The sequence below is a fragment of the Pagrus major genome, chromosome 14 (assembly GCF_040436345.1).
Source record: "Pagrus major chromosome 14, Pma_NU_1.0".
Taxonomy (NCBI): domain Eukaryota; kingdom Metazoa; phylum Chordata; class Actinopteri; order Spariformes; family Sparidae; genus Pagrus; species Pagrus major.
The window spans coordinates 2,112,055-2,184,143 of NC_133228.1; the positions used below are offsets into that span (position 1 = coordinate 2,112,055).

The window sequence follows — 72,089 nt, forward strand, 5'->3', positions numbered from 1 at the left end:
CATGGTGGCCATGGCGGCCATTTTACTTTCCGCCATAACTGAATTATTCATTTTGCATCATATCTCTTAGACCAAATATGATAATATAGAAAAGGTGATGTCTAGCCTCATATTTTAATGGTTGAGGATTGTAGTATATGGTAATACTACATAATTATTGTTCAGATTAACAGTTAATGGTGAATCCATGTATGTTGTGATAAAGAAACTAGATAATTCACAAGATGTCAAAAAATCTTGCCAAGAATATGATAGTCCAGATGATATGCGAAAATATCATTCACTTTTTCATAAAAGCATGAGACTTGGTACAGTTGTACAGTTTGTGGCCCTGAACACAGATAAATGTCATCACATAAATGTCATGTGGTAGCCATGGCAGCCATTTTAATTTCTGCCAAAACAGAAATATGTATTTTGCTATGATAACACAGAAAAGGTGATGTCTACCCCGATGTTTTGATGGTCAAAGGATTACAATGATACTATATACTACATCATTACCTGTTCAGGTGAACCGTTAATGCTGAATTCAGTGACATTATGAGAAGGAAATGATAGAATCTAATAAGCTACGTAGGTGAGACTTAATAATATCATGTCAGTTTCATGCAAGTTTCAAGAGTGTTAAAAGCTTAATACTTTTATTCATTAACTCTGTTAACACAGTGACTGTAAAGAGTAGATCAATATTCAATATATATATTTTGAACCTTCATTCAGCTTGCTTTTTCAGGAATGCCCTGATCACATTTAACACTGTTACTCATTCACAAAGCTGTTCAGTACAACCACAGTCTGATCTGTTGGCCACTGGAGCAGTTGGGGTTATGAGGGAGGGGCAAGCACTCAGTGCTGAGCTCCAGTACCTGTTAAGGTGAACCAGTTGCGATAACCCATACCATATTTTGCATACATGTATATTAGTCTTTCATAGCCACAAATAGATACATTACCTCATTGCTATGCATTCTGCAAACAGCTGTGTTTAAAAACGTAAAAGGGTATTAATAATATTAATAGGGTCTAGCAAGATCAAGATCTTTACGAACAATCAAATGCTCAAACAATCCACAGGGGCCAAAATCAATCAATAAATTAAAGTTGTTAGTAGTTGCTTTCAGCTCAGTTGCCAAGTTCATACTGAATATTAAATTGAATATTAAATGGATAGTCACTGTATTGTCAGGGTTAATTCACAAAACATTCTAAACAACATGCATTCAGACATGATACTATTAGAAAGTCTGCCCGAGGGTCTTAGATACTGTGATTACATGACAGTGTGGCTGGTTATGTTTTCGCCTTGGGTGTGTGTGTGTGTGTGTCTCATAATGGCAATCTGTTGTCCTAGACACCTACTGTAGTGGGAACCAGTCACACCAGAAGCTGTTTTGAGTACTTTGTCAGGTGATATGTCATTCTGAGTCACATTTTGTCACTTTGATAGCACCATAACTGCAAGATGCAGTCATGAAACTTTACAGGTGTGTAGCTGAGATCAAATTGAAGGCCTAGTTTGAAGATGGGCGTGATCTGACCCATGATTACTGAGAACTCATGTTTCCTTCATACAAAAACAGATGTTTTTTTGTCATGTCTGGTTCAGGAGATATGATGCAAAATAAATAATTAAGTTGTAGGAGTAAAATGTATGTAAAATGAAAGTAAAATGGCCTCCAAGGCCACCACATGTCATTTTTGCGATGGCTTCATCCATGGTTCTATAAACGCTTGACTTGCGCCATGCGTCATGCTCCAGCCAATGTTCAGGGCTTCAAACTGTACAAGTGTACCAAATGTCATGCTTTTATTAAAACGATTTTTTCGCATATCAACTGGACTATCATAACAGCCAGTCATGTTCTTCAGAATTTGCCTTCTCTAGTTATCATTATTATCATTATTATTATTATTATTATTATTATTATTATTATTATTATTATTATTATCATTAAAAAATGTATTATGTTATTCAGTTTCTGAGAACTAATACGCTTTTGTTCTGAAAAAGTGTTACCGGAAGTTGATCCAGGGAGCGGAAGACCGGTCGCATGCTTGTGGTTCAGCCAGTTTGAGCCGAGATCTTTCAGCATGGCTGCGATTGGTGTTCACTTCGGTTATACATGCGCTTGTGTGGCGATATTTAAGGTGAGTCACGCTCAGTTTAAGTCTACGGATCATTCTGTTCGATAAGGTTGTGATCGGTTTGTTCTCATTTCGAAAATCCCACTGTACAAGCGTCGTTTGCCTATAAACTAACGTTACATACGAATGTGACAAATTAAGTCATTTCATGTGGAATAGTTTCGACACAATGAAAGCTCCGTTAAGATAGTCTTAATACACCTACATCTGTAGATATTGTTTTTTGATATTTCACTGCGAATGAAAGTTGTTAAATGATTTACTATTTATTTTGTCCATACCAATGCGCGGTGCACACTTGAGGAAAAGTAGGCCTGCTTTAACTATTTCAAAGCACTTTCAGAAAGTAAAACCCGAAGGAAAGCTTTCTTTTTATAGGTACATTGGTAATGTGTAGTTTAATGTGCTGTATGTGTTTATATAAGAGTTCATGGTGTCAAGGATGAACAGTATTCTGAAGGTTCAGTGCAGTTTTGAACCACAGCAGCAGCACAAAATGGAGCTGAGATGTACACAGACCTTTTAAAGGCACATCTTTCTCACGGTTGCTCTTTTACTTAATATGTAATATAACTATTTATTATATTATTAAGGGGAAATCCCCCCCAAGTTTGGGAAATGAATGAGGCCTTATGTAGGACCTAATTTCTTGTAGTCATGGCCCTGAATCCCCAGCAGGATGCTCTGAGGGACATTGGGTACATCCCACTTCACCAAATTGCATCCAGGTTTCCCTCTCCTTGCGTCCAAGCCCCTCCCACCGAGGATTAGAGTAGAGAGAAAATGAGGAAATATGTTTTAAGAGATGAAATATCTTTGCCACTCCCCAATCTGAGACAAGGAATTTAGATTCACCATGTTTTATGTGGATATCCCAATCAATGTTGATGATAAATGTAGTTTATTCAGGCAATAAATTCCTCAGTGCATTGTCTTAAAAGAGAAAGCTGGGTTATTAGTTTTCCTGCTTGCATAGCCTGCCCGGCTGTGAGCCATCTGTAATTCTTGGGTTACAGTTTTCATCAGGTGGGTTTCCCCCTCTCCTCCTCTGAAGCTGGTTTGGTGGTCAGGGAGATGGCCTACTGCAGGTTCACCACCAGCCTGTACTCGCTGTCATCTGTTGCTGCAGCCCTGTGCGCTCTCGGAGATGCTGCTCGGTTCTGTGCGCGCTCGATTCACCGTCTTCGTGTTGCACTCTTGATACCCCCAAGGTGAAGACTAGAAATCCATGCTGAGATAACTGGTAGTTCTTCTGAGTAACAGTGACGTCACTGGTTCTCAGAAGGCAACCAGATTTTAAGACGCCCTCCCAAGACACAGAAGTGGAAGGGGCTTACTGGTGTGTCCCTCAGTATTCCCCAAATTCAAATAGATAGAGCTGTACCAAGCTGTCCAAGATGGCGATCGTAATTGCGTATGCGCTAATCTCATCGGGGAGCCAGTCACAACAGATGTGAAATGACGCCCATTTGTGATGACAACTGCAGCTGGTCACAGCTGGATCAGTGTCAGTAGAGACTTTTGATGAATTTGTGTCTGTACACGCGTTTGCCAAAACTGCATGTTTTGAATATTATTTATGTTTGTTTTTTTTTAATGACTAACACGGAACTAAAAGTTTGATGTAAAATCTTACTCTATAATAATTAAAGGTAAACCAACTATGTGATTGTGAGGGAGGACACACCCCAAAAGAAATCGAATAAAACTTTTAGCTTCTGAAGTCATATAAGACGGCTTTTTCGGAATAGGACAGTTGATTTATTGCAAACTATATCACCAGATGAATCTGAACTACGTGTGTGAAGAACACAGTACATTAATCAACACGAGATCCTGACTGATCCTGCTGGCTTGTTGGGACATTCAAAACCGCTGTGGCTCTTATGTAATTGCGCACAGCTCTCTTAATGGAGAGATATACTTCCTTATCAATATCGTTTCTGCTGCTGGTAGTGAAGGAAAAAAATAGTAGGAGTGCAGAAAAATTGATTCACATATGAATGACAATTCTTATCTCCCACCACTCAGAATCCTTTCACAGATGTCAACATCTATTTTCTACATGTTAATGATTAGCGTGATGTTGACAGAATAAAAAAGGGGGAACTAAACTGCAAAGGTAGTCAAGCACCTGGACAATTTACAGTGCACACAAGCTAGAAATATCTTGAAGTTCATCTTCAAACAAGGCAGCGGTTGCTCACAATATTTAATCACTCATTTTCTTTGTTTTAATGGGATATGAAGCACCTATTGGTATCCTGATTATTAATTTCAATAAAAACAAAGCTTCTGTTATATACATTAAATGTCCTCATTTTTTGTTTTTTCTAGAAATGACAAGGGAAATGGGATGTACCCAATGTCAACCCTCTAACTGTTTTTTACCCTTGTGTGTGTGTGTGTGTGTGTGTGTGTGTGTGTGTGTGTGTGTGTGTGTGTGTGTAGGATGGGCGGGCTGATGTGGTGGCTAACGATGCAGGAGACAGAGTTACTCCAGCTGTGGTGGCCTACAGAGACACTGAGCAGGTACAACATATGCTTTACTTGTCTTCACGTCATTTTTTTCTCAAGGACTGCTTGACTAGGCTTTATAAAGATTGATTCAAAAAAGATGGGCTTATTATGAAAAGACATTTTAACCCTCTTGACCCCAGTGGAATTCTTCATTGTTGCTGTTCACTTAAATGATCAATTTCCTGCTAAATCTGAACAAACTTCTCTAGGATTTTATTTCCATGTGTTAATATACTGGTTATCATTTTAAAATGATTGGCGCTCCCAGGTGCTATAGTGAAATATAGAATGGGCTGTCTGGGGTCTAGAAGGTTGTATAACGAAAAAAATATGAAATAAGAACTTTAGTTCTTATTTCATATAATAATAATAATATAATATAATATACTTTAGAACTTTAATTTGAATTTACAGCTTGTGCAGCTAATCTGTCACTAAGTCCCCACCCCATCAAATATGACCGATCCGCACTCATTATGTTGTCAGAATAAAAGCCAGAAGATGTTGTTCGAGACAGCTGTTTGAGATTCGATATTGTGAAAAATATCGCATATGATGGCAAATATCATGATATTGGATAATGTAATATTGGTCCAAGCCTACTACATATTCATATTTTTAATTTTGTATTTTAAAAAGTATTACATTCTCATTTTTTAATAATTACTTATTGGAGACATGAGATATGATAGATGTGACGTAAATGACTTAAATAAAGATCATATGTGGAGCTTTGACTATTAAGTTTGAGAACCCTGTCTTAATTCATTCCTTTTGAAAAAGAGGGTTCATTTGTGGAGAAAAAGCGTAACCTGTTATTATTCCTGGAAATTTATGTTAAATTATCCTAAAACCCTTTTCTCAGTCTAGCCCAAAATAAATTTAAAAAGCTGTTATTGAACCATTTGAGTAGCATCGTTTTGGGCTCTTTTGAAAGATTATAAGCTGAATTTTTTCCCAAGACTTCAGAAGCTTTGTAAGTGCCTCTGGCATTAACTATAGTAATTTGAACACACTTAGAATTAATTATTAATTTTTCTTACCTACATTTTTTAGTGCTTAAATAAGCCTGCAGATGACTTGTAACTGCCCTTATTAGCTGGAAAACACAATGGGTCCACATCATATAGTCTTAAAAGTTCAAATTACATAACAAGACTTTTTCCCAAAGTACTGCTGGTTCTGTAGTGGTGGCATTTAGAATTTGATGCCTACAGTGCGTCATAGGAGCATTAAAATCATTTAATTTAATTTAATTTAATTTAACTTACACGCCTTTCAAGGCGTGTAAGTTATTGCGTTCAGTGCGAGTGGGCCTTTACACTTATGCTCTCTGTTTCAACTGCTTTACTGTATTTGTATTTCTACTGCCACTTCAACAACAACTTTTTCAGTATTTAGACTCTCATGATATACATCTATATTGGCATACAGTATCAATATTCCAACCTTTCACATGTAGACACTTGTAGATTTGTGCATAGCCAGTTCTCTGCTAAAGCTCCCCTGAGGGTGACGGATTATTATCATATTATTGACAGCTGTGTGATGCAGCTAAAAAGCCTCTAGCTTCTTCAGAGTTGCATGGCTAATACTGGGCATTTTCTTGTAGATGTTTATTTGCCAGTCTGCTTATTGACTTGTTTTTATCTTCTGCAGATTGTAGGTATTGCAGCCAAGCAAGGACGGATCCGCAATGCTGCCAACACAATTGTGAAAGTCAAACAAGTGCTGGGGAGAAGGTGACATACCTGCTGTCTTGTTTTCAAAACCTAATGTGAAAGGAGACTTTGTCATATCAGCAAAATTGCATTAAATGCATTTTATAATACGGTTCTAGCATTATTTCGAAACTACTTTTAGCATTGATTATACCACAATAGCAAGAAATATAGGGTGTCTGCTACGGGTGCAATGGTACACGTATTTGTCCCGAACTGATGTTATGGCTCGTTTCGCACAGTTATATGACAAATACGTTTGACTGTTATATGGAGAGCGCATATTTGAATTGGTGAGATTATAATTGTTCTTATCCACACTCCAGTCAGGTTATTGGCGCTAATGCGTCTAAAAGCTGTTTTCCAACAGCCAATAAACAACAAAAGCAGAAGACTAAAGGACCTACCTGCTGCTTTCAAATCAGCTGTGTGGCAAAGTTTCAGAGAGTGTTTGCCAGATCGGATGAAGACGTTGTCGGCATTGTTTCATACTTCTATGTGAGTGGAAACACGTCGAACATGCTACCACATATTAGACGGCATCATCAAGATGTGTCAATCACCGGAGCAAGACAATAAATAAATAAACACAAGTCCAGCAACGTCCCTGCTGTTTTAAAGAAGCCTCTAGATGTCTCTTAATTTATTTCAGTCTTTATTTGTATAGCATGGAGATGTACAGAAACCATAATAACAGCTATAATAATCAAGATATTGATAATGCTAAAAGCTGTGACACAACTATATTCTTAATATCATCCGTAATAATAGTAATGATAAGAATAAGTAAAAAAACATGACGATGGAGTTGATAATAGGAGTCCACCTCTACTTTTGGAGACTCAAGGAACCACAAGTAACCGTATATCTTGAGAGCGCAGTGTTCTGGTGCGCTAGTAGGGTACTATGAGATGTGAAAGCAGACAGGGCAAAAGACATTACAAAGGTAATTAGCATTTACATTGCAGTAACATTTTGTTTTTTCAGCACCCCATAAAGGTGAGAGTATGTTCACTGTTAACTGCTTTATGCACTATCAAGCAAGATGAAGCAGCTTTTAGTTTCTATGCTCTTCATCTGTTGAACAAGCTTCCTGATAACATGGGGTCTGCTAAAACTGACAGGGCTTAATACTGTTTACCTTGGCCTTTCAATAAGTTAGATACATAACCCCTTTGTTACCTGTAATTATTTATTTGCTTGCTTTTGTTACTGTCTTTTAAAGACAATTCTTAATCTTAAACTAATTGTTCCAAAAATCTAACTGAAATGAGACCCCTGTACCGAGGTGCGTACAGAACCATGACTTCTGTGTACCGGAAATGTAACCAGCAGATGGATTAACTGATAAAATCATCCTATTGGCCAAGCCTGTCTGCCAAGCAAGACACCTGAACATTACAGACATGTAGCATATTACTAAATGAGTTGTTTGAAGTGACTTTTCAATTTTGTATATGTCTTTGTCTGTGTCTCAATGGGCAGCTATGATGATCCAGAGACACAAACTCACAAATCACAGACCAAGTGTCAGGTGAGTTTATTAACAGATGCCCTCTTTGTGGTCAATGACGTAGACAAGAACTAAATAAACTCTATGTAGTTCTTTATGTTCTTCCCCCAAAATGAATGCTTCACAACACAGATTTGATTTCCTTCAGTGATATTCATTTTTGTTGCACTGTTAATTTTTGCGTAGTTGAACAGCTTTTATGAACTAAGTGATTGTGATTGCTGTCTTCAGGTCGTCAACAGAGAAGAGAAGCCTTATTATGAGATTACAGCAGGAGAACACCCGGAGTATGTTGCTCCTGAAGATGCTGCAAAACTCATCTTCCACAAAATGAAAGGTAGTTTGTGGAAAACGCACACAAAAGCACACACACATATGCACACAGCCACAATTTGATTGATCATTCTAATATTTACAGAAACGGCCCAGTCAGCTCTGGGCTCTGATGTCACAGAGGCGGTCATCACTGTCCCTTTTGAATTTGCACATGCTCAGAAGCAGGCTCTAAGGTAGGCCACATTACTACCTGCTACAACTTTACTAATCTGTTTTGAGACTGTCTATCCATTTGTACCTTTTAAATAAGTCTATCGCTCTGTGTGTGTTTTTCACAGGGAGGCAGCTGAAGCTGCAGGGTTCCATGTATTGAGGCTGATCCATGAGCCTGCTGCTGCTCTGTTAGCCTATAACATCGGTCAGGACTGTTCTTCTGGAAGGAGGTATAGCACTGATGCTGCATGCTAAAGAAAATGAAGAGCACAGCATTCCTTGTTACTAGAGTTTGCCCTTCATTAAGATAGGATAGAGCCCTCACCTCTCCATTCATCCAGACCTTCTGGTTGGGGAATGTTCTTACTGTCTTTGTGATCTCACTCGTGTGAGTGAGAAAGCCAGACAGCGTCCGCTGTTTTAGAACAAAAAACGTAACTTTGACACTTTCCAGGATGTATGGGGGGTCATGATCTCAATCACAACACATTATAACAGCATCCATATGATCTAAAAATGATCAATAGATACATGTTTACATTAACAGGTGGACACCGGTGGGAAATGCGTTGAAAAAAAAGAAACATGTCAATGTCATGATGTGTACCGTCACAGCTCTTTTGGATCCGCAGCTGCTTGGTTCACTGTGAACAAACAAAGGCGGAGAAATGGCGAGCCTTCGTTGCGCCGATAATGCGGAGTCTCTGTGTGAAAAGGGCTATAGAGAAAATCCACTGTACAGAGCAGAGTTCTGGGTATATGATTTCATATTTGGTTCTCAATCTAAAACCTCCAACAGATGACAGATTTTTTGTAAAATACATAAATTTTGCCTCTACAGACTTCATGTGGCTGACTACAATAATAATAATATGCATTTACTGTGACTGCAGCAATGTGCTTGTAGCTCTGTCACATACTGGGAGAGAGTCGCTCCTTATCAACACCCACCCCCACCTTTTACTCTCACTGCTGCGGTACAGAGCGGTGGTCCACTGTTTATTCAAAATGTAATAATAATGAATGTGTCCAATTTGCACATTACAATTGAACATTGCAAAACTGCCAATCATGAAGTATATCAGATGAACGTTTCTGGAGATATGCGAACCACAGAGACAGACAGAGATCTCTTGCTTTATAGTAAGATTAAGTGTTTGCTTTAAGGGAGGGCCATGGGCACATGTATCTGGTTTACTTGTTGTTAACATTATTTCCACCTCAGCTTAATGGACTTATTTCGAAATCAAAATGAATAGATTCCAAATGGTTTGATTTTGATCTGTACTGCATTTACAGCCATGTCCTAGTGTATAAGCTGGGCGGGACATCCCTGAGTGTGACAGTGCTGCAGGTCACTGGAGGATTGTTCCGGGTTCTCAACACCCACACTGACCACAGCATCGGAGGAGAGGGCTTCACCCTGGCTTTGGCCCAGCACCTTGCTGCGGAGTTTAAACGGTAGGTACTGTGTTTTCTGCTGCTCCTTGAAGCTCTCCTACACCTCACAGCTTCCTTTTACACCATGTTACACAGTTTTATTCAGGGCCGAGTTTCTCTTTGATATAGCTATACATTTACATGGCATTAAAGACAAAGCAGGCATGTGATGGTACCAAATGTTATGGCCAACTGTTAGCCAAAATATTAACAGTGAACAGCATTATCACAATATTGCATTGAAATGTTCTGAAATACATTTTCATACTACAATCGGTACCACCATGCCTTAGATTGTATCAAAGCTAGCAAACAGGCAGCTGTATTCTGTATTTCTGTCGCACAGCCAGTGGTAGAAGACCAGTTTAGTGTGTGTGTTTGACCACTAGGTTTGAATTTTGGTCTCAGATAGATTCTAAAATCTTGTTTTACCCTGATTTAAGGTGCCTTTCCTTCTGACACATGCACACATGCACCTATACAATGTGTTCATACCTTTTTAATAATTGACTACTCCTATCCATCCTCATGTTATTTGTCTGTGTTTGTTGTGCAGCACCTTTAAGCATGATGTGACCAGTAATGCTCGGGCAATGCTGAAGCTGATGAATGGAGCAGACATGGCCAAACACTCTCTGTCCTCATTAGAATCAGCCAACTGCTTTGTTGACTCCCTACACGATGGCATTGACTTTGAATGCAACGTCTCTAGGTAAGCTGATGAGCTGATTTTTATTTATTATTATTATTATTATTAATGCAAAAGATTGCAACACATGAAATGGAGAATATGACATGCTAAAATACTAAATATGTTCAGTTGAAGTCAGGCTGCTACCTAATAATTTGAAATACTCCATAGAACCGGCAAGACAGGGTTGAGAGGGAAGATCACAAAAACTTGAAGGTTTTAAAAACAGGAAAGTAATTGGTTGAGGGGCACAGGTGCAGAGCAAAAATGAGGAAACGGTTGCAAATGTTGTTGATTCCACTGATTAGTTCTGTACATATGAGCAGAGACACAAAATAAAATGCAAACTCTTATAGTAACCAAAAAGTAAGATCATGGGCTGTTCACCCCAACTGTAGAGGTTGCATTATGGGTTGTTATTTTTCAAGTACAGATGGCTGATATTATCATGACGCGTCGATGATGATGATGATGATGATGATGATGATGATGATGATGATGATCATCGCATCGTCACAATTAGTTAATGTAATAAGTTTACAGAAAACAATTCTAATCTGTGTCATAACAACACTTCACTATGCAACTGAAAAAAATCATATTCACCATCCACTTGGAGTAGATAGCAGAGGAGGAGGCTCCGACAAATAAATTCTTGATACAAACATTTGAACCTCCAGTAATCGATAAAACGGGACAAAAAACCTTAATTACCCAGCAACAAAAACTCAGAATATGAGGAAAAGTTTACGACGAGGAAAAGGTAAAGCAACACAAATCCAGAAAACTATAACTCCATTCACACACAGCAGCTGAAAGATGGTGGACAACGCAACAGGGACCACATCTGAGACCATGCTTTCTTTACGGATGTTAAGAGAGAAGCTACAGATATCACTGGTTCAGATAAAGGCTGAGATTGCGACTTCCTTTAAAAAAAATTCAGACAGACATATCCTCTCTTCGTGAAGAAACAAAAGCTGACATGGGCCATACATGACGAGCTAGCCAGCAAGTTGGCAAAGCTCCACTCAGCGCAGACAGAAGCTACCAGCAATTATGAGGAAATGGGAAACGCACTCAGCAAAACGATGGACAGAGTAATGGTGCTAGGACAATTGCAACAAGCCATCACCAAGGAATGTAATAAACTACAGGACAAATGTCTGGATTTAGAAAACAGAAGTATGAGACAAAATCTTCCACTGGTTGGCATTAAAGAAGGAGCCGAAGGTGGCAACATGATCAAATTCCTTATGGAATTTTTCCCTACGGTGCTGGGGGCTGCTAACTTCAACTCCCCTGTGAGGATAGACAGAGCACATCGCACACTAGCACCGAAGCCGAGCAGAGAGGAGAGGCCCCTTGCCATACTCGTCCAAAGGATACTGGATCTTGGCAAAGCGAGGGCCGACTCACCTACAGAGGAGACCAGGTGCACATTTCACCAGACATGAGTCCGGAGGGCAGCAGACAGCCCAGTGCTTTCAATCCAGTGAAAAGAAAAAACTGAGCCCAAACATCATAGCTAATATAGTGACTCACTTAAAATACTCTGACAGAATGATAACACAGTGTTACTGACTACAGCAGTAGTAGTTGGCCTATCGACAACTTTCTAGTATTATCTAGTGTATGGATCTGCTATGCTTTTCAAGAGCTGTGCTGCGTTCCTATTAAGAGTTTTGAGCATCTATTTTTCTTTTTTCTTTAGGCATTTGTACCTACAATTTTGTTTTGTTTTTTTGGAAATAGATATATAGGAGTGACTTAATACTTGGGATTTTCTGTTGCTGTTCCTCTCTTATGTTAAAAGTGAGGTACAGAATTCTTAAGCTTTTATTTATCAAGAAGGAGCTTTGTGACCAAGTCTATTTGTGTTTATTTTTCTTTCTCAAGCTGTGTCATACAGCAATGTGCCTTTTGAATAAGCTCTTTTTTCCCCCTACTACTTGTTTGGGAAGTGGTGGGGGGTGGGGTCGGTAGATGAGAATGTTGAAGGGTTCCGAGTTCAAATGTTTTTGAATGCAAGTATATGTAGAGTGTCTTCTATAATCTCAGACTCAAATGGTAGATATATAATAGTAATTGGGGACATTTATAATACCCCAGTAACATCTATGCCTAGAGATTTTAATTTTGTGATGGATCCAGTAATGGATAGATCATCAAACAGGCAATCCGTAACGACCCATAGGTGCTCAGTTGGATTTAGGTCAGGGGAACAAGAGGGCGGGTCAATAGCCCCATTCACACTGCCCTTTGAGTGCGGGGATTCTGCGCCAATTCTTCGCATCCTCCTCTGTGTGAAAGTTTCAGATGTGGCGAGGGGTGAAATTTCACTGCGGCTCTGATGCGCCTCCGGAGGTAGTATCAGAGGTAGTATCGGAGGTAGTATCGGAGGTAGTATCGGAGGTAGTATCGGAGGTAGTATCAGAGCTGCAGCAGAGGCAAACCGGCATCTGTGTGAATGGATAAGCCGGCGGCGCGACGCAGAGCGTGGGTGTGTCGGTCTGACAGTGTTCACAGTGTGATAACTAAACAGACCCTTCACTCAACAAAATGAAGAGAAATGTCCCACAAAGCAACGTTACATAAAAAACAACAGTAACGTAGTAACTGGTAGTGTCTTTGGCAACTTATATGAGGAAAAAAATACCACGGTTATATGTGGAAAAGTGTCTGTCATCCTGTCTGTCCCACCAATTCTTCATCACATTTCTGCCTGAAAAACAGCGTCTGTCCCCGGCAAAAAACTTTAACTCACCAAGTGTTTGTTTCCTTGCACTATTGTGTTGTTGTAGTTACTGTCTTGAAAAAAATCACCGACAGTCAGCCCTCCCGACTGAGACTTCAGTGAACTTTCCCCCAGAAAACAGCCTCCCTCCCCGCGAGTGAGAGAGTCAGACAGCGTCCTGTTTACTGATGGTGATTATATAATTATGTAATTTAGAGTGAAAAACGTAATGTCACTTTCCAAGATGCATGGTGGGTCAGGATCTCAATCACAACACATTATAACAGCATGCATATGATTATAAACAGTCAGCAGGTACATGTTTAGATTAACAGGAGGACACCGGGGGAAACGACAAAAAACACACAGACGTCAACATCATGACGTGTACCGTCTAGCCTCTTTTGGTTCCGCAGCTCTGTAGGAATTGACACACTGGTGCGGGCTTTATGCCGGAGCTGCTTGGTTCTGTGTGAACAAACAAAGGGCAGAGAATTGGCAAACCTCTGCTGCAGAGATAATGCGGAGAATATATTGTCATAATTTTTCTGCACAAACTTTTATTTTTAATTTTTTGCTATAAAAACATCCTGGACGAAAGTCAGGGTAACTAAACTGTTGTTATCAACATTTATGTGGTGTTTTTTTTCAGAGCTCGATTTGAGCTTCTTTGCTCCTCACTCCTCAACAAGAGCATCCAGCCAATCAGACCCCTGCTGGAGGAGGCAGGACTCTCCACCAAGGACATTAACAAGGTACAGTGTGTGAGAGTTTTTACAGCGCTGTGTTTATTTTTGGGTCATTGTTTGAAATGATCAAATTGCAATGATAGTTGTAAGATGTGAATGAGAGTGAATTGGTATAAATGTGAGATAAAGAAAGAAAATCCTTGGATATATCATTATTAAACACAACATGCTTTAAACATGATGGTGGTTGATATTTTAGGTGGTTCTTTGCGGTGGCTCAGCCAGGATCCCTCGTCTCCAGCAGATGATCCGTGAGATGTTTCCTGATGTGGAGCTTCTCACCTCAGCGCCTCCCGATGAGGTCATTGCTGTGGGAGCAGCCCTGGAAGCTGGCTTACTGGTTGGCAGAGATGGCCTTGCCCCTGAGGAAGAGTATGTCACAGTAGATGTTTCTGCTACTGACATACTAGTTAAGGTATGCTGATCAATTAAAAACACATACTACAACCCTGATTTACAAGGCTAAGACATTGTGAAAAAACATAAATAAAAACAAAGCAATGATTTGCGAATTCTGTACGACCTATGAAATAAAAGTGTAAGTATAAGTTAATTCTGAATTTGATGCCTGCAATGCCTTCCCAAAAAGTTGAGAGAGGGCCATGTTTACCACTGTGTTGCATCATCTTTTATTTTAACACTAAGTCAGTAAGTGTTTGGGAACTGAGGAAACCAATTATTGAAGTGTTTAGATATATATATGTGTGTATATATGTATACATATATATCCTTGGATACATACATACATTTAAGGATGCAACACATTGCCGATGCATTGAGAATCGTTTTGCATTGGAATCGTTGACGAATGAATTGTAATCGAATCGTGAGGCTGGTGAAGATTCACACCTCTAATATTTGTGTCTGTGTGTATGTTTTAATTCAATTGGTGGATCTTACTCTTTTTATACATTATTGTACTGGCTTCTTGTTGTTTGGGTGTTGTAGGAGGTGGATGATTCCGGAGCTGAGGTGTTTACTGTTCTCCTCCCATTGGGCACGCCTCTCCCTGCCCGCAGACATCACATCCTGAGGGGAGGAGGGAAACTATCCTCCCTCTGTCTGGAGCTTTACCAAAGATTGGTCAAGGAGCAGCCAGAAAAACTAGCTAAGGTATAGAAAAACACTAGATCAAATGTCAAACAACACACACTTCCTGATTTTGCTTTATTGCCTGGTACCACCTTTCAGTTCTCTTGTGTCCTCTGAGTTGACTCTAGATTTTTTTTAAACCTTCATGTTAACTGCATCGCATTTCAATAAAACTGAGGGTGCGCAGGGAGGAAAAAGCTGTTCAACGCTGCCGCCATCACGACTACTCAGGCAGGGATTGTGGACATATTTTGTGTAATATTTTTTCATCTTTTTAAAAGTTAACCCTTAGGGAACCCTAACTTATCCCACAGTCACGTGTTAGCCTAGGGCTAACAGTTGACCTATAACTTAGGCCCAGGGGTATGTGATTCACACGGCACCTCTACTAGCCCTTGGGTAACTAAAGGAGACGTGGGGCTAACCGTGTTCGAGAGCAGGGCCAGCAAGCCGCAGTCCTCAGCCCACTTTGAGTTGTGCCAGGATTGTGCTAGTGTGATTGTTTTCTTGCAGTTTGAAAATCAATTCAGAAATGCTATGCTAGCTGGCAGGAAGCAAAAAATTTGAGAAAAGAAAAACTTGCCAGGGAAAGTGGAAGTTTGCAGTTGCTTATCATCCACCAATGTCTCAAACATTGCTGCTGTTGTTGAAGAGTTCAAGGCCCCCGGTCAGCTGGCATGCCAGTCAGTCGCCAAAGCCGTGTCGCGAATTTCAAAGTGCGGATTTCTCTGTGGTGTGGTCTGGGCACTGAAGACAGTGGGCTTAAATGGTTATAGATCAATGTTCAACGATAGTTCTGTAATTCAAACAAATGGACCTGCACATCCGGATACTTGACAAAAATGTATTTCATTCCATGTCCCATTTTTGCTATAATGCCTACAATGTCTTAAGGCATAGCAGATTGGAGTCAGAGCATAATTAGTGTCCTATGACTGCTATACAGGCCTACCTATTTTATACTACTTCAGTAAAGTAATGGAAAATTGGTATTTATGAAAAGGTTTTGAAAATTAATTGTTTGCAAATGTGTGGGAACCCTGTGAAGTCCCATGGCCTCTCTTCCACCATAAAAACCTGGAAAGAAGAGACTACACAAACACACAAGATACGAAGCTATGCAGACCATTTACACATCTCCCTCACCTCAGATCTTGGTGCCCAGCCATGTCTCCTCAGTGACAGCTACTGTAGGTGTGTGTGTGTGTGTGTGTGTGTGTGTGTGTGTGTGTGTGTGTGTGTGTGTGTGTGTGTGTGTGTGTGTGTGTGTGTGTGTGTGTGTGTGTGTGTGTGTATATTTATGGGGGTGGGAGGTTTGGGTTTTCATGGTTATTCCTTGTTGTTCATGGTTTTTTCTTTGTTGTTTTTATCCTCTGTGAGGCACTTTGTGCTACTTGATGTATGAAAAGTATCATACAAATAAAAGTTGATTTGATTTGATTAAGGAGAAAGGAACTGAAACACAGGGATAGAGAGACAATGACAACATGAGAGCCTAGGGTTGGGTACCGAACTCTGTTCTTTTTTTTTGTGATCAATTTTTTATTGAAAAATGTACAATATATATATATTTTCACATCATATACACAGATTTTCTTTTTTTCCCCCACACAGTGAGTGCAAACAGAAACAAAGTCACTTGTACATTTTCAGGAAGGTAACAATATTAGAAGGCGCGGTCTCTTTCCTTTCCATATGAATTTAGAGACTAATGACGGAAGTTTATCCCAATATCCCAGAGGGGGAGCAAGAGGGATCATAGAAGAGTAAAAATTAACACGAGGAAGTATATCCATTTTAACTATTGCTATCCGGGCTTGAAGTGAATTTGGAAGATTCGACCAGCGCTCAAAGTCCTTCTCTATCTGACTGTATATGCCTTGAAAATTTTTTATTCCAATGGATGACGTGGAGGGAAAAATTTCAACTCCAAGATATCTAAAGCTTTTAACTACTGGTATATGGGAGGGCAGGGGAACTTGAAGTGAAGCTGAGTTTAAATGCATCAGCGTTGACTTTGTCCAGTTAATTTTGTATCCAGAGAGTGAGCTGAATGTATCAAAAGAGGAAAGCAAATGTGGGATTGAGGAACCAGCACTGCCTACATAAAGAAGGATGTCATCAGCATACAAGGATATACGATGCTCCGTGTTACAAAAAGTAATGGGATGTACTGATGGATGTTGTCTTATTTTCTGTGCCAGTGGCTCGAGGGAAAGAGCAAAAAGTAGGGGTGAAAGGGGGCAGCCCTGGCGAGTGCCCCTTGATATTGGGAACTGGACAGAGCAGATGTGGCCTGTGCAAACCATTGCTGAGGGATTTTCGTATAAAACCTTAATCATATTAATAAAATGCATACCTAGCCCAAATTTGTCCAACGTTGCCCAGAGATATTCCCATTCTAACCGGTCAAACGCTTTTTCAGCGTCCAACGATAGAACCGAGCAAGGGGCATCAATACTACTAGCTGCATGAATAATGTGTAACAGGCGACGCACATTATCAGATGCTAGGCGAGTTCTAATAAAACCAGTTTGGTCGTTGTGTATAAGTTTTGTAAGATGTATCTCCAACCGGGTTGCAAGTACTTTAGCATATAGTTTAACATCCGCATTCAGGAGGGAAAGAGGTCTGTAATTACCACATTTAGTTAAATCTTTATTTGGTTTGGGCAGGACTGTAATTATAGCTGTGTTACTGCTAGAATTAAATGCACCCTTATCAATGGCTGTATTAATCATATCCAATAGTGGTTATCCCAGAACATCCCAGAAAGTAAGGTATAGCTCAGGTGGAATTCCATCCCACCCTGGGGATTTGCCCTTTTTCATATTACCAAGAGCCTTCCTCAACTCTTCTAGAGAAACGGGGGTGTTGAGTAATTCTGATTCGTTGTTAGACAGAGAAGGTATATTGATATCCTGAAAAAAATCTGCACATGCCTCTGTATCAAGGGAAATTTCAGAGTTGTAAAGAGATGAGTAGAAAGATTTAAATTCAGAACTGATATCAAGTGGATTGCTCAGGGTGCGAAGATGGGTTTTAATGGTTGTAATATTTGAATATTTTTCATGGTTTTTCAGTCTTAGAGCTAAAAGGTGACTTGGTCTGGCGCCATTGAAATAATATGTTCTTCTGGTCCTGTGCATTAAGAACTCCGCCCTACGTCTTAACAAAGAGTTCAACTCAGTTCTTGTCACAGCTATTCTGCCTTGTAATACCTCAGAATATTTGGCTTGTTGTTGCGCCTCTAGCTGAGTGAGAGTGTTCTCCAGTTCGGTTATCTTATTTAGTCTACTCTTATTAAGGTAGGATGAGAATGGGATTGAGGAGTCCCTCATACATCCCTTTATAGCAACCCATAAAAATCTAGGATCATCTACTGAGACTGCATTAACATCAATAAAAGTGTTTAACTTTTCTTTGAGAAAAGTGCAAAAATCTCCATTTTTGAGAAGTGAAGCATTAAACCGCCAACGTGGAGCTCTAAGGGGTGTACCTAGGAATGTGAAGTGCGCTGCAACAATGCTATGATCTGATAAAGAACAAGGCTTGATAATCATGTATTTCAGAAAAGGAAGTAGCTGAAGTTAATATATAATCTATTCTGGAGAAACTCTGATGTCTTGCTGAATAAAAAGTGTATTGTTTAGATGTGGGGTTGATAGTGCGGTAAAGGTCTGTTAAGCTAAGTACTGACAGAAAGTTCTGAAAGTCTTTTGATGCTTGTAGCTGTGTGGCCACGGAGCGCTGTGCAGATTTGTCCAACATCACATTTACAATACAGTTCATGTCTGCACCAAGGATAAGCGAGAAGTCCTGAAGGTGCAATAAGACTTCTGTTAATCTTGGAAAGAACTCTGGTTCATATTGGGATGGAGCATAAACTGAAATAAAAGCAAATTTGCGTCCAGATATAATAGTCTTAATATAAGAAATCCTACCATTCTCACTACCAAATTGTCCAAGTATGGGTATTGAGAGTTTATGTCTCAGTACTACTAGTGACCCCCTAATTTTGGTGTCCAGTGATGCTGAGGCGGCCACATAATAGTGTTTGTTTGAAAATCGGCAGACATCTATAGTTCTTAAGTGGGACTCCTGAATAAAGGCAATGTCCACATGTTGTCTGTGTAAGAGGTCTAAGCAGGCTTTACGCTTAATTTGTCCATTTAGCCCATTTACATTCCAGCTGATTACATGCATACTACTCATAATAACTAATAGAGGCTAGCATTGTGATACATACAAGATGCAGGGTGGAAAAACAACCTACAGTGCAGCTGACCAACCAAAATATAAAATTAAAATGCTGAGAGAGATCCTTCCCGCCCCAAAACCCCTGTCGCCATGAACCCACCACTCTCCAAAGAACAAGAGAGGGCATGAAAACAAAAACCCACACAAATGTGAAAATATAAAAACAAAAACAAAATTTGACTTCTCCTGGGGAGCCTGACTTTCCTTCACAAGTTGGACCGAATTACGTCGGTACTATCAAGTACCAGTTCACATTAAATCATTCGGTGCCAAATTTGAGTACGTGAGGGCCCAATTTTACTGTAACGTTAAAGAAAGAAAGATGTGAGACGCCTCCCAAAAAGTCTGCAACTGACTGCATCTGAAATTCCCAACCAACATGCGGTTTAGTTCACTAAAACAGTAAGTTTATTAGTATGAAACCAATAGTATGTGAGCTGCAAACTAATCAATGTGGAAATATTAGAATAGACAATATTTGATTCGCGAATCGATAATATAACAAGCGCTTCGCCTGCTAGCTCGATGCTAACACATAATGGAAATTCCCAATAACGCACTAATGGAGATTAGCATTGCGCCCACGATAAAAGTATATTTGTAAACAATACGTTTTAATTCACATACATCACATAAATCATGTGTGTTTATATTTACAGGCATGCACAGTACTGTTTTTATGCTCTGGAAACAAAATTATAACAACTACAGCAAGCTGAAGGGGTCAAAACTCAAACTCAAAATTCGGCTTAAAAAGCCACCACTAGTGGAGAGGTGTGTGCCAGGAGAGGGCAGCATATATGTATCTTGATGTTTTCTATTGTAATTATTCTTATAGCACCAGGTTCATGAGCAGGGACAGCTAAATGTAGCAGTTCATTTCATAAAGTATACATTTTATCCATTCTATTGTACATTTATTTTCCACTTTGATGAGGTCAGCTACACGATTTTAAACAGTTTTCAAGTTCAATTTTATTTGTTTAAATGCTCACATTTGTGCTCTGTGCAGTTTTCAGTGTTCTATTTATTTAGGTCTAACATCTTGTTTTATTTATTATTTTATTAATGCAGCATGGACACCTAATGTAGCACTTTACCTCATAAAGTCTTTTATTTGCCAGATTTATATGGAGTATAGCAAGATGCTACTACAATAAAACTTAGAAAGACTGACTAGTGATCTGCATTGTTGCTGGAAATATGACTTATGATACATTGACTCTAGAAGTGAATAATTTAACTGGTTAGAACTGAAATTACATTTTTTGTTACTACAAAGAGAGTAAAGTGATTAAAAAAAAAGGTACAGTTGGGTACCAGCATGGAATTGCAGGTACCGTTATCAGTTCAAATGTGATCGATATCCAACCTTATGAGAGGCACCCCTAACTTTCCTCTCAGAAAGATGGCTAACTTGTGTCAGTATCACTGCCATAAAACAACACAGTAATGTAGATACCTCAGTGCTCATACAGTTTAAACTGTGATACATATTCATTACTAAAGAATGGAAAACACATAATTCCCTGTAAATGTAGGAAAAACTAACTTATAGATGGCAAATATAGGAGCTGGTTTACCAACCTATTGAGTATTTTAATGTTATGTTTTTAGTTTTAACTCCTACCTACCTACAAATGTAAAAAAAAAAAGAAAGACGAAATGAATCATAAATATTTGAAATGAACCATTAATCTGCTTGTGTGTTTATTTGTGTAATGTCTAGATAATCTTGAGAGACCTGCAGCCAAGAGAGGAGAACCATGACATCGACACTGTGGTGACAATGAAAAGGTATCTACCCTTTCAGAATCCGCCCATGGGCCGTTTGATGTAACTGCTTCTATATCATTGTTTCTGTATGTTGCAGGGATGGCTCCGTTCATGTTTCCTGTGTAGAACAGCGCATTGGTGCGCCAGAGGTCATCACCATAGCAGCTACATCATGAGGGCACCAATCTGCAGTCCAAACCACACACCAGCACGCACTGGCCCTTTTTACCGAGATTGCGCAATACCACCACAATGATGACCCTGCTGTCCGCTACCTCTGTTTATTTAGACTTAACATAATAGTGAGATTATACCGTCCCAGTGTCTGGTTTTTAGATAGCATGCTGGTGTTCCATGAGCAAAAGAGGCATGACATGTAACACAACAGCGTAATGATCTAATGTTACAATTTACATATGCTTCTGTCAGAGCCTTCTAAACAATGGCATAATATGGCAATAACAATAATTTACTGTCTTCATTATATGGCAATTGATCTCGTCCTCTGCTGGGAGGGTAAGGAGGACCCCCCCCCCCCCCCCCATTCCTCATGTGGACCTTTCCTTATATACAGAACAGCGAGGTGAAAAAAAAGGGGTAACAGTGTAAAAGGGGCTACTGACAGTGCAATGATTTTTTTTTTCTCCCTCAATAAACATGATCAGACTTAAACTGTATGCCCAGATTTATTACCCTCTGGTCTATACAGCCATGGAATTCTGCAGGATTGCACCATCTTAAAATAGTATGTGCCTCAATGCTGTATTTGCATAATATTTATAAGCTTCTTCAGCTAAGGTGGTGGCACTATGCACATACAGACACACACACAAGTATCTTACCTAAAAACAGGAGAATACATGTTGCTTTCTGCCCACAAAATATTTGCTTTATTTTTTTTAAAGCGCACTTCGTACTTGTCTGTAAGTCATACAACGTCCCGTTACATGTCAAATCTTTAGAGCGAGTGCAAAAGGAGAGTAAATGATAAACAATAGAAACAAGACTCCATATATATTCATTGTTTTTGGTTCATTCCATACCAACTCACCCAAAATCCACAACTTTTCCCAGTAAAACACAGTACAACTATCTACAGCTGAAATGAAACAACAGAATGTAAAATTTCAGCCAATGAAAAGTCTGAAAAACTAGCTAATTTAAAAAAATTATAAAGGATGAAGGATTAAAAAATATTAAAACTTAACTTAAAATAAATCTTTGAATTTGTTTATACATATGCAAAAAATATTAACACTTTCACATAAAAAAAAGTTTCTAGGAAATTAAAATAATCCTTTTTACAGCAAAAATAAGTGGTTTTCAGCTCCAAAGCTATATTAGATGTATATCTATAGCTATATCTAGATGTGATAGAACTTCATTAATAATACGCAGAACCAAAATTTGGTTCCAAGAAAGTTAAAACTAGTGGAGATATGAATTTTAGATATAGATTGATAGATAACTTTATTAATCCCCGAAGGGAAATTAGGATCATGATAGATTCTTTGTTCCGGTAAAAAAAAACCTTTCTGTTATTATTAATTTGATTATTGTAACCATTTTGGAACAACTATTTATATGAAAACATGTTGCCAAGTTTCCTTTGGGTCTCTCGGATGTTCAGGACAATTTTCAACCCAGTCCAGTGAACAATAAGCAATTGGTGAGGCTGAGAATACACATACACAGAATCAAAAAGAGCTGAAATAGAGCTCTGAGGGCCAAACTTTAAAAGTGTTTGGAGTACAGCTATAGGAGTAAGTTTCAACTGGAAGGCCCTTGATGAATTGGTACGGAATGACCCTTTTGCAAACAACTGCACTATTTTCAAATGTTAACACTGCACTCAACCACAAGAACAAATGGGTGGGAATGTGGAATATTACAAAATGTATTTAAACAAATTTTTGACATGCCAACAAATCCAGCCACATCAGTTTTTTTAAAGCAAGTTGATGTAGCTAATGGTGCATGGAAGGGGGTGTCCATAAAGCCATCAGTCTAACATTTTTGGTAATAGCCTAAAATTAAATTACAAGACAGCATGACTGGAGGCCTGTTCATATTCTGCATGGTTAACAGTATAAGACCCTAAGGTAAGCTAATTAAAGAAATAGCTAGGGTTACTGGAGCATTTTAAACAACTTAATGTCAACATAGCAGACCTTACTGAGAATGTTCAAACTCCACCACCAAGTCAAATAGCTGAGAACAACAACTGTGCTCGCAAATAACGTTCATCATCAGAGCCTATACCAAGCATGATTGGCTGGAAAGAGGTAATGTCGATGCAGGATCCATATTTCGCTATCCTGATCATGTCAGGAAATTAATTAAATGGGACAGTGTAGTCTAAAACCAACTACTTATATAAGTGTCACAAAATGGAGAAGTTACCGTACATAATGACTTTTTTGGAATAATTGATGTACAGAGGGCAAAATTATGGTACAAAAACAATAAGTATTATAAACTGGCAATGCAGCCAAGCAACAAGCAACTCTTGATGTATATTTTGTAAATTGAGTGCTGAATTTACACAAACTTAAAAAACTGGCTGAATCTTCTGCCTCAGGAAATCAAAAGCATTATGCGAGATTTGTTTTATCAGTCATGATTCTCTGATGGTGACTTAAGTTTGAAACTGCATCATCTTGCAGCAACAGTGTTTGCACAGATTATTCCCTTTCCACCAAGTATCTCTTCTGACAAATGACAAAAAACATTGCATCCATGTTTCTTGAGATGTTTATATGGCATTACTATATTTGAAGATGATATGCGTTGTACAGGAGTCTATCATAACATGTATTACACTTATTCCATCTTGTCCATAGTCGACTCATGTTTGTCCACGCTAATATCAGTCATGAAACAGAGGGTGGGCCGAGTCTTTGGGATCCAGTGGCACTTGAGTCAGTGATGGGAGGAAACATACCTGTGTATCAGTAAACATCCCATTAACATCCTATAACTTGCAGATAGAAAACACAACAAAAACTGCTGCTTTATCCGTGTAGTTTCTAACTGTAGCATTTCCTTTGCAATATGCTGATATTTCCGGATGTTAGACACAGCCTCCATTGTTTTCTGGCCTTCAGCATCCATGCTCTGGAACAATTCGACACTTGAGGATCTTCAGGTAGTTCTGGACCTTGTTGGAATCTCGACGAAAGCAGTAGAGGAGATCATAGTCTTTCATCAGGCGCCACTCAGCACTGTCAGAGGGCAACAAAGCCTCAGGAGAAGCCAGGCTGCTGACAGAGTTACTTATTATCCCCAACGTCTGCATCTGGAGCAGAGAAAGACACTTCATCTTTTCACAATTACAAATTACATTGTTCACAGATCCTGAAGATAAATAAATACATTCCCTCAGGGGTGTAACTCATATTTAGCCCAACCTCATTGATTTCAATGTGGTGGGCAAAATAATGAGAAATGCCTATCAGCAATGAGTCACCCCGTTTGCTTTTAAAGGAGATGTTTTTGAAGGACATTTTTTTGTCTTGTCTTTATCCTTATTTTGTTCGTTCATTCATTCATTGTTTATTTCACCCTAAACAGAATCCACACGAAACAAACACTAAAACCTAATTGACTTTTACATTCCACAAAGCAAAAGAAAGAAAATCTTAATAATCTTAATACATGTAATTTTCATACAAACAAAAAAAAAAAAGGCAATAAGAAAAAAGAAAACCTAAGCACTTAGCAAAAGCACACTCATACAATCAATGATGTCGGACCGTACATGTCAGACCAAACAAGTTCATAGACTTAATACCATATATTTTAAGACACATTGGAAACAAATGACATTTGATGTCATTATTATTTAATGTAACACTCAGCTAAGTTACTCTATGTTGTTATTGTATTAAAGAGTATTGTATTGAGATGGTCATCTGAGGGTGAACGGTGTAGTTTGCATTCGTAGTGTGATGTAAGGATTTTGTCATCCGTGTTTCATACTCATTTAGTAAGATTACACAACCTGACAAGAAACTGCATTACACTGGAGCGCCAAACATCTACAACACTTTGCCTGATTTTTATGACCATTTTATTTGAGGTACAATACAACACCATGTTGTAATGTTGGGTCTTAAACTCTTTAGTCCCAATACAACTTACAAAGTACATGTTATATCAAGTACTGTAACTTAGTGCTACAGAGCTCATGTAAACTACTACCCACACATTTCACTTTGGAATTTATAGAAGACATACAGTACCTTCTCAGCCACTTTCTCTACACCTTTACGTAGCTCATGCACCATGTCACTCATCTCAAGAGCTTTATTGGCGCTGAAGTTATTGAAGTCATGATGGTGAGCCATGCTTTGGTGGAAATGCCACAGAGGATCCCGCCATGCCACCAGGAGCTTCAAAATCACCTCCGTCAGCTCCTCTCTCTACAGTGATAACAGGATAGGTGGACCCATTATATAATTAAATGTCAGTTCAAACTGAAGCCATCTTTTAAGTAATGACAGTTGTGCATAGTTAGGATGCAATTTGCATCAGTAAAAGTGATTGTATGTTTAGGATGATGCAAAAATATAAGTAAAGGGACACCACAAAAAAACTACAAATACGAAGTAGCATAAATAATACAGGTAAACATTGGGAAATTTAAAAATATGAACAACATACTTTATGAAATGTTTCAAACATACATGGAGTCCTGTGTTGTACAAGGGAAGGGAAATGATAAGAGAACATTCTTATTGTAAATATGATGTGGACAATGAATGCCAATGAAAGAAAACAGCTTTTATAAAGGTTAGTTCACCGCCATTCTCTGAGCATTTTCTTTGCCATTTGGAGTGAAGATGGTGGAGGTGTGACAGTTGCGACTGACCCGGCCAATTTGATTCTTACTGGGCAGGAAGTACTGCTCCTGACAGGACAAATGTGAATGCAAGAATGAAATGTCAGAGGTCATGCGTGATCTAAATGTCAACTGTGGCTAGAGTACAGAAGTGATGAATGAACTGCACATAATTACAATTGGGTAAGAATATATATATATATATACATATATATATATATATACATACATACATACATACATATATATATATATATATATATATATATATATATATATATATATATATATATATATATATATATATAAATACACACACACACATATATATACACATATATACTTATATATACATATAGGTGTGTATGTATATATATACACATACATATAAACCTATATCTTAGTATAGGCTAAATAAAAAAACATTAAAATTATGACAGTTAAATTAGTGACCATTCTAAAAGTTTCAACATAAATTGAAAATTTTAATATTTTGCATATTTGCATTTGACCGCATTTGTTTGGCTAGTTGTGCGTAATAAACTATGAATTTTGCCATAAGGAGCATTTTTAAATCAATAAAACTATCAAAGAAAAAATGACATATCACTATCTATATATATATATATATATATATATATATATATATATATATATATATATATATATATATATATATAGAAGCAAAAATTTCTACACTGTCAAGAGAAAACAAAGAAACATAAATTACCAATTTTACAAAAAATATTTTAAAATTTTTAAATTTAAACATTTAAACAATTTAAACCTGTTTGGGGTTTAAATTGCAGACTTACAAATTCTGAATGAAGGTCATTAGAAATGCCATGCATTCTGGCTGAGTGTTGGATGACCCGGTCAAATAGGTTGGCCAGGGAGAGGACATGACACCCAGCTTGGGCGTTGGTACAGATGGGTGCTGCCCCCACACAGAGAAGTCTGCTGCAGAACAACAGACAGACCAACACCATCCACATAACAGACACTAGGAGAGAAAAAAGACCAAGAGAAGAACAAAGAAACTTGATAAAACTAAATGTTGTTACATTGAACAAAATGATTGAAATCACAGGGTTCAATCTGAATCATATCTTATTCTTAAGAATCTGGTGAAACTGAGAGACAGTCATGGTATCTATTGAAAAAGAGCATTTGTGTGTGTTTTGGAGATGTTTGAGAGAGGATCAAAAATCAAGGAATAAATGAAGTGAAGAGAGAATAATGATGGTGAATAGGAACAGAACAGGATGCATGCATAAAGAGGACAGACAGTTCTAGATTTGGGTCCCTTTATGGTAAGTTCTGAAATAGTTACCTGATCTGATGCTTCCAGGCATTCTGTAGGGCTTGAAGGAGCTCCTGTCTCAGAGTAGAAGGTGCAGAAGGTGCACACGCTTTTCTATTCAAAGACCCCTGCAACTTCATATGAGGGTCCCTCACTGACCATTTCCCTCTTACACTTTAATATCAAAGAGAAAGGCAGGGAGGGAGGGAGAGAGAGAGAGAGAGAGAGAGAGAGAGAGAGAGAGGGCGGTATTAGTAAATAAATAATTATATATACAGTCATGTGAAAAAATAAGGACGCCCCATTAAATATTCAGTTCTTTATTAAGAAATGTTCACATATCGTTGTCTAATCTTGTTTTTATTTATCTCTGGAAAAGAAAATGATTCAATTGCAGGTAAACAACAAAAATGTACCTTGTTTTACTCATTAAACAAAAGATATCAACAAAAATACGTATTCTAACTGAGGAAAAAGTTAGGACACCCTACCCCCTAATAGCTAGTATTACCCCCTTTGGCTGAAATAACTTCGATGAGACGCTTCTTGTAACCACCTACCAGTCTCTGACATCGGTCTGAGGAAAGTTTGCCCCACTCCTCAACACAGAATTCTTTCAGCTGTGAGATGTTTGAGGGGTTTCTTGCATGTACAGCCCGTTTCAAGTCAACCCACAGCATCTCAATGGGATTCAGATCTGGGCTTTGACTCGGCCATTCCAGGACTCTCCATTTCTTAGCTTTCAGCCAGTCCCTGGTGTATTTACTGGTATGTCAGAGGTTTTAAAACAGGACTTTCAATCACTTCTCGTCTTACTACTGGACACTGGGAACAAGATCATCATCTCAGGCCCCATCCCCACCCACAACAGAGGTACAGAACGATGGTCTAGACTGTTTTCACTCCACACCTGGCTGAAAGACTACTGTGCCGCCACTGGAATCCCCTTCATCAACAACTTTGACCTGTTCTGGGCGAGGCCCATCCTTCTGAAGCGCGATGGCCTCCACCCAAACTGGAGGTGATTCCAGATATTGTCAGAAAACATGGACTCCACTCTAAGAGACTGACACGGCGGCACGGTAGGATCTGTTAAGTCACTGTCACCTACTACTGTCTTCGCACCTCCCAGAACTGGTTCGCAGCGCGCTCAATATCACAACCCTCCGCTGCAAATCAGAACAATCTAATCCATATCCCCTCACGACCTCTGTTACCCACTACACCTGTCTGTAAACCTGTACATTTTGGTCTTTTAAATATCAGGTCCCTAAACAACAAATCTTTTTTATGTCATGATTTTATTACTTTGAATACCCTAGACTTTTTTATCATCACAGAGACATGGTTATCCCAGGGAGACAGCAGCCCTCTCATCAAGGCAACCCCCCCTAATTTTGCACACCTCAATCAACCACGAAGGCAGGGGAGGGGGGGTTGCTGTCATTTACAGAAATTATTTTAAATGTACCCATATTTTATATAATAGTTTTACATCGTTTGAACATCCTGCTTTTATTTTACACTCCGAAGTCCCAGTATTGATTTTAATAATCTACAGACCTCCAAAGCCAAACAGTGTTTTTATCCAAGAGTTTGCTGAAATTTTATCCCATTTTATGTCAAAATATGACAAGATTCTTATTTTAGGTGATTTAAACATACATGTCTGCTGCTCCAGTCTTTTGTCACAGATTTTATGGACACTTTTGAATCTTTTAACCTCACTCAGGGAGTACAAGGACCAACACACTCAAAGGGTCACACTCTTGACTTGGTTTTATACTGCGGTCTCAGCCCAGAAAACTTTGAGACAAAGGATATCTGTGTGTCTGATCACGAAGGAATTTTATTCAGTGTGGTTTTATCTCAGGTAGCTATTGAACGCACTACAGCAGCCCGACGTCGGGTTTTTAATTCCATGTCTGCCAGCAATTTTTTTGAGCTTTTTAATTCTAATTCTTTTTAAACTGCTTTTAATCCAAATTTTAGCACTGAAGAGCTTGTCTCTCTTTTTAATCACACCTCCCAGACTGTCCTAGACTCTGTTGCCCCTTACAAAGACCAGAAAGTAAAGAGTACTCCACAGCCCTGGCTAAAGGATCTCACCCAGGAATTAAAGAGAGAATGCAGGAGAAAAGAGCGAAAATGGAAGAAAACAGGACTGCACATTTTTTATGAAATCTGGAAAGAATCTAAAAAGCAGTTAAAGACGCAAGAACTTCCTTCTTTGGTGTGACCACCCCAAAATCGAACCCCAAAATTTTATTCCAGGTCATACACTCCATCATTACTCCCTCCAACAGCCATTTTAGTGATGCCTCAGATGACACATGTGAGATGTTTTTAGACTTTTTTATCAACAAGGTCAATGATATCAAGCAGAAAATAACTCCTCCAGACCGCGTCTTACATGTCAGTAGGGACGTCCACACACACTTTAGTAATTTTACACCTGTTTTTATGCCTCTTTTATCTGAAATCATGTCCCAGATGAAATCAACTACGTGCAGTCTTGATATTATTCCAACAAAATTTCTAAAAGACGTCATTGACACAGTTGGGCCTAGTGTTCTATTGATTATTAACAGCTCTTTGGAAATTGGCATTTTTCCTTCTAGTTTTAAACATGCTGTGGTCCAACCTCTTTTAAAGAAACCAAACCTTGATCCGTCTTCTTAGTAATTTTAGGCCAACTGCCCTCCTTAAGGTAACCAATGACCTGCTTTTTACAGTCGAGGGGAAAGTGCAATTTTAATTCTTTTAGACCTCAGTGCCGCTTTTGACATTGTAGATCACGCCATTTTAATTGACCGCCTCAAAACCTGGGTTGGCATCAAGGACACTGCGCTTAGTTGGTTTTATTCTTACCTTTTAGAGAGAACCTTTGTGGTCACCATAGGTAATCACGCATCATCTACAGCTCAAATTACCTGTGGTGTACTGCAAGGTTCAGTTTTAGGTCCAATTTTATTTTCTATTTACATGCTTCCACTAGGCCACATCATCTAACAACACAACATCTCTTTCCATTGCTATGCAGACAACACACAGATATACCTTCCGCTGAGACCGCATGACCCGAGAAGCCTAGCTGCTGTCTTAAACTGCCTCAATGATATTAACTGTTGGATGGCACAAAACTTTCTTCAACTTAACAAGTCAAAATCAGAAATCATCTTATTCAGTCCCCCAAACACAGACACCAGCCTCATTGCAAATAGCCTTGGTCCACTCTCCACTAACATTAAACCTGCTGCTAGAAACTTGGGAGTCATATTTGATTTAGATCTCACCTTCGACAAACAGATTAAAACAGTTGTCCAGTCCTACTACCTCCAACTCAGAACCATCTCCAAAATCAAACCTATACTTTCATATTCTGACTTGGAAAAAGTTATCCATGCATTCATTTTCTCCAGACTAGACTACTGTAACTCCCTCCTTTCCGGCATACATCAAAAGTCCCTCTCTCCCCTCCAACTGGTTCAGAACGCAGCAGCTAGGCTTCTCACTGGTTTTAACAGACGACATCACATCACCCCAGTCTTAGCTTCGCTTCATTGGCTCCCTGTTCATTTTAGAATTGATTTTAAGATTTTACTGATCACTTTTAAAGCTCGCCTTGGTCTGGCTCCAAGCTATATAACAGAAATCTTGACCCCATATGAGCCAATTCGCATCCTTAGATCCTCAGGTCGGGGTCTCCTGGCGGTTCCAAAGTCGCGGCTTAAATCTAAAGGTGACCGAGCTTTTTCTGTCACAGCCCCTCGACTTTGGGTCGACCTACCTGAGGAGATAAGGCTTGCAGAATCAGTAACTTCTTTTAAATCACTTCTTAAAACCCACTTTTATAGACTTGCCTTTTGACTTGACTTTTTTAATTGTTCCTGAGTATCCTGCTTCTGCTTTGTTTGTCAAAGCACTTTGTAAACCCTGTTTTTAAAGGTGCTATATAAATAAAGTTATTATTATTATTATTATTATTATATTATATGTTTTGGGTCATTGTCAGGGTCATTGCAGGGTCCAGTTCCTCTTCAGCTTTAATTTTTTTACAGATGGTCTCATATTTTCCTCAAGCACCCTCTGATACACAGTAGAATTCATGGTGGATTCTATGATGGTGAGCTGGCCAGGTCCTGCTGCAGCAAAACATCCCCAAACCATGACACCTCCACCTCCATGCTTCACAGTTGGTATGAGGTTCTTTTCCTGGAATGCTGTATTTGGTTTACGCTGAACATGTCCTCTGTTCTGGTGTCCTGCAGTGGTTGCCAAAGGAAACTTAGTGCAGCAGATGAAAAACACATCAAGCTTATTTCTCTTCGAAATTGGAAGATGTCCAGCAGTGCCATCAGCTCAGAACTGGCAGAAACTCGTGGGACCCAGGTACACCCATCTACTGTCTGGAGAAGTCTGTCCAGAAGTGGTCTTCATGGCAGAGTTGCAGCCAAAAAGCCATACCTCCGACATGGAAACAATGCCAGACGACTCAACTATGCACGAAAACATTGGAACTGGGGTGCAGAACAATGGCAGCAGGTGCTCTGGACTGATGAGTCAAAATTTGAAATATTTGGCTGTAGCAGAAGGCAGTTTGTTTGCCGAAGGGCTGGAGAGCGGTACAATAATGAGTGTCTGCAGGCAACAGTGAAGCATGGTGGATTTTCCTTGCAAGTTTGGGGCAAGTTGGAGATTTAGTCAGGATTAATGGTGTCCTCAGTGCTGAGAAATAGTGGCAGATACTTATCCATCATGCAATACCATCAGGGAGGCATATGATGGCCCCAAATTTATTCTGCAGCAGAACAACGACCCCCAACATCAGCGTAAAGAAGAACAAGAAGTCCTGGAAGTGATGGTATGGCTCCAACACAGCCCTGATCTCAACATCATGGTGTCTGTCTGGGATTACATGAAGAGACAAAAGGATCTGAGGAAGCCTACATCCACAGAAGATCTGTAGTCAGTTCTCCAACATGTTTGGAACAACCTACAAGCTGAGTTCCTTCAAAAACTGGAACCTACCTAGAAGAATTGATGCTGTTTTGAAGGCAAAGGGTGGTCACACCAAATATTGATTTGATTTAGATTTCTCTTCTGTTCATTCACTGCATTTTGTTAATTGATGAAAATAAACTATTAACACTTCCATTTTTGAAAGCATTCTTAGTTTACAGCATTTTTTCATACCTGCCTAAAACTTTTCATCACTTCATCGCTTATTTTACATTATAGACATTACTTGAGATGAAATCTGTTTTCACTTTGACATTAAAGTGTTTTGTTTGTTTTTTATAAATTCTGATCAAAAAAGCCAAATTATATTGACCATGATTCCATTTGTAAAAGCAATAAAAGGAGAAAACATTCAAGAGGATGTATACTTTTTATAGGCACTGTATAATTCTGTGCCAGTGGTTGCAAGCCAGCTAATTATTAACAGTCCTTTTTCTACTGTACAACATCTGATATTCTATAAAAGGAAGTGCCAGATAACATGTAATTATAATTATTATTTTGTAAAAATAATTTGCACTTGCAGTTCTCTGAGTGCTAAGGTCCCCCTATGCCTATATCTCCTGAGTCTGTCTTGTGAGACTATTGCCACTACTAAGTAAGGTGGTCTGCAAGAGTGATGACATCATCAACTTATGACATCATTCCAACAAAGCATTAGTGGACTGTCTCTTGAACACATTTCAGTAGCTGACACTTGGGGTTCACTCAGCAGGCATCTTCAATACCTATTATTAATGTCAGTGCCCTTCGGCTTGAGAAAAGTTATACAGACGATTAAAAGGTCAAAGAGCACTCCACACACTAACAGGCATAGAAGAGTAGGCTGATGAGTAAGCAGTGAATAAATGTCATGTTGTTCAGGAAGCCAGCTGAATTACGTCACGTAATTGTGACCTGGATCAGTCCCTCTCTGTTGTAAGCAGCTGACTCATCTGTCTATGATGGTCAGTCAACATCAGCTAGCAATAGAACTATAGAAACTACAACACATCACGATTTCTGAAGACAATGTTTGTGCTTGGTTAATTCTAAAAAAAAGAAGAAAACTAAAACATTGGCAAGAAATCCAGAGTCTAGGCGTTTAGAATCTGAAACAAATGTAAAGATTTCTATGTTAAAAAATATAGTAATTCTAATAAAAAGATTTGTAATTTCTAGAATAGAATAAATTACTATATGGGGTCATTACTGTAGCAAAGCCATTTACAAATGTCTGTGGAGGATTGTGTGACTGTATTGCAATCAGTGTGTGTGTAATCACACTTGTAAATATGTTAAATAATCTCTAAATATATGCTGAGATTTATGAATGTGTACAGCAATCTGAAAAGGTGTATTCAGAATTCAGATTTGTAAATGTTTAAAAAAATTTTCCAAATCTCTACTCATATTTCCAAGTTTGTTGAGATCTGGAAATGTGTCACCAGTTACAACTCTGGCAGGACTCTCACTTGGCTCTTTGGGGGGGGGGGGCACCCTTGGAAATCCGAATATTGATTGGGAGATTTTTTCTCTTTTTGTTTTTTACACATTTACAAATCTGATTGTGCACATGTGGATTCTGAATACACATTTGCAGATTCCTGTATGTTCATAAAATCTTTGCATACATTTAGAATTCTTATTATGCACATAATGTTAAGATGTAGTTACCCAAATCTCCACTCACTTTTGTAAATACCTTTTCTACAGTAATGGCTCAATACTACTAATAGTTTAAGTAAAATTGAAATTAAAATGATCAGCAGATGTGACAGTAATAGTGTTACAAATACTAGTTGCATTAGCTGTATTAATATTATTTGTTGCACCAGTGAATGTAGTGGCTACCAAGTGAATATGGTCTTTGCTTATAATAAGCGCATTCTCAATTGTTTAAGTAAATTACATTGAAATATGGCAATGGATAGTAATAGTTTGTGGGAACTTAACCTAACCTAGAAAGAGAGACAAGGCATGTCTTTTTTTAAATCGAGAGCTTTCCAAATTCATCATTTGTCTAATAAATCTCAATAAATTTTTTGTGAGAAAAAGTATATTAATTCTTCCCCATAGTGGTTCACTTGGACCCAAAATGCAGAGGCCATAGGCTGGGAATCAGTTTTGAAAGTATTTATTTTGTAACAGAGTTCTTGAGGGAGTAGCTGATGAGGAGGGCAGGCAGGAAGGCTGGGTTGTCTGGTGGCGACGTGGAGGAATCTCATGTGAGCCAGTGGAGCAGGAAGCTGAGCGGAAAGGTGCTGGAGGTTCTGCACACGAGGGGAAAAACACAAGCATTAGATGAAGCCCAGTTAGGGAAAAAAACACTTGAGCTTCAGCACAAGAAAAATTACGACACAGGAAAAAAATCTGGAATTACACAAATACAAGAGATAGAGCACTGGTGTAGTCCCCCTACGGGACAGAACAATCTGGCACCAGAGTGGAGAAGAGACTGGGATGATATAGCTGAGGTTGATGAGTTGATGATCTGTAGGTGCGCCTCTCTGCTGCTGCAGACACCGCTGCCACGCCCACAGACACACACGCAGGGAAAGGAGCAGGTGAGGGAGAAGGGTGGAGGGAGGACAGACAAACAAAAACACAAACAACAAAAAACCCTGACTGCCACAGTAGAACTATGACATTACTATCATCATCGTTAGAGGTTCTTCTCTAACATTAGTTTGGATCGTCAGATGAACCCATCATTTGGTACTTTATCATCATTTTAAAATATACACATTATATATATATATTTACTAATGAAATATAAACATTTCATAATTATAACTGTTATGGTACACTCTACATCCTAGGCGTAGCCCCATGCTTTGTTCCCCGGAAGCAATGAGAATGTAGCCTATGCTAATAATATTGATAACTCCATATTTAAAAACATTTTGAATGTCATTTTTAAAAGAATATTTTATTTGTGGGTATATGTCATAATTTTAAAATACCATAATTGATACCATTATCAATTTCATTGCAGTATTGACACTTTGAAATTTAAAAAATACTTACAGTGAAGTTTGTTTCTAAGTCCATACTAAATACAAAGATGTCTCTCCTTATTCCAGATCCTTTTCACACTGGTACTTATATGTTTGTCTTGGTATAAGTACCAATTAAGTATTTTATACAATAAAATATCTATATAATTTACAACCTGTAATCTAAAGCGTTACCCAAACAAATTCTTTTCCCACTTACTTCTAATGGCATTATCTCCAGTATGAAAGATGCAGATGATAGATGTAGATACTGCAGCTTTCTCACTTGACTTGAATCACTTGAAATGCTTTATGTCTGCTAACAGCTAACATCTCTTCAAAGAAATCTTACTCCAGCTGGTTGACTAAAGTTCTGAATCCTATCAATGCTAATAATAGTATAACAGTAAAACATCTGGCATTACTATTTTAACTTTGTGAAAATCTTAATTATCAGTATTCTTTTTATTGATTTATGTCACAACCCAGCTCGCTAGGGAAAAGGAAGCAATATAAAACCAGATGTTATGGTTTAAATATAAATAATTTATTCGCCAAAGTTTAAACCAAATGAGAATAATACAAAACAGAGGACGCTGAGAGGGGAAAAAAGGCCGATGGATGCTGCTCAAATCAACAAATAAATATAACAAAAAGGGAACTCCGAGTCCGGAGCATTGTCCTACTTAACAAGGAAAACAATGAAAATAAACCTACCTAGACCTCGTCTGGTAATGGTGATAAAACAGAAATACAAATGAACAGCACCCCTAATACTGTTGAAGCTAACACAAAAAACCAACTAATGTGTGTGATCTCAGTAGTGAATGTACTAACCCTGGCCCAGTACCCCGACACAAACCAAAGTCAACAATACAGAGCATAACCGTCCGAATCAAGTGAGGCGAACTGGCCACAGGGATCAGTCTGGCAGACTGATCCCTGGCAAGCTGGCAAGCTGACAGACCATTTAAAAACTCAGTCCCTGATTGTCCACTTCGGACTGGAGCACCTGCACCAGACAGAGCCGCACCAATCAGAAACTGCCACTGGAAACGGAGACGAGGGAGGAGCCTGATCCTGCCGGAGAGCAACTGAGCAGGAGAGAAAAAAGGAGACAAAGGTTGCTTGTTTTACTGTGCTGCCTTGAGGACAGTAAAACCTGGATGACCTGCAATGTTCTGCCCTTAAACTCAAACTCATACAAATCCCTGAATGGTCAGACACCATCATATCTCAAAGACCTTATGGGACCCGATACCACAAGTAACCCAGAATGCAGGGTCATTTTTGGGGCTTAGGGTCTCCAAACGTATAATCAGAGCCATGTGCTATCAAGTTCCATTCATGTGGATCCAGCTTCCAATTTAGGTTCAACACATATTTAAGATTAGACATGCAGATACAGTGGCCAGACGCCCCTTTAATCTGTGCTACATTTTCGGTGTATTTTTCAAATTATTCGCCTTCATGCCCTCTTCTACTGAAGCATGCCTTGCCTATAGATGCATACATAGATGCACTTATCGACATCAGAAAAGGAAGTATGGGGTTTGGATTAAGTGCAGCAGACTGCGAGAGGATTTCCACTGGCGACATCTCCTGAGTGGCCAGCCAGACTAGTGGGACAAAACATCACCGAAAGTGGTGGACCACCCCAAGAAAAGTGGAAAGAGAGCTGGCTGCAGAGCAAGGTTGAACCAACTTGTACCTAAACTTGGACCTAAAGCCTTTCCTCTCCCAAGACTTCTGTCTAATGTCTGCTCGCAGGACAATAAAGTGGATGAGGTGCGACTAAGGCTCATTCAGCAATGGGAAATCAGAGATTGCTGTGTGCACATCTTCACAGAGATGTGGTTAACCGCTTACATCGGGGATGGGCGGGCCTTGTTCAGAGCCAACAGCACACAGGGCTCCGGTAAGAGCAGAGGAGGAGGGCTTTGTGCTCAAACGCAATCAGAGTGGGTGGACAATGTCGACCATATTTTCTGCACGAGAATTCATCATTGTTTTATTGTGTATGTCCCCCAAGATGCAAATTTAAACCCCTCTAAGCTCCAAAGTGAGTGGTTAAAAGTGCCTTGATCATCACTGGTACCCATCTACAGAGCATCAGTGAGATTGGTGAAGTCTGGTGAAGTCGCCTTCAGTGGGTTTAGTTATTAAGGTATCTTATCAAAAAGTGTAGAGGGGCTAGAGGAAAGACAAATAAATTCATCAGGGGAATCTGTCCAATAGTCGTCAAGCTGTTTCTCATATTGAGCAAAGCATGTGTTATTGTTGTTTTTTTAAATATTATTTTTGGGGCTTTTGGCCTTTATTTAATAGGACAGCTTAGGGAGAAGGCGCCCCACATGTTATTGTCTTAAATATGCATAGAAGAACAATTTTGAAGTGTGTGGGCCTCTACAATGACAGAAATCTGACAGAAACAGGTTTAAATAAGCCCTGAAGATTTGATATAGACACCAACTCTTTTTAAGGGACAAGTCTGTTTCTCAAAAACTGGAAGAGATATTTATAATGACATTTTCTCTTATTACAAACATATTATTAAAGCTGTTACATACATATTAGTATATAGATGTGTACATTTGATACCCTATGCTCACACAAGTGAGCTTTATAGATTCTTTAGGTTTGAGCTGGATATTTCTGTTGTATAACAATATATCAGGGTTTTAAGTATCCTGTTATAATGAGGAAAAGTTACTTGTTTTGGACAGTGATAGCAAAACACTGTACACACAAGTTTTACTCAATAAAAGTTTCAGTGATGACTTGAGGCTGGTGTTCCACGTGATTGTGCTGCACGTTCAAACTTTCACACACACACACACACACACACACATACACACTGGAACAAATTGTTGCTGGGCAGACAGTCTCATATTGTCATATTCAGCCTGACCTACAGAGTAACAGGGTGACTGTTACAGCCGTACATGCCCACAGGCCAGCACCCTCACAGGCTTTGGCCTTTTACTCCATTTTTACAGCACAAGAACTTCTCCTGTGATGACTGACCGGCAACTGAAGCGACCATATTGAAATATTGTTTTGTTCATTAGCGTCACCTTCTTTTTTCCAAGACACTATACATCAAATTGATATCCACAGTAGTGTAATTAACACTGCCCTTTATACATGCACAGGTAAGTTGTAATTTATTTGTCATAGTTCATTGTAGAGATGGGATTTATGGCTCTTTGAGGGGAGCCGGATCTTGGTGAGCCGTTCCCTTCAAAGAGCCGTTCAAAAAACTGGCTCATTTGACTGATTTTTATATTTATTAAGTTTTAAGAAGCCAGCCTGGTGGTAACTCATTTTATCTTGGAAATAATCACTGGGAGGTATGATGGGGTGAGATGTGGAACAAAATAATACAAAATTAGATATCCCACCAATATCTGAGTTTGAATTATTCTGAAATATTGATTATAACCTCATTTGACATGTGTGGACTAGATTTTAAAGTCTGATCTGGATTCATTGTAAATATTCCACAAGGTTGCACCATATCACTGTCTTCCACAAGAGAAAAGTGCATCCAAATGCTGCTCCATTTCCTTTGGCTCATTTTGTCCAAACTACGACGTCAGGACACAGGACAGACTGACTGTCCTCCTCCTAATTAAGACTGCTGCAGCTGCTCTGCTCTCCGAGGCAGGGGCAGTCACGTGTTTCTGTTTTTACGCAAAGGCAGCGTGCACAACTCAGGTGGCGTCATGCTACATTTGCATATCTAATAAGCACCTGCAGCTGGGCTGTGCTCCTCCACATGTAACTGTTTTCCCTCCTGTTCTCTGTCCCACTCAGGGGAGGAGCAAAGGAGGAGCTTGTGTGTGCATCTGTGTGAAACACACAGTGATATAAAAAAAAAGAAAGAAAAAAAAAAAAAAAAGAACGGTTCCCAGCTGCGACTCGGTTCCCATCGTTCATGTTAATGAGCCGTTCAAAAGAATCGGTTCGTTCGTGAACGTCACAACACTAGTTCATTGCAGTGTGTGAGTAGAGTATGTTGGATGAGATTCATTTCATCACCGGAGAAGGTGACCATGGCAACTGCAGAGCATTCCTTACAAAGTGTGAGTTACATTTTGAATTTCAAGTTTCCTCATTCTCTTCTGATCGTTCAAAGATTGCCTACATTGCCTACATGTCTCATCTGTCTGGTCGAGCTGAAGCTTGGGCCATGGCTGAATTAAACAGGAGATTGGCTGTCTGTCACTCACTGCAACTGCTCACAAAGACTTTCACCCAGATATTCCAAGTGACATCACCAGGTGGGGAAGCTCCCAGTGTTAAGTAGGAGGTTCAGGGGGCAATGCTTATCACCATGGACATCGAATAGAATGCAGGAATGTCAGGAAACCTGAACTTTAATACTTCCAGGATGTATTTCTCCACTTCAAGAAATGATTAAAGCATATCACTTGATGCACTAAATAAACACACATGGATTTATGAATCTTAAAGAAAACAAACAACGATTAGAATTAATGTCAAAGTCAAAGTTCTCAGTTAAACTTAAGATAAAAATGACTAAGTGTGAAAACTCCTCACCAAGACTGCCACCCCATGTGACGGTGAACAAAGACTGACTCAACAGTGTTATAAAGGCTGCCTGTTGCTTTAAGACTGTGGAGACTGAGGAGCCAATCCCTGGTCGGTAGAGGGAGCTATTCCCCCCAGCAACAGAGGCAGAGCACACCAGCTCACCCACTGCACACAGGACACAGAGTTTGTGGCTTAGTTCCCTAGTCTTTTGTTCAGTTACGTGGTAATTGACTTCAACTCCATCTCCCGTGTGACTTGTGCATCCATCAAACTGTAAGTTGCGTCCCTTTTTGGCTTTCATTTACCGTGTTAGTGTGCTTACTAATTAGCCTGAGAGGCTCTAAGTTTGTGATAGTTCATTACTGTTTGGAGTGAGGAGCCTTATTTAGGCTTATGAAGACTCAGAAGAGTAATTACGTACATAAAGTGGATTCCACAGTTCAAGGTTGTTGTTAATATTACTGTCTGAAGATGCTTTATGGAAGTGTGCTGTAAGATTTACTATTTAACAGGTTTTGAGGAGATTGACCAGTAATAACTGTTGTGGAGTCAAAGTTATGTTGCAGATCATACTGTATGTAAACTATTTCACACCTCACCTGTATGTGTACGTGTTTTCTTATATTCTTGTATTTTTTATGAGTTTCAGAAACCACACAAATTGTCATCACCGGAAGTGAATAATATGCACCTTTAAGAGAATTAAAGGACACTTGAATTGCAGCAAGGCCTGGTTATTGGAACAACTCTGTAAAGGCAAATCCAGAGTTCTGACCAAACTCTCCACAGCTATTCGAACAACTATCCAACAACTCCACGATATAGTCACTATTCTTTAACCGGTGTGCAAGACTTAAATAGGCGTGGCTCAGGTGAACTTTGGCAAGTAAAGAAAGGTGTGACCTAAGAACCGATAAATGATGAGGAAAGGAAAGGAAGTAAGGGTAAAGGAAGTGAGACAGGTAAGGAGAGTATGTGAGAAACTATGAAAGAAAATAAGAGCCTTTACTACACCCAGGTCCCTCATCGAACTTCGTAAAGGGTAAGAGATGCGTTACTGAAACTGAACTGCCATACATTTTTGCACCTTGCCTGCCGAAAATAGCAGGGACATTTCCTTGCCAGCTTTCCAGTGAAGAGCAGGGGCGCTTCTGGGAGTCCTAGCATGCTGGTGACCAGAACATGATTGAACTGACAACTGTCCTCTTGTTTGATTCCCAAGTCTCTCTCACGTCTCCTTCTCTCTCTCCCTTAGACACCCAGTCCTCTTGGATTCCGAGCTGATGCTAACTTCATGGATTTTGAAGAATTATAACTGCCCTCTCTACCTCAGCCTGAGCCCATCGACACCAGTACCCTGGGCGGTTGTTTTTCTCTGTAAGGTCACTCACCCCACACTCCCAGGTTTGTCACCTTAGCTGACTCTCACACCGAAGAGCTCTGTTTTTGCTTTTATCAGGCTCTTCTACATCCCCTGATTTTGGGTCATGCTTGGCTCATTGATCACAACCCCCACATAGATTGTCCACAGGCAAAGTAGGGGTTGGGGAGCACATTGCAAGCATTGGGGTTTCCCTGACAAGATCAAAGAATTGATCTTGGTCACCTGCTCCTGACCCTGTCAAGTCAGTTTAACCCTTTGCTAAGGTCATGGTTTCCCTTGAAACTCCTGCCTCTGAAGATGACCTCCCTCATCTCTTGACCGTGCCCTCCTGTTACATGTATCTTAAGGAGGTCTTCATTAAGTCCAAGGCCACCTCCCTTCCTCCTCATCACTCATGAGACTGCGCCATAGACCTGATGCCTGGCACCTCTCCTCTCAAAGGACACCTGTGTAGCTAAAGGTAAATCTATCACATGTAATTTTCCACTTAGGTTTGGTATAGCTCTCAAAGTTGTTTAAATGTTAATGCACATGTTCTTTGTTGTTTTCTTTTGAGTGTATATTGTTTAATTCTGAGTAAAATGTGAAGCAAGTGGGCCACCATAGCCTTACCTGCTATTGTGGACTTGGGTCACAAGGTGGCAACATTGAGTAATGTTATTGGTCCTCTGCCAAGTGTATCATGGTCTTTCTTCCTGTTTACATGCAAACAGCCTGGAAATTTGTAGCGTGGACGGTGCTTTCACCCCGTTGTGTAAAGTTGTTGATATTTTAATGGTATTAGTGTCATTGAGACACTACTCGAATTCCTGTCATGCAAATTTGGGCACAAACCGCCGACCACTGTGTTCTCAAGTGTGTGGTAATGTTAGCGTGCTTAAAGCCACACCATGCTAATTGTACTTTGTTATTAGAGAAATGGTAAAGGTTTTACGATAATTTTAACTCTGTTTAAAGGTAACGACAGTGTGTTGAGTTGTGCAAATCTCTGGGAGGTTCCACGTGGGGTTGGTGAAACTTGTTGGAATGTAAGTGTCCTTTAGAATTATACATTGTACATTCCCAGGTCATTTATGTGCTCTGAAAGGTAGGCATTGAAAGATTACATCTGTTCAGCTTTGGCAACCGGGAACCATCTGCCTACCCTCCTCCCCGGCCAGTGCTGGTTTCTTATTTGTGGACAAAAAGAGCATAACCCTCAGACCCTGCATTGACTACAGAGGCCTCAATGACATCACCACCCAAAATAGGAACCCCTCCCTTCGATTTCCTCTGGTTTGAACTTTTGAAGGGTGCTAAGGTGTTCACAAAGCTTGATTTACGTGATTATCGATATATAATGCCAAGGGAGGGGGATGAATGGAAGAATGCCTTTAACACTCCTAGTGGTCACTGTGAGCAGAAGCAGAGAAATGTGAGCTTCATGCTTCCACAGTTTCATTCCTGGGATTTTCCTGAGGAGGAGGTGAGGATGGACCTGGAGAAGATTAGCACTGTGAGTCACTGGTCAACACCTTCCATCTGGAAGGAGGTCCAATGCTTCCTGGGGTTTTACAAGTTCATTAGAAATTTGACTTCCGTTGCTGCCCCCTTGCATGCTCTAACTTCCTCCAAGTCCATGTCTCCTGGAGTCAGGTGCTGGCCGTACAGGGGGGTACTGTCACATACCATCCTGGCTCATAAGGTCATGGGTTGTTTGTTTGTTTTACATTTCCCCAGTGGTTCTTGTTTTGTTTTCATCACTTAAGTCTTGTCATGTTTCAGATCCACTTCCTGTCATCTCATTGCCTGCCCCATCCTAATGTGTTGCACCTGTTTCTCATTGTCTTCCCTCTCCCAGTGTATTTGTGTTGTTTATAGTCTGTGTCTACCCTTCCTCCTGTGCCAGATTTTCTTTGCCTTTGGGTGAGAGTTCCAGCATTTATTCTTTAGCGTTCGTTAGTGTGTTTTGACCTTTGGCTCCTCATTAACACCAACCTTTTAACTTCTAATTTGGATGCTTTTGCTTATTTTGACTGATTTTCTGTGTACCGACCTAAGCCTGATTAAAACCCCTGAACTCCATCCAGTCTGAGTCTGCTTTGTGGGTCCATCTTGTTTGTGCCTGATAACATCCCGCACCACAGAGTCTTTCAATCTAAAAAGCCTGAGAAACTTGTTGTTTTGATTGCTCTGCTAAGCACAAGGAAACTAACCTAAATGACCACCTGCTGTCAGGCCCAGATCTAAATTGTAATCTAACTGGTGTTCTCATTAGTTTAAGGCAGCAAAATATTGCATGCATGTGTGATATTGAGAAGATGTTTCACCAGTTCCATGAACTGACAGAGACTTTCTATGTTTGCTATGGTGGAAGGATGGAGACCTCAGTGCAGAGCCACAGAAATTTTGCATGAATGTTCATCTTTTTGGCATCATCACTTGAATGCGTTAACTATGGATTGAAACACCTCGTTAAGGAGAGTGAGATCCTGTTTCCCCTTGGCTCACCGTTCATTAAGATATCTATGTTGATGACGGGGTTACAGGTATAGCAACTGTGAATGAAGCTATTCAGCTTGCAAGGGATACTCAGAAACTGTTCTATGGGTGTTCTGAGTCTGCACAAGTTTGTATCCAACAACAAATAAGTGCTAGAGAGTATGCCCCCATCTGTGTGTCCCATTGCACATTAGACAGAAACTCAGGGATCCGTTGGCACATTGAATCTGACACCCCTGAAAGATCAGCCAACAACACAATGTAGCATACTATCCACAGTTGCTTCTGTTAATGACCCGCTGGGGTTTGCTGCTCCCTTCCTACTCATTGGGAAAAGAGTGTTTCAAGAAATGGCAAGGCATGACACAAGTTGGGATGACCATTGAGCTACAACCAATATAGGAGAACTGGAAGAGTGATCTTGCAAATTTAGAGAAAATCATCATACCTTGTTGCCAGCTGACTTTGGACTCATCTTGAGAAGAGAGCTACATAGTTTTCTCCTACATACTTCTCTGATGTAAGCACATATGGTTATGGCCAATGTTCCCACTTGTGACATGTAAATCAAGATGGAAATGTTCGTCCTACCCTGGTAATAGATAAGTCCAGAGTGGCTCCTATGAAGGTCACAGCTATCCCCAAGTAAGACAGCTGTGGTTGTCTCAGTTGCAGCAAGCAACACCCTGAAGGAGGCGCTTGGTCTCACAGACATTGACAAGTACTTCTGGACTGACTCCAAAGTAGTTTTGGGGTACATCAACAACGAGGCACGTTGTTTTCACATGTTTATGTCGGATACAGAAGATTTTGGAGTACAGGGTAAATCAAGCCAGTGGCTAAAATGAGCCACTCTCTGTAACTAGGTAACCGTAAACAAAAGTAGTCATGTGATCATAAATAAAGGAAGTATACTTCACATTTCTTAATTCATGTTGGACTGAAGCACAGTGAGAGAGCAAACCAGAGTAACAAAAAAAGAAAGATTATTGTCAGGGCCGCCCCTGGCCAAATTGGGGCCCTAAGCAGAATTTTATTTTGAGCCCCCCCCCCCCCCCCATTACAAAATGACTGTATCATGAAAGGCCATTTAGGTTTACAACCTTTATTAGTAGGAACAAATCAAATGAACAGCCTCTTTCAACAATGGAACAAGCCTTTTACAGATGCAGGCTGCTTCAGTAGACATGGTGCTTGATGGCCCTTGTGACGTACTGGGCGCTGGCTCCGTGTCACCCTTAGTAACAAACTTAAGCATTGACCCTGGTATGACAAGAAATCCATCATACAAGCAGATTATTAAGATTTGTTTTGGTCTTAATGGTAAATTACACAATGAAATTAATGTAAACACTAGCCTCACAAAGATTAAAATTAATGCAAATAATAATTATATTCATTATGATTTGATTTTATTATACTACTTTAATCCCACAAGGCGGCGCCCAATGAGCATTGTTAGGGGTCGGTGCCTTGCTCAAGGGTACCTCGGCAATGCCCAGGATGTGAACTAGTATTCTCCATTACTAGTTCACATCATACTTTTTTTTTTTTTTTTGTCCGAGTGGGACTTGAACCGGCCACATCTGAGCCCCCAAGCCAAGTCCCTACGGACTGAGCTATTGCCGCTATTTGATACCTCTATATTTAAATATTTTTATATACTTATTTTTACATTTTGTACTTAGGTTCTATATTCCTATACTGCTGTTTGCTGCTGCAACGCTTTAAATTTCTCCATTGTGGGTCAAATAAAGGATTATCTTAAATTCACCAAGAGATGGCGACATTTTACCTCCATAAAAATAGCCCAAAACTTCTATTGATAGCATAGATTGATAGGCTATAAACCTGAGCCAACATACGACCACCAACTGGTCAATTAACCACTCCTTTTTCAACAGAGGTGAATGTATATGCAGTTAACAAGACATTCAATAAATGATAATCAGGGCTGCTGGAAAATTTAATCTCCAGTCCAGAATTATCCTCTCTTCTGTCTCATGATTAGCAGGCTAGCAGCTGGGGTGTTCCTCCTCTTGTTTTGACTTTGTCTTTCTTTTGCTTTCTCCCGATTCATATTGCCGTTTGGAGGCCATCTCTCCACCTGCATCCAACTGCCTGTCGGCGCATCTGACCGCTGATTGGTCAGATGCTGCGTGCTGTCAATCATTGCGCCAACGTGTGCGGTGTCAGATTACTCTTTTTTTTTTTTTCTCTCCTGCCTCGGGCTGACTTGGTGCTCTACGCGCGCCTCACGGCAGCGATGCGCATCCTTTGCGCATTTGCAGAGAATGTGTCCCCTTGCGCAAAATGGGGCCCCCCATGGATCGTGGGGCCCTACGCACAGCGCGTGTTCTGCGTGTAGGGAGGGGCGGCGCTGATTATTGTCATGCCAATTAAATTCATCATGTCTCTAAAGTTAGCAATCCTGTATCTTTAATAAAATAGATACGTTTTGGACATTATTACGTGTTTACTTAAGGAAGTGTGAGGTCATAAACTTAGAATAGTTGTGGATCTGAGCTGCTGTGTGAAACAGTTTTGTCAAAAGGGAGGATGTGGGGTAAAATGTGCCTGTAATGTTGGGGGCAAGTTGAGCCAATTGGTCTCTGTCAGTCACACGATGTTGTTTTCTGTGACGTCATCGCGGCGCCATTTTGGAGATATTGTTACGGGGGTACAGCAAGAGTAAACAACGTGGCTCAGTTAACGGATTCAATCAACATCAATTTAATCATTGAACTGGAGAAGAAGAAGCAAAGCCAGAATATACCATACCAGGACAACCTAGGCAACAATGCCTGGGACTGGTATTTACAGAAGTCGGCATCAATTAACCATACTGATCCTTAGGACCTGACCACAAGTATTTGGAATGCTGACCGTGCATTGCTCCCTCTAACCTTGTTCCTGAACATTACAAACTATTTAGTTTATGGTATAAGTGCGTATAGCTGTAAACAATTCAAAAATATCAATCCCTCGAGGCCCACAGACATTTTACAAATGGCTGGGTGCAAGATTTGTTCGTGTTTCAACTGGAAGACTGTGACAACACAGTCTTCACAGCAAAGGTAAGCTCTTTGTAAACAAAGGAAACAGGTGCTTAGCATAGTAGCCTTCAAATCACCCCATTACAGCAAGTTAATCCCTGACCATCTAAACATCGTGATTTAAAAGGCTCCCCACCAGAGAGCACAATCAAATGTCCCCTCAGAGTCAGAGTGAGAGTTGTTGTTGTTTGTGATATGTGGGGAGAGAAAATGATGTATGCTGCTGCTCGGTGCAATAACATTACATCTCCATGTCCCGTTTATTATTTTCATATCAAACCAGCTCAGTTAGGCGAACTCAAGACACTCTTACACTGTTACATTTGTGGCAGCAGTGTTTCTTTTCCTGTGGGCCACTGTTTCTCTCAGTCATGCCGTTCTTATACACAGTTTTCTTAGCTTAGCTTCCTTGGCTAGTCAACCAATGGTGTTTTATGCATGAGGCGGAATAAAGATATGCCACTTTGGCAGACATCACCCAACCCTATGTACATAACATTACTTTTTTAGCAACCATTTTTTATTCAGTAAATAGCAAGTGTTATAATTACTGTCTCAATTAGTGCCTCATCATTCCCTTTTTGCTTTCATGTGGTGTTGTTATGGAGGCGTGGCAAAGCTGCCAACTATCAGATGTCACACAGGCCACACTGGATCTCTGGGAAGCAGTGGGGCCCAAAAATACACCTGCAACTGCCGCCTCCGGAAAACTTAAAGATTGCCACTTTAAAGGACCTATTTGTAATTTCCAGCCACCTGCTTCAAAGGCATAGGGGGCAGTATTTCCCCACTTCTCAATGTTTAGTTCAAACCCTTTTTATTATTTATTTTATATATTACATGTATTTATTTGCAAATTCATTGTTGCAAGTTGTAAAAATTGTAGGGACCAAAATAATTACCACTATGGATGTATTTATTTACTATGCCTCAGTTTCATTGTTGCATTCTTTTCTTACACAATAATTGCTAAATAAAACTTTTGGAGGTATACATTGATTCTAAATTCTGAGAACAGCTCATTCTATTGGTGTTACAAACACAGGTAAGCAGGTATACTAAACAACCAACAAACAACCAAGTAACCTGACTGTAACTGCATAAAGATGGCACAAAAATCTTTCCAGCAGGTTGGAATGTTTCATTTCAGTTATTGTCAACACAAAAAGCCTTTCATGTACTGCCATTTATTACAAAGTTTACAAAACTTACAAAAATATCAGTGCAATAGTGGACACTAAAATGCCACTCCTTTTTAGAGGAAGGAATTTGCAGTTATATTTAGTGCATAAAAAAAGAAGGCTAATTACTGCAACAGTCAATACCAAAAACATAAACATACAAATTACAATAGAAATATAAGGAAATAGTAAAAGAAATACTGTAGCAAGTATGCCGAGACTCATGAAACACAGTTTTGTGCAAAACCTTTCATCATGGGATGTGCGGAAGTTCACAGTACACAGAATATGTGTTTTGGGATGATGGTCAAAGATGTCGGCTAAAGTAATGTATAGATACAGTCGTCCTCTGGGGGGTATTGTTGATGAGACCAGCTACAGATGAGAATAAAGGGCAGGGTGGTAATTCATAACTGGGGTGGCTGGACTGGGCAGGGCAATTAGTTTAGTTCAGACACATTGTTTTTATTATGGCATGTTAGGACTGTGATTATTATACAGTGTGACCAGTGATATGATCAGGCTAAGATATATACAATGTGAACTCTGTAGTGTTTTTAATGTTTTTCCCTCTGTACATGTAAGATATGATTAGTAGTTTTAATATCACAGACAGGATTTATTTATTATTTAACTTAGATGATGTCAGTACTTATAATACATAGATTACAGTGCCATCTGCCCTCTTTTAGGAAGAAAGTAATGAACAGTTGTGTCCAAAACTAGCAATTTTATATTGAGCAAGAGTTTCATGATATTGAGCAAGAATTTCATGATTTGCTAACTGTGCATAATATCTAACAGTGTCACTGCTGCAGTGAGACACGCATAATAAACTTTGTAATGTCCCAAAAATGTATAGCGAATCCACATAACCCTGAAATCTTGCCTCATAACAGTAATGCCAAGTGGTTAGAATGTGATGAACAAAAATGTTTCAGTCTGTCTACTAGTGTATGCATACAATCGCAATTTACGTTCATCTGCTATAAATTAAGGCAACAGATAACTGGAGCCAATCCCACTGTGCATTGGGCGAGCAGTGGGGTACACCCTGGATAAGTCGCCAGTTTGTGACAGGGCTGACATATAGGAACAAACAACCATTCATGTTCACATTCACACCTACGGACAATTTAGAGTAGCCGATTAACCAAGCCAGGGCTCGAACCCAGGACCTACGTGCTGCATAATATAAAAGAAATAATAAAATGTCAGTAATCTATTAATACAGTTATGTCATGTAACACGTAACAATCTGCGTTACAGTGTATTTTTGTATTATTCTTGTATTATTCCGTTACTGAGTTTTTAAGGTCTAAAATACTTTTGCTGCTGCCCCTGTCCACAGCAGTACATTGCTTAGCTTATATTCTCTGAAATGTTAATGTGTTCTCTGAAATGTGATGGTGTTTTCTGAAATGTTGTATGTTGTGGAATGATGTGTTTTCTAAAATGTTTTTGTGTTTTGTGAAATTTTTTTTTTTTTGTGAAATGTTGTGTTTTGACCCCACAGAGTTGTGGGCTGATTATAGTGGGACACAGAAGTGGAGTGGACTTTTTATTTATTTATTTTTATTTATTATTATTATAATGTTTTTTAGGTGCAGTACAAGTGACGAATGTGAACATGCATATATATAACACGGCACAAGACAAGACAGAGGAACTAATAACAAAGAAACACAGAAACAAACAAGACTAAAAAAAGACTAACAACAGCAATTTCAGAAGGAACAAAGGGGGGAGAAATACAAAACAGCAAAAAGACACACAGGGTTTGTAGGGTATGAAACTGTATGTAGTGAAAGAGGGCATAGTATATTATATTATATATTATAATTAATGAGTGAGTAAATTAAATAAATGAGACAAAATGTAGAGTGAGTAAATTAAATAAATAAAAATAAATAAATAAATAAATAAAAGGTTTAAACATACATACATACATACATACATACATGGTCATGGGAGTACTTTTTTAAATTTTATTTCACCTTTTTATTTCAGCTTGTTTATTATTATTAGAGGTTGTAGTGGTAATATGACCACTGTTACAATAATTATTATTATATAAAATAGTTATTTACCTATTTATTCCTTTTATATTATTATTTGTTCCAGTTTTTACATTATCCCCTTTCCTGAGTGGTCTTTTTATAATATGAACTAATTGACAATGGTCAAGCAAAGAAGTTGAACCAAAAGCAGATTGTTGAGTACTTTGTGGTGCACAAGGCTCACAGAGTGAAGTTCATACAGGTGAATACTAACTACAAAGAGGTAAAACAACAACAAGACTTCATTTTGTTCTGTCCATTTCCTCACGGTTGAATCTTGTGTTGGTACTTAGCAGCTCCATCTTTTAACATGCTGGTACTACTATGGGGCGGCTGTAGTTCAAGAGGAAGAGCAGGTTGTCTAGCAATAGAAAAGCCACTGGTGGGCTCCCCCAGCTGCGCATCAATGGATCCTTGAGTAAGATACCAAACCCAAAATTGCTCCTGATGAGCAGGTCGGCACCTTGCATTTTTTTATCATCCAGTATAGTTCAATATCAGTCAACAATGTTTCTTCTATTTACATTTAATACAACAGTACTTTTGGTGGCACCTTTGGTGTCTCCTTCAGGAATTGCTCTTGACTATTGTTTCTGTTTTCTGTCCCCATCAACAGTGAAATAAAATATCTGCCCTTGCCAAAGACAGAGAGATATTAAAGCTATATTTCTTCCCATGTTGTGTTCCAGCCATCTAAAATGGATTGAATACACTGAATTAAATCACAAATACATTAAGTTAAAGTTTTGCGAAGGTTTTCACTGAAAAATAATATTTATATTAAAATATTTGAACAATCTTTGAACTAAACCTTTGGTATACAAATATAGCATTCAAGTACTAATTTGCAATGTTTTGCACATTCTTGTATTTTACAAAAAGTATAACTGAGAAATTATTCTTTCAATGTTAACTATACATTTTGAACAATTGTCTATTGAACATTTATAGAACTGCTAAATACATGCATTTACAAATTTTGTTATAATTGTTTTTTATGTTAAATGTATTGAAAATTTGTAGTAATATTTACGGTATTGTCACGGGTATGGTGAGGACCCAAAAGCAGCACAGGCAGACAGGATATCAGTCGGTAATAACTTTTATTTATCACCGGAGTCTTAAACAGTTTATACAGTGATGGGGAGAAAAGTCTTGGCTCACAGTGATCTGCGAGATCAGTGAAGGAGTGAGTCTGGCGTCGCTGACTGAAAGCAGAGCTGGCAACAGGTGGATTACCTAGCAGGCAGACAGGTCCAGTGGTGGGCTGTGTAGCCGCAGAGCCGAGCAGGTGTGTAACCAGGAGGGGATAGGCGAAACTCGTGGTCGAAGACAGAAGGCTGAGGTAATATCCAGGAGATCGGGCAGGCAGGATAGTCAGAGGCAAGCAGGGTCGGAACCGGGAGATCAGGCAGAAAATCGCTGGAGAGTCTGGTGCAAGCATCTAGAACAATCTGGCAATGAGTGAGAGTGGAGCTGGAGCTTAAATGCAGCCAGAGCAGAGCAGAGAGCACAGGTGAGTGGAGTTGGCTTGATGAGAGGGGTGTGTCTGATTGGCAGATTGAAGCAGGCAGGTGCAGAGTGGTGAGGCAGAGCTGAACTGTGACAGGTATAGTATAATTAAGGTGTATTTTGTAAGATCTGAACATAATTTAAGTTTAAAAAACTCTCAAAATGAACTAACCCTATCGACAGAGTGTGGTGATGGCAAAGCAAATCAACGTGGCTCGGTTTGACTCGGTGCAGCCAAAAGTGCTGGTGGAAAAAGGGCATTTGCACTGGCCAAAGAGACGATAGTGAGTCACTGTAGCCTCTACTGTGCCGCACAAGAGGATGAAGAAGTCAAGCCAGCTGGGCAAAGCTGTGACCAAAAGCATAGACATATACCGTTTTCCACCAAAATTAGCGGGTCTACACAGGTTTTTCTAAACGTGGGTCAACGTCAACCCACTAAAAATTGGGGTGGAAGGGTGGAAGACATGCCACATGCCAGATGATTGTACAGTTTACCAAACGTCAACATAGAGACGGCACATGGAGGATGACCAAGAAGGTCAGGAATCCGTTTCACAGAGGATTTGACCAAGGAAGACAAGCTGATTATAACACTGTACTGTCTGAAGCTGATAAAAGCCATTTCATTAGCCTACAGGCTAAGTTAGGAAATTTGTACCTTAAAAAAAAGCCCAAGGTGCTTCTGTAAGATCGCGTGCTAAATGGATAGAAGAAGGAGAGAAAAATACATCTTATTTCAGTGGATTAGAGAAAAGGAGACAAAACAGAAAGACAATTGACTCATTAATGATCAATGATGTTGAATGCACAGATCATAGAATGATATCTGAAGAAATGTATGAATTCTACTCCAACCTCTACTCCTCTTAATATTCCAGTAATGATTCAGATGCCTTCCTAGAAAATATAAAATCGCATACCCCTAAGATAGATTTAGCCTTTAAAGAGATTTGTGAATCTGAGATCAAAAGGACAGACTTAGGTGAGGCGATTAAAAGAATGGCAGTAGGAAAGGCACCAAGACAAGACGCTTTGACATCCAATTTTTATTAATTTTTTGGGGAGGATTTGAAGGGATTATTTGATTCTATAAATGACATTATAAGCAATAGGACACTTACACCTACAATGAAACAGGGGCTAATAACTCTCATTCCTAAACAGGGTAAAGATAAGAGATATATTGACAATCTTCACCCTATCACGTTATTGAATACTGATTATAAATTATTTACACGTGACAGGTTAGGAGATGGTTTGACAGGGGTAATATATACATAGACTGCACATTGACTGTGTTGGCCCAATGCTGCCATATGTTAGCACATCCACCATATTGGATGTGGAAGGTCTGCCCTGTAAACAAATACTAGTAAACGTGAAAACTGTGGGTTTTCTGAATAAAAAGCACTAATGTTTACATTTAATTGATTTTGATGAATTGTTTTTATATTCAATGATTTATATTCATTTAAGTACTAATAATAACAATCATTGAGACAAAAAATTAACAAAGTCTGCAAATCAAAATAAGACACTGCAACTGGCAGTGAGTCTGCTTTATTTTCTTTTAGCAGTGAAGTGATATATTCCATGACAGAAAATTATAGAAACCTTTTTTATTGCATATAATAACATTTCATGGTACAAAAAATCAAAAAAGTAAACTGGCATTAGGCTACTATTATAAATATGCACAATATATTATGTAAGACAGTTGTCCATATTTTGTTTGATCAATATCGTATGAGGTGCTTGAGACATTTTGACTGGTTAAAAAAGTGAAGTGATTTCCGTTTCCTCTTAAAAATATGGGATGAAAAGTACCGGTGTTATTACAGTTTTTCTCAATTGCTAAAACACTAAAAACCCATTGGCTGAACAAAGTTTGCAGTTGCCTGAACTCATTTAGCTAATTGTGCAGTCTGTTGTCAATACCTTAAACCATTTCACATGGTAAAACACAATTTGCAGATCTCACTTAGACTTTTCTGCAGAACTCTAAACATATTCTCATTCTCAAAACACATTCTGCACTCTAATGCACATGTCATCCATACTGGTAAACACAAGTGGCAACAATCAAATACAAATAGAGAACACATGTCATTGATTAAACACAACCACTCAAAATTGATTTCACTTGTTTCAAATCATGTGACACAACCAATATAAGCCAGTTCAGAGAGCAAACAGGTTGTTGAAGGTGGGACGGAGAAAGTCTAAGAAATGGATGGAAGAAACAAATCGTCTGGCCCTGAACATTGTGCTTTCCATTTGTTTACAGTACTGACTGCTCAATAGATTTTGACTGGTTGCAGGTTCATGTCAACAAAGAACAAGAATTACAGTATCACAGAAACAAAGGACAAGTTTGTGAGATGCAGGGTACAGTACTGTAAAAATAGGGGTACAAGGAGGAGGAAGAACAAAAAAAATTGCAAAGAGCAAAGCAGAGTATAATTTCTGATCAATTTTGAGCTACTATGATAGAACATGTTTTCATTCATCAAAAGACAATGACGGAAAAATATGAAATTTGTTTTGAGATTAAAAATGTACTTCTCCCTGAGAACTATATGTTTTGAACAACGTGTTTTCTATTTTTTGGTGTATTGTTTACTGACTGCTTGATAGTGTATATCATTTTGATCGCTTTGTTTATGATTTGAGAGCAGTGTTTGGTTTTGAGCACAGGTAAATCTGTTTTGAGGCGAAAGTTTCATTTTGCACGAGGAGCCAGAGGTTTTGTAAATAGTGCTTGAAGCTGAGGTTTTGTGTTTAATGTTTTCAGAAAATGGAGCAAGGTTTCAGAAATTGTGTTTAAGCAATTGAGAAAAACTGTAATACTAAACACAACAGACAAAAATTCGAGATTACTTTGTTTGTCCCTAGGGAAATTTAGTGGACATAAAGGCTGCCACAGAAAGAACAAAATACACTTGGTACAGTAACAGACATAAGTGTCAGCATGTGTAAAGGACCATACCAGTGTTTCTACATATCACTGTCTATATATATACAGTTGCAATCAAAATTATTCAACCCCCATTGCATTTTAGGTTTATTGGCAAAATTAAGTTTCAGGTGTTTGCAATAAACAAATCACAAGAGAACAGTTAGTTAAATAAAACAAATATTACAAGGATTTCATGCAAATTCAACACTGAGTCCTACTTTCAATGACTACTGCAGTCTCAAAAATATTCAACCCCCTGAAAAGAATTCCTCATAAGAGCACACATTTGCAAATCAGGTGTGGTCTCAAGCACACCTAATGCAACCAATCAAGGGCTTCATTAGTTGCATCAGGTGTGCTTAAGATAGAACACCTCAAATACCTGGACTGTTGACGGTGATGTTTCATTGCATGTTAGAGATATGACTAAGTCAAGAGAATTGTCGAAAAACCTTCAGAGAAGAGATCATTGCCTTGCACAAACAAGGAAAAGGATACAAAAAGATAGCAAAGGCACTGAATGTTTCTAGAGGTACAGTTGGAAGCATAGTTCACATGTTTAAAGTTACAGTTTTTGCCTAATGCTTAAACACTAAAAGTGGTTGCTATGCCCAAAGCATCACAACCTCTAACTTTGGTGACCATGCCCTAAACAAAAGCACCAACCCTGCAAACACAATATATGCTTTGCACTGTGTTTGAAATTCTCCAACACACTTCTTGCAAAACACTACACACTGTTTTTTACATAAGACACATTGTTCAAAAAGGAAATCTCATGCAATCATTGGGAAAACACATCAATTTAAATACAAAACACAACTACAATTGGAAAAGCACACAGACTCACACACATGAAAACATTTAAAATCTAATTGTAGACCAGTCAGTCTAAGCCATAGCACTACAAATACACCTGATGTGAGCTCAGCTCCTTTGTGCCAACTTTGGAAACATGGAGGCAGAAAGAGGAAGAGGGAGAGTAAGAGCAGTAGCAGGACGAGGAAGAGGACGAAGAAAGAGAGCAGGCAACAGAAGGAGACAAATATCTGATGACATGAGGGCCACTTTGGTGGACCATGTAATAAATCATGGTCTTACAATGAGGGAGGCTGGGCAGAGAGTCCAGCTAAGTCGCTACTCAGTTGCCTCAATTATTAGAACTTTCAGACTGGAAAACAGGTATGTTTTGAAGTTTCCACACTAAACTGTACCAAAGAAATTACAGTATTGCACATTGTTCAAACGCACAGTACAATACATTGCTGTATTACTGTAGGTCTATGGGTCTAAAGTACAAAATGTATGATGTTTCATTTTCTACAGAACTGCCAGACGACCTGCACAGGGTGGAAGGCAGATTATGTTCAGTGATGAACAGGAGGTGGCCATAGTTAACATTGTTTTGGCAAATAACGAAATCCGGCTTCGTGAATTGAGAACAGATCATCACAGATCAAATAACCTTCACTGACATCAACACTGTCAGCATATCTACACTCTCCCGCATCCTTAAAAAGCACAACATTTCACTGAAGCAGCTGTGTAGAGTTCCATTCGAGAAGAACAGTGCGAGAGTCAAAGACCTCCGTCATGACTATGTGCCTTGCACCTCTCTTCTGCTGGAGTAATGACGTTATTTAACAGTACCCAGGCACGGTAATTGACCATAAAAGGGATACAGATGGACATTAACTTATGTTGGTAGTGGAAATGCATGACCAATATATTATTTTACTGTGTGTCTATGGTTATAACAACAGAACAAATAATGAAGTCATGATAAAAAGTTTAGGTTTGCTTATAAATGAATGGAAAACTACTTACATGACTGAAAAAGTGGTAAGGGGAGCTGATTTTAATATAGCTCCTGATTGCAACCTGAATATGATAATATTTTTTGTATAGCCTATGACCCTCAACATCAAATGTAGTTGATTACTGGAGAGTATCTAATCCCACCTCTGTTAAATACACCTGGGTTAATTCTTCCTGTAATAACCAATGTTCAAGATTACATTATTGGTTTATATCTCAAATGATATGTAATGATGTTTTGAAATGTGAGATTTCAGCATCGCCTCTCACAGACCACTGCCTGATAACTATCATTAAGTTATCAGGCAGTGGTCTGCCTGATAACTCTCAGAAAACACAGACATCGATAAATATATGCAAATTCAATAACAATTTACTACTTAATGATGGCTTCTGTAAGCAAGTTAAAGCTCTCTATCAAAGTGTCAACAAGCTTGACATGTCAAATATGAACAAATGGGAATGGTTCAAATTTAAACTTAAAAACTTAGCAACTGACACAGGGAAAATAAAATCTCAAAAACACAAAGAAAAAGAATGAACAGAGAAATGAAATACAATGTGACAAACCAGGAATATCAACAGAAGAAAAGGCTGAATTACATGCCCTTTAAATTCAATTAGATGATACACAGTATATGGGAAAAATAAACACAGCTTTTGGAAGAGCAAAGTGGCTTGAATAGGACAAAAATAATTCATCGTACTTTTTTGGACTAGAAAAACAAAGACAAAGTAAAAAAAAAGAATAAATAAACTGAAGAAAAATGATATTATTATTGAAGAACAAAAAGGTTAATGATGAAATTTGGCTTTTCTATAATAATCTATATAAATCAAATTTCCAACAATGGAATGTGACTTCCTTTTGGAAACAGTCAAAGATAACATAAAAACACTAAACTGGGAAGATAAGAAAATATTAGAAGTGGATTTAACCATAACAGAAATTTAAATTGCATTCAAACGGATGAAAAATGGAAAATCTGGATTTTATAAACACTTTTGGGATGATATTAAAGATCTGCTACATAAAGCTTTTATGGAGTGTATAGAAAAAGGATGTTTATTCCCCACAATGTAAACAGGGTTAATAACTCTTCTTCTTGTAATGACTACTAATTAATAGCTCTTGTATATGCAAATCGGCTTAAACATGTACTGGCAAAATTTGTTGATGAATTTCAGTCTGCCTTTATTAAAGGTAGACATATACACAACAATGTGAAACTAATATTGGATATGTTAGACTACCAATGCCATATCGAATCTGAAAATCTCATTCTATTTATTGACTTATTTTGATAATTTTTTTTATCCAAACTCGCGAAAAATTTGGATTTCGCAATACATTTTGCAAAGTTATTGAAATGTTTTAAAATTAAATAATAAGTTATATTTCTCTCAATGTGTGAATGACCTCTATAATACAGGTTTCTCATGGAATCAGACAAGGTTATCCCATATCACTAAAATGTTTAATTTTATGCACTCAGTTGCCAGCTTACCTAATTATAAATCACCCAGAATTTGAAGGAATCAATACTTGTGATTATGAATTTTGTATAAATGAATTTGCAGATGACACAGTTTTTCTCTTAAAAGACAAATCAGTAATTGAACATAATTTTTCTTTTTTCCAGGGCATGTGGTTTAAGTTTAAATATGAACAATGTAAACTATACTGCCACTGTATCTTTGTACAGATGATGAAATAATGTTAATTTCTGTTAAACAGGAAGTGAAATATTTGGGCATAAACTTAATAAAAGATGTAAATAAAAGGGAAAAAAACAATTTTAAGGAAAAAAGAAAGACTATGAAAAAAAAAACCCTAAATCATTGGCTTGCAAGGGACTTTTCCATCTTTGGGCAGAACTTACTGTCCAAAGCTGAGGGTTTATCAAAATTGGTTTGTCCATGTCATTCTTTATAGTGTATGTTGCCCCTCAAAACATCAGAAAGGCCAACTCCGTTTTATACAGTTTTGTATGGAGACCAAAACACACTACACTTCAATTTCAAAGAATTTAATAAGGGAGGTCTAAAAAATATAGACTTTGAATCAGTGGTAGGAATGTTCAAGATAAACTCGATAAAAGCCTTTATGTCACAGACTGATTCAATATGGTTTCACATCCCCAAAAACATATTTAAGAAAGTTGGAGGGTTGGATTTTTGGTTAAAATGTGATTTTGAAGTAACAAAGTTGCCTTTGAAGATGTCAGAATTTCATAAACAAATATTGTACTACTGGAAGACGATATTTACGCACAACTTTAGTCCACATGGCTCCACCTTGTGGAACAACAGAACAATTACAACCAATAGAAAAACACTCAATCACAAATGGGTCAGTGACATATACACCAGAAAAAAGTGTTTTTTCAAAAACTACAAATAACAGGCATAAAAATGATTGACTTTTGTTCCACTAACTCTCATCTGTATAGAAACATATGTTGTTTTTAGATTTTCAATTGGAATCAGAAGTTATGTGACAATTTGTTGCATTAGTGCCTAAAATCGTCATATGGTGTGACATGGAAATAATTGTATATAAAATGAAAATGGATTATACCTTTCTTAAGTTACTCACTTTATCAAAGTCCTTTATCATAACTAAACTGTGATCCATCATAGTTTTGTGAAAATTAATTAAATTTGTGTATTATTTTCTAAATCATTGCTCAATGTGAGACCTGTGTCGTCAGTCTTTCAACGTTTTTTCTATTCATTGTGACAAACCTTGCTATAAAATTATAAAAATATTTGTGACTCTTGCTCATACTATTTCCTATGTATTCCATGAACATTTTCACGTTTTATCATCAATAAAGGTATGTTATCTTCACAATTTGGAATGTCACACCAAATGATATAGCGTCACACCATATGATCATGTTGCCATGTGTCAATGCAAACCATGTATCAACCTACCTATTGGTGAGTACTGATCACTCATATGGCAGGAAATATTAATTAGGGTTGAGATGAGATTAGATTCTCTGCATTTCATAACTGCGTTCCTCTTAGTTGCACTGCCTACAGTGTTCTAGTCCAGTGATATTTTAGATATCATGTATTGCCAGGCTTCAAGAAATCTGCCCCAAGGCCTTTTGAATCAACACTGAAGGCACCCTCTAAAACCCTCCCTCAGACCTTCCTATTGGTCAGCGAATGGAAACAGACTGTTGTCGTTTACTTTTCTTTTCTTTGCCTCAGCAACTCCTCTCTCCTCGCAGGGTGTCATTATTTGCCTCAAGCTGACAAAAGAAAAGGGAATGTATGGTTTAAGACGAAGACAAAACATTGTTTAGACTTAAACAGCATTCTAAGGTTTCTGTGAAGGGGTCTGCTGAGTCTGTCTGATAAACTAGAAATCTGTATCACCGAATAAAACTAAACTAAACTAAACACAATCTATTGTGGATAATTACAGCTTTTATGTGATGATGGACCCAAACAAATGTTTGAAAGGACAAAACATACATTGGACTTTGTTATTTATTGTTATATCTGCAGGAAATTACAATTTGTATCATATGGTGTGACAATCTAATCATATGGCGTGACAGGCAGACAGGTCACACCATATGATAAAGAGTCACACCATAGTATGTTTTCTGCATTTAGCACAACCTTGAGTCTTGTAGCTACACATTAACATGCTGACAAGATGCTAGCTGTGACAAAGCAACATAGATTTACATGTAATCATGACAAAAAATATAAAATTTCTTTTGCATTTCTATGAAAAATGTGTCACACCAAAAGACATCCGGAAGTGGGACTTTTGTCAGAGTGCCAACAAAATCTGATTTATTGAAAATATAAAAATGATAACTCACCTCAGAAACCTGTCATTGTCTGGTATTGATAGTACTGAACAACCTTGCTGAAGAAGGACCTCTCATTCCCAAGGATGTCAAAACAGTTGCCCGTTGAATTATCCCAAAATGGTGTCACACCATGTGATTGTGATTTGTGGGACAAAATCTTTTTGATCAGAACTGACTCAAAACATTATGCTTGGACTTTGAAAAGAGTAGGCTCACAAATAGACATCTGTCTTATTTTTCTGTATTGTTTTGAGAATTTTTGCATTTATTTTTCTTAGCTTTATTCAAGTTCTTACTTTGAGAAACAAGTGTTGGACAGTCACACGACATGAGTTTTGTTGTGTTTGGTTGAAAATTCTGAAAAAATGAGTGATGAACTGTTTAAATGTTGAGTATGTTCACATAAAGCATAATCTTCTGCACAATATTGAGAGGGTTTTTGACAAAAATATTTTATATTTATACATGTTTGACACTGAAGACAGCAAAATTGCCATGTCACGTCACACACCCAAATGCAATGACAGTGGAATCTTGTTTGTTACCGACGAGATAGATGGCACTGGTCACTTCTTAAAATTTAATACTTTTAAGGAAAAATTTGACTTGCATTTTTCTAACAGGGAATTCAACCGGAATATGTAAAGCAATACCACAACCCCTGGTGCAACTAATGCAAAACACACTCTCTCACTCAGATGTACAGATAGTCATGCCAGATTTAAAAATTGGCCAAATGCCTATTAACAACAAAAATAATGAAAATACTCAAATGTAATGTTTATGATCATAGCTGCAAGAAATGCAAATATAAGAATTAGTGACAATAATTTAATACCCACAAATAAGTATGAGATATATTTAAAATGGCCAATTGCTCCGCTCTCACCTGACAGACTGGGGGTGAATTGGGGGTGGGTTCTCAAATTGTGAATTACTTATGAAACACTTTTATGTATTTGACGGTGTATGGAATATATCTGAGGACCGCTACATTGACTGACGATAATGATGCCTTGACTTAAATATAGATTTGCATTAATGTTATCAATGTATTTTTTTATTATAGTTTTATTTTGCTTTTGTTGAATCTGAATGTAGTCTACTGTTAAATAATGCAATATCGATATTCTAATTGTTACTCCTAATACTGTAATGTAATTGTAATTGTAAAAGTTCAAATAAGTTTTTATTTTATTTTTTTTAAGTTGCCCTCCACTAGGCTCGTTCGCGATCAGCCAGCCCTGCGCAGAATCGATCAGCAGCGATCGTCGCACGCCGCACCGGAAGTAAACCACTCGCGCTCACGCCTAGGGACCGCCCCAGGGACCTTATAGGCTCGCGCCTCCCTCACGTACTGTCGTGGCAAGTTTGTTCACAGTCCACAACATTGAAGGGGAAAGATGGCGGCGGCCACAGCAGTGGAGCCGAAAGTTAGCAAACTGACAGATCATCTTTCAAATCCCGTTTACACAACCAGCCAAGATAGCGAGTCTTTCTCAACAGATTCGGAGAACCCACAGGACTATGTAGTGAAATTCCTTGAGAAAGAGGTAGGCAGTGACCTGAAATCCTTGAAGAATGTTGGCGACCTCCTGCAAAAATTGAGAGAGGAAAACAACGTACTGGAAGGACAGGTAAAGCAGCAGCTTTGTTTTTTCGTATGTAGCTAAAAAAAAAAACCAGAACTCATTATTTCTGACAGATATTGTTTATCACCTAATGTAATATACTGTACTACATGTCAATGGGTTTTTACGGGAGAGCGATATGCGATTACAGTAACGTTACAAATGAAACCCACAATGACAAAACAGCACAGCCAGTTTATGCAGCCGTAGACAACAAAGTCGTACGGAGCCGCTCTCGGGTCACGTCAGGGGAAAGAAACGGCTGTTTTAATCCGTGGAATCGGATTCGTAAACTGTACGAACATATTTTCCCTCTTCTGTTCTTCAGTGAATGGACCCGCCTTGCATGGGCCGCGATGACGACATCCACTCATTAAATTCAATTTTATCTATATTTTACGGAAGCGTATTGTTGCCACACATGAAAAAAAGACCATGACTGATAATTTATATTGTTATTATATCTCATTTACATGATTTGATTAAGTTCTACTTCATGCTTTAGTTGAGGCAGGGCGATATTTTGCTGTTATTGAGCACGGTGGAGGACATTGTGATCAGTATGTGTACAGTATGTGTACAGTAAGCGTACAGGAGGATTTTAAAATGCAAGGGGCTTTACAGAGGAAAGAATCAGTCCTCCTCTCTCTGAAGGTAGCGTCATTTCTCAATGATCAACTGGGGCACCATGGATATAAGCGATCCAGCGCAGCTCCTGACAGTCCTGTCTTTCCAGATGGAGTTTGCCTTTCATAGTGATCAGTAATCGATAAAGATGATGACAACAACTCTGTTTGACTGTATATGAGCAAAATGCTCTATTTAACTGAGGAGCTCAAAATTAACTTTTAAAAGTGGTTGCCAGCTGGCAACTAGGCATCAGCTTTTGTTTCCCCAAATGATAATAATTATATAATATATAATATTATATTGTTATCTTTCTTGCAAAAAGTCCTAAAATACATAATCCTATTTATATTGAAGATCCCATTAATCCCGAAGACAATTTATCATTGTTGTTGTTGTTGTTGTTATTATTGTTACTACATATTTTTGTTGTTATATTTACATGAATGAATGTGAAAAATTTTTTCCCAATAAGAGCATTGCATAATTTGGATTCATTCATGTATAGCCAATTTTTTTTTTTTTAATACAGTGGCAAGAAAAAGTATGTGAACCTTTTGGAATTTCATGGTTTTCTGAATAAATTTGTGAACCCTTGAGTTAATGACCTCAAAAAAGCTAATTGGAGTCAGGTTTTAGCACACCTGGAGTCTCGTTAAGATAATAAGGTTGGAGGTGTGGACTACAGCTACTTTGACTGATAAAAACCCCTCAAACTTTTGGAGTTTGCTCTTTACAAGAAGAACACGCTTATGTGAGCCATGCCTCGCCAAAAAGAGCTTTCAGAGGATCTACGATCACGAATTGTTGATTTACATAAATCTGGCAAGGGTTACAAAGTTATTTCAAAGACTTTAGAAATTCACCAGTCTACAGTTAGGCAAACAATCTACAAATGAAGACACTTTATATACTTTATATATATATATATATAAGTTACTTTTTAAAGGAGTAATCAGTAATCAGATTACTTTTTCAAGGTAACTGTGGCAACACTGCATTAGGGTCGTTTTCACGTCTTTGAACAAAACTGTATCAAATATAACCTAGCTTAGGTACCATTCTTTCACCCTTTTCTCTCCCTCCACGTCGGACTGTCGTCTCTACTCTCTTCGTCTTTCGCGCGCCGGTGTTGGTTTTTCAAAATAAGGGTATATGCAGCGTAGTGTCACATTTCATGAAAAACACCATGTTTTGTGCCAAAATTCACATTTCATACAATAATTTACATTAACATTAACATAAAACAACATAAAAACAACAACAAAAAAAACAAAACATTATTCTGAAGGTGTGGCGGCTTTTATTTTGCGGTGGCGGTGCGCCACAATTAGTTACATGTAGAGGAAACCCTGTACATGTGTGGTGTTTGTTTATAAGTTTTTGAACGCTATAAACTTAAATAATGTCCAGAACTTACAAAATGCACATTTTAACCATTTTCATCCTTTCTCCAGGTGGCCTAAAGCCTCAGAGCAGTTGCTTTACTATACTTTGTTCTTTGGGAATGTAAAGGAGTTTTTTTTAATAAGAATTGTTTGATGTGCACAAGTAGTTTAGATACAACACATAATGTTAATAAGCATTATATATAGGATTTATAAGGGCCATATTAACTACGCTTATTGCCAGGACCTTATTATCAAGTGTTACCAAGGGGTCCTTTTCCACACACAGTTTTGCTTAATTTCCTGTGTCACTGCCTTATGCTAACGATCAAGAATTCCCAATAGTGCTACATTAACATATGGATAGTTTACATCGAGCAAGATTAAGGCAAACACAGCATAGCACAATACATTAAAATGAAGAGACCATTTTAATTAATTGGCTGCAGGTCTTATGCCCTCTGATTGCAAGAAAGCTAAGACTATGTACAACATTAGTGCATTCTGTGTCCATTAATGCGTCATATATGTGCAGTGACCGTAATATTTGTGTCATCCAGGTTATGACTGTATCCAGTTCTGTGCCTCCTAAAGTTTCTGCAGCTCTGTCTGCTGCTGAGGACGCTAAATGTTCCATGGAGGACTTGCTGCAGAGAGAGCGATTTATCTCCAACATGCTGAACCAGGTAGGGTTGGTAGGTTACTCACTGGTAATGAGTAGTATAATCAAGTTCCAATCAGGTTTTAGATCCTTTATTTATTTTCTATCTATATGCTTCCCCTTGATAATATCATCCAACAACACAATGTATCTTTTCATTGCTATGCAGAGGACACACAGATATACCTTACACTGAGACCTAGTGACCCAAAAAGCCTAGCTGCTGTTTTTAACTGTCTCAATGATAATAGAACTTGGATGGCATAACATTTTCTTCAACTCAACAACTCAAAATCAGAAATCATACATCAACTCCCCACACCCAAACATTAATCTAATTGACAGTGCCCTTGGTTCCCTATCTGCTAACATAAAGGCTGCTGCCAGAAATGTAGGAGTTATATTGGATTCAGACTTAACCTTAAATTCAAGACAAAAAAGTCCTTTTTATCCAGTTAAGAGCCATATTGAAAAATCAAAAGAATACTATCACACCCTGACATGGAAAAAGTTATTCATGCACTGATCTTTTCTCGACTTAACTACTGCAACTCCCTCCTTTCTGGTATCGGCCAAAATTCTCTCTCCCGCCTCAGATTGCAGCAGCTAGGCTTCTTACTGGTTTTAACAGACAACATCACATCACTACTATCCTGGCTTCCCTTCCCTGTCCATTTAAGAACTGATTTTAAGATCTTGCTGATGACTTTTAAAGCTTGTCTGGGTCTTGCCCCAAGTTACATAACAGAAATGTTGATCCCATATTAGCCTCGTCACCATCTTAGGTCCTCAGGTGTTGACAGAGGTTCAAATCTATTTGATTCTGATTACATTTTATTTCTACTACAATAGCAGAGCTTCTTCTGGGATATTTTTCAGCAGTGTGGGGAAAGGTTTTTTTGGACCTGGGTAGTGCATATGTTGGAGCAGTGTCCAAAATTACACAACAAACTTAATGTTAGATGAGAAAATCCACCACCAAAAAATATCTATATTGGGTATGATTTCATATTTAATTATTAAAAAAAATTAAACCTCTCAACACCAAACCATTAAAAAAAGAAAGGGTTTATCAGGTACACCTGATTGCACCATCCCTATGTTTGTTTTAAAATCTGACTTAGACAGCAGACAGGGGAGCAGCATACCTGTAAATCACATCAAAAGTGATTGAGACTCTCAGCATAGTTTTTTACAACATCACCATTTTGACCTGTGTGTGTGGCAGAAGGCTTCCTAGGTTTACTTACCAAATGGACGTTAGTTGGTTAAATCTGTCTTTTTCTTTTTCTCTGGTAACATAATCCTATCTGCTGCTGTATTTGTCACTGACTGAGAAGAAAATACTGTACTTGTTTTTTTGTTTAATTATTCTGTCCTTTAGTACCTACAGGGGGCCCAGCCTTGGATGGATAATCTTGGCCAGATGCTTAACCAAGTTGACGCTATAGGGAGACATATGAAATACCTACGGTGCCTTCAGCGTATAGAGGAACTCAGGTACTATAAATGAGGGCAAGGAGATGAAGACACCTATGAGTTATGAGAATGGAAAGTGACATGACAGTGATGTGTGAGAGAAGAGAAAATAGAAATAAGTAGACAATGTAATGTGAAGAATAAAGAACCCCTAAAAGAAAAACACAGGCTAAACTGTTGTGAATAAAGCCTAATTTCCTCCTCAAGTATAGTACCCTTTGTACCTGTAAATAACCTGTAATTAATGCAACTAAACCCTAGATCTGTTTTTACTGTTTTACGTTTTACTTTTTACTGTTTTACGTTTTACGTATCCACCACATCCAGTACTCTTTCTGTACGTGTGGTTGTTAACAGGGTTTTTGGGGAAACCAGCAACCAGGAAACAACAGAGGATAGTGGTCCTGACTATTTAGAAGCTGTTATTATACATTATTGACAGATAGACAACAAGTAGGGCCTACAGATGTCTATCTAGATGTCTAACCTTTTTTTCCTCGGCTCTGCTTGCATTTATTCACTGTCTTTCTTCATGAGTGTATTATACACCTAGATACGGCAGCTCCTCTCAGCCTTGCTTCGAATTTTAACCAGTGGCCACTGCTATTGCAGTGAAAAATCCCCCAGCAGCCCAAAATGTATTTTTCCCATAGATCACAATGTTAGTAACTTCTTTTAAATAACTTCTTAAAATCCACTTTTACAGACTTGCTTTTATGTGAAGTCGCTCTTCTTAAACTGTTCATCTTTTCATCTTTTATTCCTTTTACCGCTCTTATGGTTTGTTCAGACCAAAGGCAAAAATAATTATTCGCATGTCTAGATTACATACAAAGTCAATGAAAAGACACAAATAGAGGAGTCTATTTGTGCCAGGTGGCGAATGACACGGTGCAAATGACGCGAACATACAAAATGAATTTGGAGTTCAAAATATTGAAGTCAAGCAAGATTTTCGCATGACGCAGTGTCCCGATAGCCTATCGTGACATTCACACTGATGTCATGACCTTTACGTCACTTATGTCCGCACATTCATGAACAACAATAGAGGAGAGGATAATAATTACTAATCGTGGCCATTTCCGGACACCCAAGGCTGTACGTTAACACATTTACTCATACCATGACAGGACAAAAAAGGAGATGGCATGGAGGAAAGTGAGCAAGGAAGTTGAGCTACATAGTAAGTTATTGAAATATGTCTTAGCACAGCATAGCCCTGATCGATTCAAACTCCATTCAGGGAACAAGCATTTTAAAAGTTGTTTGCTTGTCATCTATCCAACAGACCTGACAAAGGCTTTTTACAAGGTGGCATTATGATGTTGCTCAGCATCCTTTTGATCAATTTATTGCCGTCAGATCACAGTGAAATCGCTTTGTCTTGGGTTCTTACCAATGTGGTAAAACAGATTAATTCGGTCTGGTCACACTTACAATTTATTGATTTAAACACACCTATTAAGAAACTGCCATTCACTTTAGACAGATGGGAAGAGAACTGGGCACAACTCAGCCTCAAGTAGCGATGGAAGATACAGTCATCCAGATGGTGAAATTCACCTAGCCTGGGTGCTACACGAGTAATGCAAATTAAGATAAAAAATCCAGCAATCAAAGTCATGCGAGTAACACGCAGTGAATATTTTCTTCCTGTTTGGTCTGAACCCACCATTAGTCTATTTATCTGTTTTAATTCTACCTCTATGATGTCTTTTTCTTACTGTCCTTTACTACTTTTATTAGTTATTTTTAATCTATTTGTTGCCCTTTATTCTTTTTACTACCCATAATCTTTTTATCTGTTCTTAATACCTTTGATGTGATGTCCTCTTCTTAATGCACTTGATTGTTTTTATTATTTTATTTACTCCTATTTTTGCATTACTTTTTTGGTTATTTTCCCATCTCTTCCTTTTTCTGTGATTTTGCCTGTTTTAGCGCTTTTATTTCTTTTACTTCTAGTTAGTCATATTGACTTTTTGTGTTCTTAGATTTTCTGTTCTGTTCTTGTTTTAACTCACCTTAAACTCAGCTTCCTTGTGTTTGGCTTGACTGTTGAGTGTTTATTCTGTAATATTGTCTTCCTGAGTTTCTTGCTTTTGCATGTTTGTCAAAGCTCTTTCTAAACTCGGTTTTTAGAGGTGCAATATAAATAAAGTTCTTTATTATTATTATTATATTATTTTGAAGTGTTACAAACATATGACATCTAAGTATTATTTGCAGAACAGAATGCATCATAAATCCTAAGGAGAGCTGTGGTACAGTATGAGTGGCAAGTTCAATCAAATTCTGGCACCTAGAGAAAATGCATATATAATAATATCAGTATTATACTCCCAATTTCTATAGCACTGAGGCGATCAAAGAATTAATGATGCCCACTCAACTGAAGGCTTTTACTTGGACTCTGTTGCCAGTCCAATTTCAGGAACTAACTCAACACTTCTTTTTTAGGGTTTTTAAATTGTGTTGTTGCTTGATTGCAGTTAGTCTTTTACATTGCTACTCTATTCTTTCTAAGAGTGTTTTCCCTACATGAGGAATGATTTTGTCATCTGAATTGGCATTTGAATATAAAATTGATATTCTGAGTTTTAGTATGACCTTTGTCTGTGTCTGTTGTGGGCTGAAGCACTAATGTTTGATGTCTTGTATGCCTGCAGTGCTGCAGTCCAGCAGTGTCTGATGACCAGTAGTGTATGGGAAGCCATAAGGGCAGTTGACAGCATGGCTGCACTGGATGCTGGATTAAACCAGTCTGGGTGTTTTCACCTCCAGGACTTCCTCCAAGAAACACTTCACTTCTGGCACAAGATCATTAAAGACCGTCTGGCCAGGTATATCTCTACCCAATCTCCCTACACAATGTTCCTTTTTGTCACTTTGTATCTAAATGTGTCGCAGAACAGAAATGCAAAGATGCACACATTACTGCTATATATTGTGCTATGCATTGTCCTATGTTTGCTATATGAGCTAAAGCCTCCTCTTCAATTCTTTCATAGTGATTTTGAGAAAGTATTGACTCAACTTCAATGGCCAATCGTCTCCCCTCCTACTCAGTCACTAACACCCACTGCCAATCATCAGGAGATCAACAGCCAGCTGGAGCTGCTTGTCACACAGCTGCTTGCCTTGCAGACCTCGTATCCTTCAGTTTGAGCTTCTAGTGAAAGTCTTGACAAACAATGGATGGATTTCCATTAAATTTTATACATTCGTGGTTCTAAAAATTTGAATCCTACTGACTTGGTGATCCCCTGTCTTTTTACCCAGTGCCACCAGCAGGTCACAGTTTTCAGTTATTGTATGAAATATCTTCACATCCACCAGATGGTTTGGTAAAACTTGGTATACATTCATGCTGTCTAGCCAGTAGTGATGCGCAGGTCAGGGTTTTTAATACCCGCACCCACCCAGCCCATTATGAGTGCGAGCCCATCCCCTTACTTTAGGGTATGTGTAATGGCGACCTCTTTAAAGGATGTCCTCCTGGCACTTGACAGTGAAATGACTGCAGTTAACGCTGCTTTGCCACTCATTGCCTGCCCATCCAAAACCATTATTATGAATATTTTCTTGTAAGCTGACCCAAACCCTCCCAGCCACGGGTCAGTTGGTGGGTCCCGTGGGTTATGGGTCAACCTGCACATCACTACAAGACAGCATATCCCAGTTACATTGAGTGCCACCAGCAGGCTTACATTTGTGGTTCAAAGTAAAATATTTTGGATGGACTGCTATGAAATTTCCATATACCCAAAAATGTATACAGTAAGTTTGGAAAAAGTGTGCTTAGTTATGGTTGGTCAAAACATCAACACTTCATCAGAACAGTAGCTAAACATAGAGTCAAACTCACTGTCCTTTAAATTTAAAAGCATTTGTTCATTGTTTGTAAATAAATGACTGACACTAGATAGAAAGTAGAGGGTGAAGGGAAATTACATGAAAAAGGTTCCCAGCAGGTTTCCAAATGAGGATGTTATGGCTTCAGAAGACTGCAGGTGCTCCAGTATTTGGTTTCTTTAACGTTTTCTGGCAGTGATGACCTCTTATCACAGAGGGCTTTGGCCTCTTGTGTAACCTCTACCCAGCCTGTTTCCTCAGTCGCACCTCCGTCCAAAGCTCCTCCTCTCTGTCTTCCCATCCAGATAATGCTGCTGCCGCTCAGCAGAAGGTTCAGATACCACTTCTATGGGAATCGACAAACCAATTCTCTCAGCAAGGTCTTTGAGACACAGGGCATGCATCACATATGTATACAATTGAAAACACATCAGACTTGCACCACTAAAACACAGTTAAAACACCGCTGACAGACCGAATTCGGTCTATTTTTGGTTTATTTAAATGAGTCTTTATTATTATGACCTTCTAACTGCATAACATTATTTTACTCTCCTACAGTGGAAACCCATATGCTTTGAGATATATTTCTTTTAGTGACTTTATTATTTATTAATTAGTTTGCATATTCTTAGTGCTGTATCATAGGCAACTGGATGTCTGGCCTCTCATCCAAGAGGCTTCTTCAGTTCTATCTAACTGGAGGGGAGTTGTGTGTGGGAGTGTCCTGACAGAGTCTTTAAGGCAGAGCCATCAAAACACACAAAATGTAGAGATGGCAGATACAAAAATTCCAAACACTACAGGCACGTCAAAGCAACTTGCATAGAACAGAAGCTCTCACCTGGAGAAATAATGACAACCAGAGAAGAATGTCCTTGCCTAAGGACTGAACGTTGCAGCAACTCCAGAATAGATACCGGTAGTAGATCTCATCACGGCAACAGAGTCAGCCATCAGATACAACAAGTTGGCAGAAACAGAGACGGAACAGCTACGGTTGAAGGTATAATCCGCTCCTGCTAATGCGAAAGCACCCCCCTCCAACCTAACTACTGAACAATGGAAGGCCCTGGCATCACTCAAAAGGGACCGGAAAATCACCATCTTGCCGGCAGACAAAAGGGAGATACACTGTAGTGAGAAACACAGGGGACTGTCACACCAAAGTCACTGATCTGCTTTGTGATACTAACGCCTATGAACCATTGACAGGCCATTATATTACCGACTGTACCCTGGGGAAGCTATCCCATGTATCTATGGACTCCCCAAGGCACACAAGGAAGGAGCACCACTCAGACCTATTATCAGCAGCATCAACTCTGTTACTTATATCATGTCCAAGCACTTAGCCATTATACTAGCTCCTTTGGTTGGCAACACTCAACACCACATCAAAAACTCAAAGGATTTCACCAACAAGGTGAGAGAAATAATACTGGACTCAGACCAATCAATGGTTTCTTATGATGTCACATCACTTTTTACATGTATTCCCACTCAAGAAGTGGTAAATATGGTGAAGAAACACCTGCTACAGGACCGCATTCTGTCCAGCTGAAGACAGAAGCACGGCTGTTACATGGGCTCACCGGCGTCCCCAATAGTGGCCAACCTCTACATGGAAGTAGTTAAGAGCAGAGCCTTGATTACCTTCACAGGAACTGCTCCTAGCCACTGGTTCAGGTATGTGGACGACACCTGGGTCAAAATCAGAACAAGGGAAGTGGAAGACTTCACAGAATATATAAATGCTGTGGACAGTAACATCAAGTTCATGCTGTCAGAGGAGACAGTCTGCCCTTCTTGGACAGTGCAGTACACATTGAAGAAGACAGAAGCCTCAACATTGAGGTGTACAAAAAACTGACAGATCAGACACACAGATCGGTACTTGCTTATTGACTCTCATCACCCACTGGAGCACAAGCTGGGGATCATTAAACCCTAAACCATCGGGCTGAGACCATGCCCACAAAGACCGAGGGAAAGGAACAGAAGCACATCAGGGGAGCACTTAAAACCTGTGGCCACCCAAACTGGACCTTTGTCAAAACCTCTAAAAGCTCCAGAGCAGAAAGAGAGGTGGAGATGGAAAAACGTAACAACATTGTCATTTCTTATGTCGTGGAAATATCTGAGAAACTCAGGAGGACTTTCAATTAACATCGTATCCCAGTACACTTCAAATCTACCAACACGCTGAGGCAGAAACTTGTCCATCCTACGGACAATACACCCAGGCATAAGCAGAGTAATGTAGTTTATACTGACACACAGATTTGTACTTTGAGGAGACAAAAC

General features: G+C 38.8%; 3 protein-coding genes across 3 annotated transcripts in view; 2 read left to right on the forward strand and 1 right to left on the reverse strand.

Annotated features, from left to right (window-relative positions):
• Positions 1–2,054: 2,054 nt before the first annotated feature.
• On the forward strand, positions 2,055–21,808 carry hspa14 (heat shock protein 14). The gene is made up of 14 exons (XM_073480507.1): positions 2,055–2,151; positions 4,600–4,680; positions 6,328–6,410; positions 7,875–7,923; positions 8,134–8,239; positions 8,321–8,411; positions 8,517–8,621; positions 9,691–9,852; positions 10,388–10,543; positions 13,912–14,014; positions 14,208–14,423; positions 14,957–15,121; positions 21,090–21,157; positions 21,234–21,808. Exons 1-14 carry the CDS (start codon positions 2,095–2,097, stop codon positions 21,310–21,312), a joined length of 1,521 nt encoding a protein of 506 aa, XP_073336608.1. The 5' UTR covers positions 2,055–2,094; the 3' UTR covers positions 21,313–21,808.
• Positions 21,809–24,187: 2,379 nt separating this feature from the next.
• On the reverse strand, positions 24,188–27,334 carry prl2 (prolactin 2). The gene is made up of 5 exons (XM_073480508.1): positions 27,313–27,334; positions 26,795–26,982; positions 25,941–26,048; positions 25,381–25,560; positions 24,188–24,434 (listed from the first exon to the last, which is right to left on the reverse strand). The coding sequence occupies exons 1-5, from the start codon at positions 27,332–27,334 to the stop codon at positions 24,240–24,242; spliced, it is 693 nt and encodes a 230-aa protein (XP_073336609.1). The 3' UTR covers positions 24,188–24,239.
• Positions 27,335–61,517: 34,183 nt separating this feature from the next.
• The window catches only part of rint1 (RAD50 interactor 1), a 50,726-nt gene continuing 40,154 nt past the window's right edge, over positions 61,518–72,089 (forward strand). The window contains exons 1-6 of the mRNA XM_073480735.1: positions 61,518–61,775; positions 64,345–64,470; positions 65,830–65,945; positions 68,597–68,770; positions 68,939–69,079; positions 69,979–70,162. Coding sequence (XP_073336836.1) covers positions 61,542–61,775; positions 64,345–64,470; positions 65,830–65,945; positions 68,597–68,770; positions 68,939–69,079; positions 69,979–70,162 — 975 coding nt within the window. The 5' untranslated portion in view covers positions 61,518–61,541. The remainder of the gene's footprint in view (positions 61,776–64,344; positions 64,471–65,829; positions 65,946–68,596; positions 68,771–68,938; positions 69,080–69,978; positions 70,163–72,089) is intronic.

Coding starts and splice junctions, on each gene's coding strand:
- hspa14 (XM_073480507.1), top strand. CDS start 2,095: ATGGCTGCGATTGGTGTTCACTTCGGTTATACATGCGCTTGTGTGGCG. Junction 6,411..7,874: donor AAACAAGTGCTGGGGAGAAG/GTGACATACCTG, acceptor CTCAATGGGCAG/CTATGATGATCCAGAGACAC. Junction 8,622..9,690: donor GACTGTTCTTCTGGAAGGAG/GTATAGCACTGA, acceptor CTGCATTTACAG/CCATGTCCTAGTGTATAAGC.
- prl2 (XM_073480508.1), bottom strand. CDS start 27,334: ATGCCTGGAAGCATCAGATCAG. Junction 26,049..26,794: donor ATGACCTTCATTCAGAATTT/GTAAGTCTGCAA, acceptor TTGTCCTGTCAG/GAGCAGTACTTCCTGCCCAG. Junction 25,561..25,940: donor AAAATGCTCAGAGAATGGCG/GTGAACTAACCT, acceptor TTATCACTGTAG/AGAGAGGAGCTGACGGAGGT.